This window comes from Leptosomus discolor, chromosome 5 (assembly GCF_034619465.1).
Source record: "Leptosomus discolor isolate bLepDis1 chromosome 5, bLepDis1.hap2, whole genome shotgun sequence".
NCBI lineage: Eukaryota > Metazoa > Chordata > Aves > Leptosomiformes > Leptosomidae > Leptosomus > Leptosomus discolor.
In genome coordinates, this window is record NC_141395.1 from 27081977 (window position 1) to 27154065 (window position 72089).

The 72089-nt window shown below is 41.6% G+C and overlaps 1 protein-coding gene across 1 annotated transcript; it reads left to right on the forward strand.

Annotated features, from left to right (window-relative positions):
* The first annotated feature begins 699 nt into the window (after nt 1–699).
* On the forward strand, nt 700–57896 carry UBE2E3 (ubiquitin conjugating enzyme E2 E3). Its single transcript, XM_009960470.2, has 5 exons — nt 700–893; nt 3045–3095; nt 53663–53795; nt 56561–56708; nt 57799–57896. Exons 1-5 carry the CDS (start codon nt 700–702, stop codon nt 57894–57896), a joined length of 624 nt encoding a protein of 207 aa, XP_009958772.1.
* Nucleotides 57897–72089: the final 14193 nt, after the last annotated feature.

Below are 72089 nucleotides of genomic sequence, written 5' to 3' on the forward strand. Positions count from 1 at the left end.
TGGCCAAATGCAGTTCTCGCTGCTGGCCATGTAAATAACCGGGGCTGCTGGTGCCCGAGTTGCTTTAAATGCATTTCAGGGTTTTTCCCTTCTAAAACCAACGACAACAAAAACCCCTCGTCGTCCTCGTCCTCCGCCCCCCCCCACCCCCGCCCAGCCCTTTAAATGAACAGAGCAAGTGTACATTTCCATCTGAAATCAACCCAAGTGTTGTTGGCAATATATTTTCTCAGAGAGAGGGGGAGAGGGGGGATCTGGTGTTTGGACCCAATAAAATGCTCTGCTCTAGTGTAAATATTTACAGGGTATTAGTGACTTTTTAAAAAACATTTTCAGTGAGGTCTGTTATTTACAATGTGTCATAAGTTATTAATGTTCATTGCCTAAGTACCCTGCTAAATCTGTCTCATGCCTTAGAACAAAGTTGACAATTGGCATATTGTTTAAAGTATGAAAAAAATGCGAGTGGGTTTAAAAATTGGAAATATCTGTATTTTTGAAAGTGTAAATATTGCTTTGTAGCCGTCAAACTGCAGCCCTTGGAGACAAGACAAAGAAGTATATTTTGGTTAATTTCTCAGTGAAACGGAGTTGTCACTGATTCGTGTTCTCTGGAACTTCGGAAATGGCAAGAGAGCGTCCTGCCTCTTGTATTAACTCTGCCTCTTTTTTTCTCCTTCCCCAAAAAAGTTCCCCACGATGTCCAGTGATAGGCAGAGGTCAGATGATGAAAGTCCAAGTACCAGCAGTGGTAGTTCAGATGCCGATCAGAGGGATCCACCTGCACCTGAACCCGAAGAGCAAGAAGAACGAAAACCCTCTGCCACCCAACAGAAGAAGAACACCAAACTGTCCAGCAAAACTACTGCTAAGCTTTCTACTAGTGCTAAAAGGTAAAGGGGTCAGTAAAACATTCTGCAATATTTTTGCACAGTATTTTGAGGCACGGTACTTGCATTGCACTTTCCAAGGCAGGCGGGTTCTTGTTGTAAAGCTGCATGGAAGAGAGTGAAGTACCAACTTTCATAATCCAGGAGATGTATCTTCATTAATCCAAGTCTTATTGGGGCAATAATTACACAGACGTGTCATATGTCTTTTGAAGAGTTGTTGGAGAACTCAGTTACTTACAGGCTAGTTGGGGGGGCCACCTAAATACATTTCATATTTGTAAAAATGCGCGGGAGAGCGTGAGCTTCAGAGTTTGGTTTCCGTGCCTGGTTGGTATAGGGTGGAGTCCTCTTGATGTGTTTCATTATGGTCTGTAGACTGATGACAAGCCATGCTTTTTAATTAAAGAAGTCCCAAGACCCCAGTGGTTTCTGTGGGCCTTATGACTAGCTTTTCATGGCAATGCATGGGAGAGCCTTACACACCTTGAAGTACTGGATTCATTCTGCCACCCTTTCGTGAGAAACTTCGGTGAGTTTTCTCCCTTAGGATCTGCAGATTCAAACCATGGTGTTCTACAGGTAGCCTTTACCATTAAATATCAAAAGCTTCAGAAACCTTGTTTGGTTGTATCTGTTGCAGTTTTGTTTGCATATAAGGATACTTGCAGTTCAGCTTTCAAGACAGGCACTCTGATAATTTTCTGTAAGTTCAGCTGTGTGAAACAAGCAAACTTTAAATCCCTCTTCCAGTGGTCATCAGAGATGAAATACAACTTTCCAGTCCTTTCCCTGGAGTTGCCTTTCTTTACAAACATTTACAAATATCCTGTAGCAAGAAAAGCTGTAGAGTAACCATAGTAGCTTCAAGTTTTGCTTATTCAACATGAATATTGTAGTTCTAACTTTCAGGAACACTTTAGTAATTTTGTATTGGACTTAAATTCAGTAAATACTTTTTGAAACGTGTTAAAATTGCTGTAGAGTATGACTGGGTGGCTTTGATGACTTTTGAGCTTGTTAAAGAAACCCTTTGAAATAGGACTGGCTAAAGAAAGAAAAGTTCTGGAACTACTCTGTAGACTTTGTAATTTGTTATTACTTATCTTTTTTGAAAAGCCTGAGATGCAGGCTTTCAAGATTGAGTTTTCCCCTCTTGCCTTTATTTCACTTAATTGTTCCAAGTCTAATTCTGTGCACCTCAAATCATTCAGTAGTCCGACTGAACTTACTGGTACTGTGCAAGGGCGTGCAGAGCAATTTCTGTTAGCTCATATTTTAACACTTGCTATTCACGTGAAATTCAGTCTTGTTTGTATGGATCCTTTTCTGAAGAGAAGTCTTATTTGGTATTTTTGAGAGGAGTTTACCATGTGTCTTTTGCAATTACACCCCTTATGTACTTGAATAAACTACTAAATTTACAGAAAGTTTTTGGTATTCCTCTTCTAGATCTTAACACCTTGGGAATGATTGTAATAGAGTAAGGCTAAGCACAGATTATTTCAAGTTATTATATCACTTTTTATCATGTAAATACAGCTACTGTATAAGGTTGAGGGAGGAAAGGCAGCAGAAGGTATGGAGAGAAGCAAAGTTGATCCAGAGAGATTATTCCAGTAACAGAGACAGCCTGGCAGATCTGCAAATCCACTTTTTAAACACACTGCAAAGTAGTAGGTAAAATATTGTGAAAAGAATGTGTCTGCTGCCAGTGTGGTTCACTTCTTCAGCCTCAGTCACAGGTCTGTAGCGCCGGTTTAAAGTCATTGTCAAATCTGCCTGTGCAGGCCGCCCCCCCCCCCCCCCCCCCGCCTCATTTGCATATTAGCTTGCGAAGAAAATCTCTCTGGTAAAAAGTGCTTGGATGTGAAAAAGAGTTACTTTTCCAAATACTTGTGGGAAATTTCTACCCAACTGAGTTGTAAGCGTTCTGTTTACATACAGCGTGGAGCAGGAAAAAAGCTGCAAAGTTTCTCAGCTGTGGGATTTGGGTTATGCCTCTGAGAACAAAGAGGAAGCAGCCATGTTAGCATTACTGAAGGCAAAGCCAATCTTGCATTTAACTGCATGGTGGTAGAGGGCAGTGTAATTCCCTGATTTATTCTATAGACTATCTCAAATGCTTTGTGTCTGTTCTCATTTCACCAACAGAATCCAGAAGGAGCTAGCTGAAATAACCCTTGATCCTCCTCCTAACTGCAGGTATGTAACAGCTTCTTAAATTGTGGACAGCGGTAGGAGGTTAATGTGCTCAGGCTAACAAATGGGAAACTTAGTGTTTGCAGCCGGTGACTGTTAGACAGAAATTGTGTACAGCAGATTGAACAAGCTTAGGGAACATTTGATACTGAAGTTTGCTGTTTTGTCTGCATGTTGGAGGTATAGTCATTAGTGATTGGTGTACATAGTGAAGTATATTCAGATTGTTTTTCATAGCTGGTCACTGCCTTCATGAAACATTAATTATATGAACTTTGAAGCTTTCAACTTAATGTCTGCATGTAGTTTGAACTGGCTTTTTGAGTGCTCGGTTTATAGAGTTATCACTTCGTTCTGATGTAAAGAACCATATGTGATTTTTATATGCTTTCTTTTAGTAAGTTCCTTAACAGTTAGATAAACTGAAGTATTGCCTTTAAATTTGTCTGTCTGTTGGTCGAATTTGTAGTCTTTTGCTAGAGAATATTTTTAAGGAAGTTCCCAACTTGGGAGACACTTGCTGTTAGGTTTTAGAAAATGAAATTGTAAGCTTGGAAGATTGAGTGATTTAGTCTTAGATAAAGTGATGGTTACTGGAGCACTTGATCTGTAGGAAAGTTAAATAGTAGCATAGCTAGCTAATTTCTTTAAATCTTTTGCATGTCTTGTTTAAAGGATGCATAAAAATTCTCGTTAGCTCTGAGCATCCAGTGTTCAGCTTTGCAGTAAAGCTATATTTAAATAATGTTGTTTTCATGTGATGCATCTCAGTAAGAGTTCCGACTGCAAGGTATCTTCAGATTATAGCTCATGTGTAACAGCAAGCTTTGTACACGTTTAAAAAATGCTGGGAGTGCTTTCTGATTTTGTGTGGGAATTGTTTGGCTTTTTGAGTAGTTGGAAAGGTTTGGTGCAGGTCTTGTGAATTCAGTAAAATGTGAGTTGTTCTCCTGTCTGACTAGTCCATGAGAGCAGGGACTAACTAGAGCTGTGTTTTATTGAATTTTTGGTGAGAATGTCTTACCCCAAGGACTGTGCTGTAGATTGCCTATGGCAGTCTGATGTATTTGCATGCAGGGTCAGTGGTTCTCCCTCTTCAACAGAGGCAAGCACTGTTGAGAGCAAATGTCTGTTTGGTTTGGTTTGTGGTTTTGTTGTGGGGTTGTTGGTTGGTTTTTTTTGGGGGGGCAGGTGTTTCGTTTTGTTTTAAAATAACTTTTAAATAATTTTTAATAAATCACTGGGGTCTAATTCTCTCTCTGTGATGCACTTGGGCCCTCAAAGGGCACATGGTAGGAGAGAGGGTTATTTAAATAAAATAGAACACCAACACTTTGCCTTAGAGTTGCTAAAAAGATAATTGTAGCAGTTTCAGGTACAGCAAGTTACAGCTTGGCTTTTAGGAGAAGCCTCCCCCCTCACTCTCCCGTACCATCTGATCCTTGCGAAGGTGTGTTCCTCTCATATTAGCACAAGAGTATTGCAGAGAGTTTTTCTTGAGAGCTGGTACTACCAGATGCCCAGGAATGCTGTTGAGAATGATGAAAACCCCCCAATGTGTCTAAAATTATTCAAGTTTCTCTCCTACAGAGCGTAGGGGAAAAGATTAGGGGTTTTGTCAGTGCTTCTGTTACCATAAGTATTTTTAAGAGAAATTTAACCCTTTTACTCAATAGCAACTGTGCATTTTTACCTTTTGCAAAATAAAAAGTATTTACAAGAGACATTGGCTTCTGGGTTTTCAGGATGAACAGTTTGAACAGAGTTTCAGTGCCCAAAGGATTACTGTTACATTGCAATTGACTTGTTAGAAGGAGCCTTTCTGGTATCAGGAGGTAAATACAGCTATGTGTTATGTGCAGAGCAGTTGAGCCTTGTAACACACTTTCTTAGAGGGTGTAGAAGCACACATTAGGCAACAGACTGACACAGCAGGCATATGACACCTCTTCATTGCTCATCATGCAACAAGCAGCAGAACACTACTTAGTACGTTTCTTGTAAAAGAAAATTAATTTGTAAAAAAAAACAAAAAACCCAAAACCCAAAACATTTAAAAACTGATTTAACTTCAGCATATTCGCATGTGCTTTAAAAATAAAAAACCTTGTGTCATAAATTCTCCCAAAGAGATTTTTTCATACAAAGTTGTTTCTCATGCAGTTGTAGAGCATATCCGTATCATTTGCAGTCCACATGCTGCAGGCTTCGCAAGAACAGAACTGCCAGCCTATGCTCTTGGATGTTGATAGTTCTTCTGGTTACTTAGTTACATATGTGATAAAAACTTAGCAATTTTTAAAATATGATAATGCACGTATAAAACAGTTAATGTTACTTTAACATGATACAGTACAAATACTGAAGAGTATGTTGAACTCTCCCACATCATGTTAAACACTAGTGGCTGCTGCCACTTCTTACCTGCCAGTGTAACCGCACATGGAGTCTCTCCATAGGAGCGATCTGAGGCCGATTTAGCCACTTTAAAATGACACAGACTGGTTGCACTGTGCTTCTGCAAAAGAGGTGTAGGTTTCCTCAGTTACATTTCCCACAGTCACATCTATTGCTGTAACATCTGTTTCATAAAAATGCAGAGCCCCAAGAGAGCCCCATTCCTGGGTGTGCTGAGCTGACCTGTGCTCCACACGAACTTCTATTTTAGGCACTGGGATAGCAGAATGACAGGCACAGTAAAAATGTCTAAATAGCAGTTTTTTGCTTGCTTGTCTCAACAGTAGAGATTGAGTTCTGATTCTGTTAATTGGACAATGAACTGTTTGAAAAATTGTGTTGTCATGCGTTACGTTGTCATATTTGTGAGCAGTGAATACAAACTGCATCTTGGGGGTAGCAAGCATAAAACTTAGTATCTTTATGCTGATAGCTTTACTCTTTAACATACAGTAATACTCTAAATTCCTGTGATTTTGGTGTGATTTCCAAGAAAGATAGAACATTGAAAACAGTAAAATCAGATTTGGTGTTAAGCCACTAAAGATGTTGGAGGGAAATGAGTACTGCTTTCTCCTTATGTTTTCTCCTGTCCAACAGAAGAGCCTGAAACAAGTCAGTTACTGTCCAACGTGCACCGTAGCACTAGGACAGATAGGTAAACTGAGGACACAGGTATCTGATGCTGTTTTTTTCTTGCTTTTGCTGGCTTAACTCAAAGCTGTGCTACTTGGTGCAATGTGCTGTATTTTGTTTCTTTTGTGCTTTTAATAACATAAAGCAAAGCTGAAAAGGTCTTGGCCCTATTGCTCCTAAGCAGCTCAATTTCAAACCATGGCCTAGCGCTTATGCATACTTCAAGGTATGGGAGTGTGCCAGACGCCACTGTTACACGTTCTCAGGAAAATCCTGCAAAGATCTTGCACATAATGCATGGTAAATCTGGGCTGCAGAGATGCTCTTAAATAGGTTTGACATATCTGGAATAACTGTTTTCAGTTCATGGCATAAAACTGTTTAGATCAGAGGTCACCACTCTGTAGTTAAGGTTATATCTGAGGCTGCTGTTCTGACCTGCCCAACTTGGAGGCTGCAGCTCAGGTGGAGCAGGGGCACTGCCAGCTCCGACGTTCATTGTGCTTCCTAGATTTTAGGGCTGGCACAAGTGAGGCTGTTCCCAGGGGTACCGTGATTTTTAGCAGCTTCCTTTAGCTGTTCCTGGCTGCTCTGCTGATCCACAATAGCAAAAGTATGTACTCCCTGTCTTCTTTCCTCACTCCTCATTTCCATTCCAAAATTAATCGTTATTCATCTTCATGGGAAAGTTTTCGAAGTTCAACTCAGTATTAAGTAAATTTAGTAACACACATGCCAGCTTAGTTTATGGTTTACAACCCATTCTACAAATCCAGTTTCATATAAACTTTGTAGGAAATGAAAGGAAAAACCAAAATCAGTGTATCCACTCAGAGCTTAATTCATGTGGTTTAAAAAGACATGAGTTAAGATAGTGCATCTTTCCTATGCATGTGGGAGAATTTAAGCATGTTATAGTCTGTTCTGTCAGTTGGCTTTAATCTCTTCTTTTTGCTAGAGATCAGACATCTGAAAGCAAATGGTTAAAAAAAAAAAAAAAAAAAGGCCAAACAAAACATGTGTGTTGGAGCACTGGTCAGAGACACAACTTTCCTCCTTCATAGGTGCTGGGAAATGGGATTTCTGACCAAGGGAGGGCTGCTTGGATCGTCCCAAAGGCTCCCTGCTCTATCTTATCCTCTAGCTAGTGAGTGCGTGACCTGATAGGTCAGTTGAAAAGATTTTCCTTAATAGGGATTACTATCTCAATTACTATTTATTGTCAGGCCTTGTATGCTAATATATACTAATGTGATTTCTTGAGCAATACTACAAAAGGTAGCAGTTGACGATTTTGCTGTTTGTAGCCTCTATTAGGCTTGCAAGTAGGTTGATAATTTATGAGTAGTTCATTTTACAATTACTGATTTTAAAATAACACTCTGAAGTATGTGTACTGAGCACAATGGGAGCAAGACATGTAGGGGTTTTGTTTTAATACAGGGTTCTTCTGCTTCCTAAGAACTGCGTTTGTCCCTTTCATTACTGCCACATCTTGGGCTAATTCTACGCTGCAGAGTGTTGCCAACCCAACCCCACGGTCTGGAGTTTGACACAAAGAAAAATGCCTGCAAAACACTGGCAGACGAATGCTATTACTGGTTTAGTTATGGACCCATGAATCCAGATGTTGGTAACTGTCTCACTGTGGTTATTACCCCATCAGTGAGGAAGCACTGCAGTATGTATTTAAAGCAATATCGTGAAGGTATTCTTCAGACCAGCAATTTAAGCTCTTTCAATTGAGCTGTCTGAAACAATGAGGAGCAATGAACAATTGTGCTGGTGGTGCAGACTCTTCCACATGCAGAGGTAGCACTGGATTTGAGCTAGTGCAGCCTTGTGTTAGTGAGGAAGGTGCTGCAGCTAAGCTGGTAGAAGCCTTCCTTTTGTTAACATACTCTATCTACAGTAAGGTTATAGGCAAATGTTTACTCTGCAAACAGTTGTGCCTGTTGAAGATGTTACTGCACAGCTGTGGTTTGCTCCAGTTCTGCCATGGAGGTGACTACTTCAGTCAGTAAGTAAAGCAGATTCATGTGATTATTCCATAGTGCTCCCCAGGGAGGGCGGGGGGTGTGTGTGTGTGTGTGTGTGTGTGTAAATCATCCAAGTTTGCTTAAACGGTTTAAATAGGTGATTCAAACTAACTCTGCTGGATTTTTCCTCCTTCCCTTCAGAGTAAGCATTGTTCACATAAAGCATTTTGTCAGACACACCAGGATATGAATAAGTCAATCCATTCCTTTGTCTCTCAAATGTAGTAAGTTTCCATCTCTCCTTTGTCAAAGCCAGGTGTTAGTTCTGTTGCTTTTTTGAAATCAGTAGAAGGAAGAATATTCTGAATGCAGTCAAATACTAGGCCCTGTACAGTAGCACAGACATATGCCCAAGTCTTCACATGTACTTTCTCTTTTTTCCCCGTCAAGCTGTTGACTTTTCAGATCAATGGCAGTCCCCCAGTTTTGTGTTTATTCCGTAAATTTCGTATTGGGCAAACATCTTCCTATTGCTAAATACTGAGTCTCACTGAGAAAAAAAAAAGATGTCAATTTTGCTTATTTTCACCTCTGCAGTGAAAACCCCAGCTGTGAACACTAAACAGTTCCCTATAGAAGGAGAAGTTGATTAAGGAATGTAAGAGGCAGTATATTAGGTGTATGTGCAAAAATGCCTGTGCTGAAGCTGAATGAGCAAAATTTTAAAAATATCACCCAAACTGGACTTGATAATGTGGCTTCTGATAGTTATAGTCTAATTTTTATTGTCTCTCCCTGCCCAGTACTTTCTCACCACTGAGTGCAATAAATGCGTGCTACTAGAAAATAAAGCTTAAGTTTGCAGAATGGTTCTGAGAACAAAACCCCACACAATTACTTCTAACACTTCCTTCCCTATACGAAGTTTGCAGTTGCAGTTATGAAAATACAATGAAGAGGGTTCACAACTCATGTAAGAACATATTTGAAGTAGCTCTCAAGTGCATATTGAAATACTACTTTTTAGTATTGTCCAGCTCTGAACGTAGTCCTGTGGTTTCTTCTAAAGCAACCTTCTTCAGTGTTAGTTGCTGAATGTATATCAGTGGGTCGCAGTGATTTAAAGAGATGTTTATCTAGTGATAGCCTTGATTTATCTAGATTTATTTCTACTAAGCGTTTTCTTCCATTCTCTTTCTTCCCTCCCTCTTTCTTACCAGAAGAGTATAGTCTAGGTCAGGTGTAATTTAGCACAGCAATCAGCAGTCTGATATTTTTGTATTTCTGTCCATTTGTAGCAGAAATTCTGCCATCTTTATGTGTGCAGAGTGGCTTTTACCTTATTTGCCAGTAGTCAGTTAAACTGCTTAAGGACTAGGGATAAAACAAATTTAGAAAGGCATTTCAGCAAAACATCTAAGTGTTAAGTAGAGCTAGAGTGCACTGTTATTTAACATGCTTTTGTTAAAAAAATGCAACAGTGGAAGATTCTGTAACTCCTGAATGTTTTGAATTGTGAGAATATTTAAATTACTTTCTTTTCAATTGAGGGTAGATGACAGATCCACTAACTCCAAATGTCCTAAGTGTCTTTTCCCCTGTGCTAGTATCGACCTCTTGCAAGCTATGAACCAAGGTGTTTTACCAACCCCCACACAGTGAATTTCTCATGCAAGTAATCTCAGTGGCGTAATTAAGACAGGGTTATGCAACACAAATCAACGTATCTACTCACAGGAGTATGTTTTCATGACTGCAGATTTGCAGGTTAGGCACTTGTGTAAGCAGTGTCCACAGTGCTGTCGTACATGCTCTTAAATGTTTGTGTGTTAGTCAAAAGATCGTATAAATCTTTCACCTGTTTTCATTAGCATTACTGTCAAAATGGAAAAAAAAATAATTCATGGCTGTCTGTCTACTCTAGAGTTGTAGAAATAGTTCAAACACTTTTCACTCGGCTACAAACACTTTTCACTCAGCTACTGGTGTTAGAGAACTGACCCTCATTATGTCAAAGTTTTATCTGTGAACAATAGAAGAGCCTGAGCTAGACCATTTTTAAAAAAAAATTCTTCAAGCATTCTTGTGCAAAAATTGGTAAAAACTGCGAAGTAATGTGTCCTTAGACTTAAAGACAAATGTGTTTTTCAAGTATCTATCTATATAACTGTACAAAGGCCCTTCAGGCTCTGTGATAAAACTGATTAAAATATGCCATGTATATATATATTTCTTTTTACACTCAAACTGTGCATTGCTCACCACTGCTAGCCTGTCATATTTAGTGTGTGATAAACAGTATGTATGGAAAGGTCCTAGCACACTGAATGCTTCCCCATCAGATGGATTGGTCTGTGTGTATCAATTACTCTGATTTGATTTGATCTTTCTTTATACAGACTTGGGACACCTAATTTTAATTCAAATTAACAGAGTGCAAATGTAAGAGAATCAGCTAAACTACATTAAACCCTTTAGTTAAAATGAGTTGACTACTTCATGTAAATCTGATGTGTGGAGATTTCCTGGAGTTAGTGTAACCAGGATTTGCATAGATGTGGAACATTTTGAAACAGGTAATACAGACATCACAAAAAATACCTTGAGCATGTTTTCTGAGTTCAGGGCTAAGTAGGCAGGAGCAAGGATATCCAGCTGCCATCTAGGACAGGAGCATGCATACCATTAAGCTAGCCAGGAACTATGCTGTAACTTTAAATTGATGCCTTACTTTGAGCCGGTAACTGCTAATGATAAACGAGTCCTAGCCTGCTTGCATTAATTTGGATTAATTTTCCCTGTGCACAGCATGCACTGGCTGCTATCTAGTTCAGAACTGTGGCTGAAGCAGTTGTTAATTTTATAGCACTTACTGTAAAACAGACTGGCCAGATCATTTAGGAGCTCAGATACAGATTTAGTTGAAATTACTGTTGTGAGCTTCACTTTCAGAAACAAATGAGGGGAGAGATTGCCTTGATGAAATACCACGGTGACCTCTGGGTACCAGGGGGTCAGTTTCAGGTTGGAAGAATTTGTAGAGAGGGTCTGTAGAGGACCGTCCTGCAGTCATTAGTAATTGATGTTTTCACTATTGACATGGACACTTCTAAATACTGCATTTGCAGGGAGGAAGGGGTTGTAGGCACATTGGAGGGCAGGACTAGAATGCAAAGTGACGTGGGCAAATATAGGAGGTGACCTTAAAAACAGCATGTAATTTAATAATGAGAACTGCAAGGTACAGCACTTTAGTAGGCATAATCAGCTGCACAAATCCATGGTGAAAAAAAGACTGGATGAGAAGCAGTTCTTCACAAAGGTGTAGCCACTCTGAGGATCATGTGCTTTCCAGGAATCAACAATACGAGGCCACAGCAAGAGAAATTAACGGAACAGCTGTCATAACAGGGGGATGTATTTGGGAAAAAAAAAAAAAAAAAGACGTGTTTGAGACTTGGTATATAAAGCCATCCCATTCAGTTCAGCACTAGTAAAGGGCAGCTGGAGTACCTTATCCAGTTTTAAGCACAACACTGCAAAGTGGCATGGGCAAGCTGGAAAGAATACAGATTAGAGAAAGAAAGAAAGAGAAAGAAGGAGAAAGAAAAAGAAAGAATCTTTGCATCTAGAAGAAAGTTGCTGCAAAGGAAATAAGGCAATTGTTGCTAGTCCTGTCTGGTGGTTATAGAGAGCAACTTGAATTGCCATAATGAGACCTAATTTAGACATGAGGAGCTATAAAGACAGTATGCGTAAGGAGGTGGTGGGTCTGCATCACGAAAGGTTTTTAAGAACAAAGTTTAGACAAATGACTGGAAGGGGCAATTTAGATACAGTTTGTTCTATCTTTAAGCAGGAAATGGACTAAGTGACCTCTTGAGGACCAGTTTGACCAAGATATCTGTGATACTGGATTTAAATGACAATGTTAAAGGAAAGCTCATCAGGAAGTGATTTTCCCCTCATTTAAAAACTATTTTAATCAGGTTTTTGTAGTATAATCATCCTGGAAAATACACAGCTTCTATAATTTCAAGCCACAACTGTAACAGCAGTTATTTAAAAAGTCACTGGAAACGCCCAGGTTTTATCCTGTTGTCAATTAAAAAGAGGAAATGTCTAGTGATTTTTCTGATGATTTTTTTTTTTCCCCCCTCCATTTTGTCTTCATTTTAATTTTGAGTCCAATCCTACTTTCCTTGCACCAAGTTGTCACGTTCTGCTAACTAGAAATAAGCTAGGCACATGTCATCAATTCTCCCAAGGTCAATCACCTTTGTGAGAAACTAATAGCCCTGGTTGTGCAGTAGATCTTGATTCTTTGATACTTCTTGTGCTCTGTGCTTGGATTCTCTGCATTTGTTCCACAGGCACACAAATACTTCTAACACTGAGATATGCAAAGGCAAGGGACCTATTTTCCCTGCTTCATAGAAGCAGTTTGCATTAGATATGCAAGCCCTAATGCATCTGTGCCCAACACCCCAAATGGATCCAAGCACATCGGAAAACAGTTGTATAGCATACTGCCTCTGACCATGGATCCTATCTCTAAGCACCCTCTGGAGTCAGGGCTCAGAAGATTGTAGTGAAAATGTAAGCAGCCTGGCAGGTTTCCAGATGATGAGTTAATGCTGCTATAAACTTCAGTAGTTCCTCCATGAGGCATGCAGAAGGGTGCAGGCACTGGGAAGGTAGCCAACGAAGGCAAAGAGCAGACGGCAAAGCTAAAGGCCAGCCTCAAGGATTCACAATGCAATTGTCTTTGAGGTGGGTTCCTCCCTGGCGAGAAACCCTTCATGTACCTTCAGTGGCAGGGCTGGAAATCAGGAAGCAAATTAAGGTATGCATTCAGTGCGAAGCCAGCGGGACCTGTCGATGCTTGATTAGCATCACTTAAGCAAAGGTAGTTATGCCCAGCACTCAAGCCACCCCATGACTGGATTAGCAGTACAAGGTGCTGCAGAAAGCCAGGGGTTCTCAATCATGCCGGGTTAGTTCATTGAGCTTGAAGCTGCAGTGAGGCGGTTTAGGTTTGAACTCAGGTTGTCACTTCACTCTGAAGCCTAGACATGGAAGTCACCAAACTACTGAAGACAGAGTAAATCAGTAGAGCATCAGCAGGTCAGATTCCATGGGACAAGTGGAAAACAAATGGCAAAGAGAAACATTTGTGTTTTCCTTCCTGTAAGAGAAGACTAGCAGCAGAAAGCTATTTTTGTTTGCGATTCAAGTAAAGCATTTAGACTGTAAATGCTTTGAGCAGAGTGAGTTTGGGAAAAAAGAAAAAGCCTTACAATAGATTAGTAGCTATGCAGTAGGAGATATGTTCTGCTGATGGCAATTCTTGCTGTGAAGCCACAGCTATTGTAGCAGACAATGGACAGCCAGATTCCTCCCTGCACACAGGCACCTTTTCTAACAAACAAAGGACTAGTCTACTGTGCAGTCATTGCCTGGGGTATGCTCATACTTTTAACTAGCTTTTGTCTTTCCCCCTGGTATCTCAACATCAGAGACCTCATCCAGGCTGGAGGAGCCACGGGACAAGTGAAGTGGTGCAGGGATGGTTAGCTGATAGTGAGCTCTGTGCTATCCTTGTACATCGGTGCTCACCCTAACTTGTTCGTAGATACCTAGGGCATATCTGTAGCTACTTCATTAATATCGGTGGCAGAAGCTGCAATTGGACATTACAGATTTAGCGACATCTCCCTCTACAGACACCTTAAGGGCCCAGTGAACAAAAGCCATTATGCCAAAGCCCAGGTTTGTGTTTAAAGTTTTGGACTTTAGCATCTCAGGGGAAAAAAAAAAAAAGAGATTTGGTTTAATTTCTAGCCTATAAAGCAGAAGCAAAGAGAGGTCTTAAGAGACTAAAATCAACTTGTAATGAACACTGTAGCAAACACTGTATTCCCATGGAAGCAAATTTAAGTGATCTAAGTTACACAGCACATCATACTGCATATTAAGCATGGTCTGAGTGATTAAACAAACTTCTTATGCAAAAGATAGAAATACTCTACAGCCTAAAATTCTACAAGCGTGATTAAATAGTAATCAAGTCTGAGAGGGTGATCTTCACATGATAAACTATTTGAAGCACAGTCTATGGCTGCAAAAGTGTTTGCTTGTCTGGAGTAGATATTTTTTATGATACCCATAGCAATTTTATACAGCCAGGTTGTGCCTAGCTCCACATTCCTCTTCCTCCACAGAGTGCTGGGATTGCTGGGGTGGTGTGAAGAGATGCAATAGCAACCTGGCTACCTTGTTTTTTGAGTTTGTTTTGCTTTTTTTTAAGTACCTGGAAGCCAGAATTACAGCTGATGTGCTTACTTATACCAGAGCAAACACACCATAACTTAGTTTTTTAAAAAAGAAACAAGTTACGAAAGCCAAAGGGACATCACCAAAACAGAGCAGTGGTTTGTTTGATAATATACAGTACCAAACCTTAAATAGATCAATACGTGGAGAAATCAGTTACTTTCTAGATTCTCTGAGAACAAATATGGTGAAAGCATTTTTCTTTCAGGCATTTTGGTTGGCTATTTATTTTTCATGGTAATATCACAGACTATCATTGGTTTAAGTCTTTAGGTAAGATAAGCCTGCTTGCATTTTTTGTTTTAGGAACAGAGGAAACAAAATAATTTCTTATCAGTTAGAAGGCAAGCTAACAGTAGCAGCGTCAATATAAAACAACTATTGAAAGCTGAGCACTGTGTGGTTCTCCTAGATACAAAGTGCATTGTGGGCAAAGTTGCCATACAGTGACAAGTGTGCCTTGCTAGAAATTAGTGAAGGTGGGGTCGGGGATGGAGGAAACAGAGATGCGAGCTGAACTGATCTGATAAATGTTTTGTTATCGTTGTATTTTCTTTCTGTACAGAAAGCAAACTCTGTAAGAATGCCTTCAGTTAGACTTTGATCATTCTGATCTGGGCAGAAGGAACTGGGAACTGCTACTTCCTGTGAATTGCACTTGTTTGTCTTTTGTGTGATTTTTCTATGCTTTACGTACAACATCTAAATAAAGCTAGAAGTAATTACTCGCTGAAGGTCTAATAAACTGAATTTGGCCTGGCATTGTGCGATGGTGATCCTTACTGTTCTCTGTAGTGTTTTAATGGAGGTGAAAAGGGGGAGCTGGTTCTGCAAATTGATGCCAAGGTGTAGAAGCACCTGTGAGATGTTTTGAGCTTTTTCTGTGGAACAATGAGTTTACAGCACTGAAGCTGTAGTTAGCTGGCACCAGCCACGTCCCAGTCTGTGGCCAGGTCTGTCACTGCGCTCCAGCCTAGTTCAAATGCTGAAGAAGCTGATGCAAAATTTTAGGGTTTTTGTTAAATCTGCACTGTGGCACCTTCTGCTTTGCATGGAACAAGGTTAATTTTGTACCTTGTGTGCCTGTATCAGGTTTGGCATTTAATGAGAAAAGTTGAAGCATGTGAAGGTTTGAGTTAGGTGGCGGGGATTGTGGAATGGGTCAAACATGTTTGCTTGCTGTTTCAGTTAGGTGATCACTAGTGAAACGGTTATGTGCTGACTTTTTAGCTCTCACACTGAGATTTTATTAGAAAATTTTGAATTCCCTGGCTCCTTATCCCATTTAAGCCCGGGGCGGAGTGCTGTAGGCTGAGGCAGACAAAGCTTTGCTAGCCTAGAAATCGTAAGCCAAAATTAATCTGTCCTCACAAATAAGTAGGCTGTATGTAACATTGGAAAAGTAAACCTTGAACTTAGGACCCAGCTTTCTGGATTTCTTGGCTGCTCAGCTCGCATGGCTGTGGGCACATCTCATTGTTGAGCTCTCTGGTAAGGCGCTGCCGCCTGAAATAGTCTGAGTCCCAGCAGAGTGGTAAGGCTGCATGCTGCCAGGTCGTTCCCCTCTAATGGGTACTGCAGGCTGCTTAAGAACAGGATTGTGCCATTCAGTGAATGAATGTGACTCCTAATCCTGCTGGATGCTATTTAGGCCGTTTGCATCGCCTCTGAATTGCTCTGTGTGCTGCTCTGTGTTGTGAGCTGAGGAGCAGGCCATCCTTGATATTTGTGCTGTAAATGGCTATCACCTACTTTTCACTCGGACAGGACTGTAAGAGAGGTTTTGATAACTCTCTGCTTTTTTTGCTGGCAAATGCAAATTTGGTGTGCTTCATTTTTCTTTATTCCTATATTCAGATTTTGACCTTTGAAGAGTAAATGTAAATAGAATCTCTTACCTGGATCGTCAGACTCAGCTGTGCTTGCACTCTCTTTCTGTTTTTAAGCATGGGAGTAAGGAGACAGGAGAAGCAGTGAGTGTACCTCTTCCTACACCTGAGAGAAGCTGGATACTTCCCCTCTAAAATCCTCCATCCAGGCTGGGGAACTTTCCAGTAAAGGTGACATGGGCCCACCAATGTGATAGCAGCTCATTTCAGGAGGTGGGAAGATAAGAGTGCTGTTTAAAAAATAATGCTGCACCAATGGAAATATCACTTTGATTTTCTGCTTCTTGAAAGTGCATGAAGAACAAGTAGTTACAAGAGACCATATTGCCCCAGGTCTTAGTCCAAATCCATTTATGCCCAGAAGCGTTCCAGGTTTGTGAACTTCGAAAGAGCCGTTGACTTTTGAAGCCTGAAGGAAAAAAAACAAGGCAATACTAAATTGTGCAATGAGTGGTCCATGCTGTGCACTGAATGTTATTTCTGAAAGTAATTTTGTTGATCTTTTTCTGAAGTCGGTCACTGATCACAATACTGAGGGGTCAGTTCTGGTTAGTTTACAGTAGATGTCGTTAGCAATGAATGTTTGATGAGCAGCATCTTTGAGATGCTTGTGCTTTCCATGTGCAACATCTCTGTTCAGTACAAAGTCAGCTGGCAGAGTGCGAAGCACTGTGAGTCATCCTGGCGCTGCTGGAGTGTATAACTGCAGTCTCTAAGCTAGGTGCAAGCCAGATCCTGGCTTTTATCCGGTGTGTATGCAGAACAGAGGAGAAACACAACTTTGCGCTCTTCTGTCCTGAGGTGGGTGTATAAACTGCAGTGTCTGGGGTGCTGTTTGAAGTTGCACCAGCCACACGTGGTCCCAAGAAGCTGAAAGCTGTGTTAGGAGAGAACGTTTCTGTGGCACCCCAACTCTGCTCCAGAGCCAGCAGCATGACGCCGGCCAAGGGCACCTCTTTCTCCCACTGAGGAATGATGTTGGCCCAGCGTGCTAATGGTGTAGCCGTGCTTTGCTTCTGGATGACTCAGAATGACTGCACTAACGGGTGTTGTGCCTCTCAATCTGTCAGTTAGTAGTTTCTCTGATTTTTTTCTAGCCTCTAAAGTTTTAGTCTTGCAGTTTGGATCTCCACTGAAATAGGAATTTGAGGGAAAAGATCTTCCTAAGTCAAGTTTGAAAGACAGAAGCTTTACTATAAAACCTTTCTGTTCTCATTTTTGGTATCTGCAATAAGTTGTTCCTGGTATTATTAGTTCTTCTGGCAGGTGGAGTTAATTTATTTGTGTATTAGTCTCCATGCTGCTGGATGAGTTATAGATTTAATTATGGTCCAGGTGCTCAGAGCTTTGCTCTTCTTCTAAATGTGAAATATAAAGAAAAAATAAGTCTGAGTAATTTTTTGGCTTGTTGAATAAATGTAAACATCGGGAAATTGTGCCAGAGTATAAATAAAGGATTTACTTTTCAGAGAATGTTATTATCTACTCCCATGTATTCTATTTTGTGGGGAGGACTAGTGCTCTGCATTATCCTGGGACACACCTTTTTACAGCTATTACTTTATGAAGCAGAAGATTAAAAACTTTTACCTATAATTCTTTGAATTTTCAGACAAAGTTTCTTTTGCAATTACAGCTGATTACTAGTGGCCAAAGGTTGAATGGAGTTAACATAGTCATAACAAGAAACACTCCCTGATTCCCTGGTAGGTGTAAATGTACTACCTACTTGTAGTATTCCTCTTCATCTGTGTTACTCAGTCTTTCCTTTTCTGCCTGGCACAGTTTTATTTACAGTCCTCCAATGTTCTCATACTGCAAAGCTACTTACTTATGTTTGTTTCTTGTCCTAAAACGGTTTTCCATCATACTTTCCCTTAATCTGTGTGAAAATTTACTTTTTGGATGATATTTAATTCCATGAGAGCTCTTTTCGTAACTGGCTGTTCACAGTCAGGCCGGAATACAAAATCCATGAAAAAATTCTTTTTTTACTGAGATGTCATAGGATATTTAGGTGAGGGCCAAGTGTATGAGCTATATTAATTAACTGAGAGTTACTTCTCTTCCTTCCCCTTTTGTTTCTACCTTTTCGATGACTGCCTTTCTGTTTCGTGGGTCTGAGTCAAAAAAAGCACACCATACCTTTCTCAGGAAAACTTGTGTGTGTGTGTGTTTAAATGCTTTTCTGAAGGGAGTGTGAATTGGCCCTGTTTCAGCTGCCACTTAACATCGGTTGGCAGAGCCTATGGATAATACGCCTGTGTGTCTGCTGCAGTATTGGGGACAAAAAGATAGAGGCTATGCCTCTTTAATAATTTCACTATTATAATGTGCCATTTATACATGCAATAATATGAAATTTTCAGATAGAGATAAACTATTTTTTCTTGCAATTATCTCCTTATGCTCCATTTAATTTGGGGGTCAGAAAATTTGTATTGTGATTTCATTTTTCCTTTTGGGGCTGCGTAACAGCTACCCTCCAGAGTCCACTGCTTCTCAGGCATTTGATGCATCTCCTGAGGAAGCGGCCAAAAGTGCATGTTCTGACCTCATCTTTAAGCTTTTTCATTTCCTTTACTGACACTTAATGAAGTTACTATCACAGTCATTAAAGACAATTTTGTAAAAGTATATTATGTAATTAATTGTTACGGTTTCTTGTACTGTTTTTAGTATGAAGTCAAGTATTGATGCTGATTCTTCATTTTGGCCCAGTATGGCAATGCCAGTTTGCTCTGGTTGTTAGATATGAAGTGTGTGTTGGGTGTTTGAGGTGGGTAAGGAGTTTGTTTTGGGAAATCTGCATGTTTTAGAACACCTTGATATTTTTATTTGAGATAAGTAATTATCTTCTTAATGTCTCTCTATTTTCACCTTTTTCTTTGATGTTTAACGCAGGGGATCATTTCCAAACGTTTTGCCAGTATCACTGGACTCAGTTCTGGTTCGTTGGTATTGATGTTACGAAGAGCTGTGCAACTGTCTTCTGATATCACTGGTGCTAGTGGGCCTAAAAGTGGATTCTTAGATTTTTTTTTAAGATCTCTTGATACACTACAGCTTTTGGTTAGGGAAGGTACACGTGCAATTTCTTTATTTGAATACATCTTTGATGTGGTTAAGTTTAGAATAAGATTAGGAAGTAAACTCTTCATAGGGATTTTCCTGTTACAGAGACTAAATTTAGCTTCTCTTTTATGTAAGCGTAATTTTAGATCATGAAGTACCTACACTTTGTGGGAGGTTAGTGAATGAATGGACTGGGGGCTGACAATGTATAGGCTTTCAAGTCCTTTATGGAGAAGGAAATGCAATAGGTGTCAGCATGTTAATTTGATGGAGTACATTTATAGGAGGCTTTATATAGCTGTTGGGTGTTAACTTAAAACCATGTCTCCATTTGGTACATTTGTTCATTTGTTGTGTCCTTAGGTTATTTAATAAAACATGCAGTGAAACACTAGAAAAGCTCCTGGACTTTGTCTTCCAAACAGCTATTGCTGTCAGTGTTAAGGTTCTTCACGTCTTAAATAAAACAGTAATTTTTCTTTAAAGCAAAAGTGTGATTCTGAAGAGCTATTTACTCTTCCTCTATTACTATGTGTTTTTATTTTAAAACTGAATTATACAGATTGGGACTTTTCCCAGTGTTTGAAGGCAAATTGAGTGCACTGTAATTTCTGGAGATAAGAATGCTGCTGCATAAAATCCTTATTAATATAAAAAATACACAGAGAAGCAATTCAAGACAGTGCCACATGCTCCTCAGATTCCTGTTGTTTCTAATTCTGACAGCCTTTGTGGGCTTCATACACATATTTTTGTGTCTGGTTCTATATAACTGCTTTTACTGGTGCAGTGCATTAAACAAGGTTGGCTTTGCACCACTGAATTGTAATCGGTCCAATCTCATTATTACTCCTAAACTTTGGTTCACTGTAAGCACACTATAGATGCTCCCTGTTTAGTGCTCAGGAACTCTTTCCTTGGAAATTGTGTGCCTTTTTAATGTGTCATGGCTCAATTATCACATTCGGTTTTGGCTGCCAAAATAGCTATATATATTGTCTAGCAAGTGACAGCCTGGGCCTTTATCTCTTCCTGGCTGTTTGCCAGCTGTTTAATTGCAGCCCTGTGTTTGCTGTGTGTCACATCTTATGGTGGTCTATTATACCCAGCTAAAACAATATTTTGAAAATGTTTCAAATGTAAACTAATTCTGTGAGGCTTTATGTCCTGTTATTTACGTGATCTGCTGAGGATGTAATGTAGGTCATTTTTTCCCCTACAAATACATGAACATTTGTACCTCCGATCATCTCATGTATTTCCAGGGCAGAGAGAAGACAAGAAGGGGACGCAAAAATGCTATCTTGTCCTCTTGAGAGATGTAATTAAAGCGGTACACTTCTAATGTAATTTTGTAATTTGTAGTTTCCGAGGCATTTTTGAAACGAAATATTCTCTTTGTTCTGCCCTTTAGAAAGGAGCAAGCATACAGAAACCAAGCTGAGATCTCAACGGGAGTAGTAAAGCCTATGGGCCATATTTTTTCTCAAACAGATACTTTGGGTGAAGACAATGTTGAGTTTTGAGTGAATGGTGTCTTAGAGAGACAGAGAGTGATGCAGGCGCTGTACGCAGTGTGTTCGGTTTGGCAGCTGCCTGCTTTCCATCAGGAAAGACTTACGGCTTGTGTTACTCGCAGCAGAGCTGAACTACTGATTTGTGTCCTACAGCCCCACAGCGCCTGGGGGATGCAGCCACGTGGTGTGAAACCAGGATATTAGAGGGCTAAGCACTCACAGCGCTTAAGTGTGTAGGGAATCCTTGGACTAGGTATGAATCCAGTTTTCCCTGCTTTGAAGAGCTATTAATCTCTTGCTCTCTGAAGAGCATGTCTTGGAGAGTTTCAGCTCCTGGGTGAGATTCCTATCTGGTGCAAACTGCTTTAGCCTTGAAAGCAGTGAGTGTACATTAGCTAACATCCTTGGCTATGTAGATTTTTTGACAGAAACTTTGCTTTTCCACGACTTAAAGCAGAAATCAGGATTTGTTCTATTGCTCGTTTAATAAGAAGAATAACTGTTTTACAAGAAAGACATGATAAAAGTCTTGGGAAACAGCTTTCCAATTTTTGGTCAGAGGAGCACAAATCGGAAGAGAGCTTAAGATAGATCCCATTTTTGTGCAAAACACCAGATTTATAATTAAGTAATAAGTGTTGGCTTTTTAAATAGGAAAGAAAAAGATAGCCTGTAGGCAGGATTAGATCTACAGAATTTTTTCTTCTTAATTGGACCAGAAAAGATTCCATCTAACTAAAGCCATATAGCATGCTGGAAGAGCTTTGATATTAAAATGGGCTTTTTTAAAAGGAAGTAAAATTGTTAGAGTGCGCTTAAACCTGCTTTCTGAAAAGTGTAGGATTGTGTGTGAGTAATATACTGTGCATGCATGTTTTTTCTGGTTCATCTGCTGGTAAGTAGCCCCTACACACACCTTTTCCAGAAGCTACCCTGGTTAAGTAGGGTTACCAAGCGAGTATTAAAAGATATTTAGCAGAGAATTGTGCATATATGGAGCAGCTGGAGTGTGAGTGGTTGTGGCAGTTCTGCTGTGCTGTCACGGCATGTCTTTTCAGGAAATGCATCAAAACAGTCACTAGCACCACTTTGTTGTAGTAGGATCTACATAATTCCAGTAGTTTACAATGTGACCAGTCTATCTAGTGTCAAAAAAAGGCCATGCTTGAGTTTCTGCTTGACTAAACTCTTCCCTGTTCTATTAAGCTTTCATGTAAGTGCTGTATTCAGTATATTTTGCATGTGAGTTTCTTACATATCTCAAATCATGTTACTTTCTGGTGAGCCTGAAGACATCATAGACTAAGTTTTGTAGTATACTGATAAAGTGAGTGCTGAAAGGTAGCCTGACAGAAATCATAGAATCATTTTTGTTGGGAAAGACCTTTAAGATCAAGTCCAATCATTATCCTAATACTGCCAAGCCCACCACTAAACCATGTCCCTAAGCACCACATCTATACGTCTTTTGAACACCTCCAGGGATGGTGACTCTACCACCTCCCTGGGCATCCTTACTGTGTACGTGTTGCTGGGTTTGATAAGGTAGGTGTGCATGTATGCCACTGACATGGAGACTTTAGGCAGCCCCTTGATGTAGATGTTTACATGATTTTTTTAAAGAAGTTGTTATTTCTGAAGAGTAGTTACAAGACCCAGTTATATATCGATACCATCTCATTCAAAACGATTGCTTACATGTTAGACTTGTTCACTGCAAATTAATGGTGGCCTTGGGGAAGTGTTTCTTTACAATTTGAGGTCTTCAGTTAGCCCCGGGAGTTAGATGCGAGGAAGATAAGTCCCAGCAAGACATACACAAAGCCCAGCGCTGGTAAAGCAATGATGCCACTTACTCATCACAGCTGAATATTCAGAAATACTGACAAAGTTTATATGAAGGAGGACAGGATCAGGACAGGTCGCAAGAATGCACAGCCCATACATCACTACAGGCTGAGGAAGCCCTGAATGTTGACTTAATGAAATACTGATCAAAGGCAGAAAACTGGGTGAAAGCAGGGTGTGCAGCAGATACCTGTGCCACAGTTGCTGTGGTACTGCTGAAAGGTGCAATATGGTGCAGCCAAAGTACAGAACTGTCCTGAGCCTGTGGCATTTGGGATGAGTGTGAACCAGCTGCAGTACTGGTGCCTGAGGGTTTTGTTTGGCTTTCCATGCACTGGGCTCTGCTTCCTCTTGCAAGTCCTGTTTCACATGCTGCCTTTATTCTCAGTTTCTGACTTTTTGCATCTTGTCCTTCCCTCTCCCATCTTCACAGCTGTGAAGTGAAAATAATTGGGGCTGAACACTGGCTTTTGTCTGTGGAATATTTGTTGTATATTTGTAGTTACTTTCTTTGGGGATTCAAAAAAGAAGAAAAAATGAGATATCCTTTCTGGGAACAAGCAGTGTGTTCAGGGTTAAAGCAGGCCATGAAAAGGGACACTTCCCTTTCTTGTCAAATTGGCTTTGGTTTCTTAGATCCATCATACTGGAATGCAGCCCTGAAATGCCAATTTTCTTGTAGGGAGGAAGCAGAGCCAATTGATTTAAACTTCTAGTTGCGTCTGCTAGCAATTTCCACCAGGAGCTAATTATGGCTAGCAGCTATCGCCAGCAGATGACTGAGTGAGTGGTTCCACCTCTTACAGAAGGGAGTTTAAACCTGCACAGGGTTTCTCCTCCCTTGAGATTGTAAGGCTAGGGTAAAATTTTTCAAGCAGGTGTTTTACACACACCAACAGAAATCTTCAAAAATTAGGTAAATTACTTTATCGTACAAATACTGTCTGTAGCTATTCCCAAAACTGGAAGGTAATTTAGTGGGCTTTGCACTGTATCCCTGTATCATTTCAAGACTACATGGTGTGCATGTTTAAATTCTGATGTGATTAACCCAGCTCGCTTTCTGTGTTATCACTTCTGTAAATTACTTCAGGGTAAATAAAATGATTCAGACCTTTTTGCTAAATTAGTGCTGTAGCTTTGAAAATGCTCATAGGTACTAAAAATTTTGCACCTTTTGAAACTGTAGTTCCACTACAAGAATTTTGTAGGAGTGAACCTTTTTAATAAAGGATGGAGCGTGATTTTTTTCAACTATCATCACTAGATGGCATTGCCTAGTAGTGTAACTGTTGAGTGAAAATAGCTGAAGTTTAATGTAAATCGATGGAGTAATTCAAAATATTTAAATCTTTCAGTATGTATGTCTTAGGGTGGGTTTTTTTTTTTCCTTTTGAATCATGCTTCTAATTGTTCAAAAGAGGGCGTCTCATTTAAGTGTTAGTTCTGAGGTACAGCTCTTAGGCAAGCAGTCTGCTGTAGTTTCTACTGTAGTTCTGCTCTCTTCCTTGGCTTGCTTGAAAACTTCTTGAAGTCACTTGCTGAGGAACTGAGGCTCGGCTAGACCCCGTGCTGCCGTTTCATGCAGAGATCTCTCCATGCACAATTAGCCTTTTATAGTTGTATGCTGAAGTATTAGCGGAAGGACTGCTTGGAGGTTGCTGGATCAGACACACAACAGAAAGCCGTGCCAGTATTACTTCATGGAAAGCCCCTGGGAGGGTCTATTTTTCTGAAGTATGATGTCCACTGTTATTACAGGCAATGTGAAATCAACAAAAGTGTTGTTTGGGGGTTTTATTCTGTTTGTTTATTTTGTGTTTTAGACACCATGCATTTTTTTTTTCTGTCAGTTTTCCTCTGTTTTGTTAGTGGTCAGTCATGCTCCTGGCTGCAGCACTGGCATGGCAGCACCATGCTTGTGCGTGGGGCATGACCATGCCTGCACACTGTTCTCGGGCATATTTTTTCCCAGGCAGGGCAAGAGGAAACTTGCCTTTCATGTCAGCAGTGTGTTTAGCTGAAAACAGAAAGACATGAGGTAGGTGGGTTTATTCAGAGAGGATGGTAAAGAGAAATGATGAACCCAAGCAGCTTTTGTTCAGTGCTTTCAGTTCAACTCCATCATCTGTCTCTTCTAAAATGTAAGTGCAAATTTGGGATAACCTACTCCCTTTTCTTGGTTCACCAGCACTTTTAATTGAAAAGACCTTCTGCTTAAAATTATAGTTATTTTAAAATTCTTAACCCATTGCAAATGTCTTTATCAGGCTACTAAAAACTAAAGAACTGTTGTTGGCAGGAATTGGTACAACTCGCTTGTTTGGTTTCTTAAATAATGGTTCTTGTTAATGTCAATCAATTTGCCTGAAATTCTACATTTAGAGGTAGAGAGTGTGCGCACCTCTGGTTGCTTTAACACTTGTATTTACGAAACAGTCTTTTAAAAGTTCTTATAGTAGAGTTTTAGTTGTAGGATAATGTTGCTGATTTACTGCTTTATAGGTGTCCAAGCTGTTAATGTACCAGATTTCACGAAAGAATGGGACATAAAAAAGCCAAATTAAAGAAACCAACACACACTAAGCATGTACCAGAATGTATTTTGATGGCAGTAGGTCACCACAGCTACTGTTTACTCAAGAGATTTGAAACTAGGTGCTAGACCTTATTTGAACAACTTTCTGAAGATCAGTTCAGTGTATTTCTGTAGGTTGATGTAGTTTTTTGTGAAGCCTCACTTTAGAGAAATGGCAAATAAGAATTGGGGGGAAAGCAAGGTTGTTTGAGAACTGCAGCACAATGCTTAACAGCCTTCTTCTGTGGGCTGGAGGAGTGATAGAAGAATACCATGACAGAAAAACCCTTAATTGTCTTTCACATGTCCCTATGTTTTTAAGTCAGAATGAATGGGCTATGTTGTATATGTATATAGCTATGAAGTAATCAAATCACTTAGGAGCTAATTTTTCATCACTTTATACAGAGTCATTGATAATAAAGATACAAAATTTGGGACAGAAGAGCACTGGTGGGAGAGGTCTACATTCATTTAAACACCCCAGTGAGTAAAGTACGGAAGCATGTGCTTATCTCCCATTGAAGTCGGTGGGTTTTAAGCATGTGCAGAAACACTTTCCTGAGCTGGGTCCGAAGGAGGGGAGTCATATAAGCAGGGCCAAACGCAGAAGGAAGAGGGGAAAGCAGTGTGGTGATGATGAGCCGGAAATAACTGTTGCATTCAGTATTTCACAGAAGGCTCTGCTGTAGCTGTGCAACGCACTGCTAATATTTTTAAGAGGTCTCAAAGCCTCATCTTCAGAGATGTCTGATCCACCAGTGGTCAGTGCATTTGGAAAGCAAAGCCTTTGGTGCCCAAGCAGGGTGAGGAGAGAGAAAATGTGGGAAGTGGGACTTGCCTGCTGTCCCCTCGCCTTTGCCAGCTTTCTTGTGGTGGTTTCAGGAATATGCCATTCGAAGGAAAATTACTTCTGCCACACCTCCATCCCAGTATGCTGTCTGCCAGCAGTGAGAGGCAGAAATGTGAAGCCAGTAGTTGTCAGGAACTGCTCACTACATTGCTGTTAGGGACTGTTTCATGAGTATAAAAATCAAAGTACACATTCAGTGCCAGGTTTTTTCACCTAATTTTTACATGAGGGCTGAATGCTCATCTAATCCTGTTTATTTGGGGGCATTCAGCACATAATACTAAATGTGCTTGATTTTTTTTTTTATTTGCAGGTCACCTTTTAATGGAGCTGTAAAAGTAAGTGTAAACTGCACCTTCTTTTGTCTTCAGTAAGTGCTGAAGGGCGTAATGCTCAGGGCAGGAGTGGCTCTGGGCTCACATGTGGGAGAAGGGTGGGCAACCCCTAGGGCTACCCAGTAAGTACAAGGGTTGAAAGGTAACATGGGCTTTTGTTCACTTGCACTGTCTGTTTGTACAGCCCTCCTCAACACTGCAAATACTTCCTTTTTTTTTTTTGTTTTTGGGATGCTTGTCAGGGGACCCTGTTGCGCTAATTCTAACACAAACACATTCAGGACAGATTTTGCTCCAAGGAGTTTACCTGCTCTAGCTAATGATTCTCCTGCTTGGTTGAAAAAGAGGGCTGGATGGCTTGTCGTGATGACCTCCAGGTCAGACATAATTAGGAAATGGAGCTCAGGCTGTTACCCAGCATAGGCAGGTAGCAGTTACCCCTTTCAGTGTGTCTGACAGAGGATCTTGGTCCTTGGTAGAAGTTGATTAAGTACATTTTCCATACAATGTGGGCAATTCTTGTGGTCCCTATCTACCGTTAAGAAAGTGTGTTCTGGATGCATTTTGTACATGTGCCAGAAATGCAGTAATTCATCTGTAAGCCAGATGAGGCAGTTGTAGATCTCAAAACTCCTTTTCTCCTGCCTGATTTGCAGCTGTTGAATTTGTTAGCAGTGCACATAAATGGGCAATGACCCGAATAGGGGGGAGCAGTACCCTGCAAAGGCTTTAGGCTGTAATCTGGGTGGGTGGTGAAAAAAAGTGTCAGATTTGGAGTCAGGACGTCTTTCTGAGCTGTCCTCTTCTGTTGCAAGAGCAGCCTATAACCCCTAGCAACTGCTGCTGCAGATCCTCCTCACTCACTCACTCCCTTCCTTGGCAGCTCCTGTTTGCATAAGCGATGTCTGTATATCCTTGGTGACAGGAGGAGATGAGCCTTAGGGTCCTTCACCCCAGAAGATTGGTCCCTTTCAGGCACCAGGCAGAAATGGGCAGTGTCTGGAGGTGACTGCCCAGCTGTCAGTGCTCTGTGTGACTGTCTGTCTGTCCGTGGCTGAGACGCCTGGCCTGGGTGCTGAGCAGCTCTATTCTTCTAGCAGTTGTTTGGTTGCTGAAGTTGGGATTAAGTTCTCATTTTCAAAAGAAACTTCATGTGTTTATTTTTAGTCACAACTTTTTGGGGAAAAAACCCAATTGTTTAACCATGGTGTTTCCAGGAGGGTGGGAAAAATGCCAAATGGAAGCAAATGTAGTTTTTAGTGGTGGTGAGAAGCGGGTTTAAGGATCTGTGTTAGAAGTGGCTGCCATCACTGCCATCATTGTCTTCCTCTGTGCAGAGCTGAGCCACCCAGTGTAATTGTCATCGTTGAAGGAGAACATCTAAAGCAGATCTGATGTCTTAACCTCGGTGCCAGGCATGTGAATTTCTCTGGTTGCTTTGAATCAGTTGCAACAAAAAACCCACTTCGGCTTGCCCTCAGTGCCTGAAACACACCTTTATGAGACCACAGGTGGTTTCATCCCACTTCTGTGTTTCAGAGCAAAAGAGCTCGGATGATATTTGTTGGGTCTGTTCTGTGAACATGGAAAAAAGTTAAGTGCTGGAAGCTGGGAGCTCAGAAAGGCCTCAGCCCTTGTGTGGGCAAGGCTGTGGTGAGGGACACCGTGGCATCAGCGAGCTCTTATGTGGAGTCGTGTGTGTATTTAAAAAGCGTACAACAGGCTTTCAGGCAGCAGGCAGCAGCCAGAGGGTCTGTCTCGATTTGCTGCCTCCTCTGGGAGCTGCTCTCCATGTGAACTGGGGTGTGTGGCTGCCAGCATTAGGAAACGCAGAGCGGCAGTGAGCTCCCCTTCCCGTGCTGCTGGGAGGATGGCAAGGAGCGTGAAGCACAGGTGAGCTACCAGGCCTGACGATACACATGGCAGAGACTGCCAAAAGGCACAGAGAGGGATGAATACTGGAAGGGAGAACCAGCTGGCCTAACTTCGTCTTGAAGGCTGCCTGCTCAGTGTGGAAAGGTCACTGGATCCTGCAAGGAGCTGTATGAATACACCAGAGACCAATGCAACCAAAACAGGACGGCCGATGCCCCTGAGAGAGATCCCCTCCACGTCCTGCACTTGTGTGGAGAAGACAACAGGAGCGGCCTGGGGCAGGAAGACTGGCAGAGTGTTTCTCAGGAGAAGCTCTTCCCTTGCTTTGTATCTTCTAGTGCTCCAGGAAAATGGTGATACTGAAGTAAAAAGAAAAAGGCTTTTGGTTTTGCATAAAAACAAAGCATTAGAAAAAGGAGAGGGTTCGACTGGATCTTGCTAGAAGGAAATACTCATGATTTGTGCAAGGACAGAGTGGTTGGTGTGTGACGTTTTGTGTGTAGGGCTGTGTAATGAGGCTTGCGTGAGAGGCTCTTCTCTGCCTGTCTCCCAGCTCAGAGGCACTGTGGTGTAGCTTTATTTTTTTCAGACACTGCATGAATCAACTCAGGAGCAGGAGGTTGAAGCAGCAAGACAGCTGTTATCCTCTCCTTGGAGACTAGGAAGTATCAGCGTGCCACCAGACCCACTTATATTACATGCACTAAACACACTCGGTTCCTTTCTTCTGTCTGTTTTTCATCAAAAGGTTAGAGCACAGGCTGAAAGAACAGGGACTTTGAATGGCAGAGCCCCCTGCCTAATTATACGTTAGGCACCTTATAAAAAACCAACGAGCTGGAGTCAGTGTCACAAGTGGTCTAATTCCTGTTGCACACACCCACAAAGGGGTAGTGGTGTTCAGTTCCTGCTTTCTCTTAATGTTCACGGGTGCTCCACTCCTGAGCGCGTTCTCGGCCTGGAAGCCTGCTCTTTGGCCAGGGAGACGTGCTCTCACCCTGTTGGATGTGAGACAAGGAGGGGGAGGATTGCTGTTTCCAGGGAAAGTATATCTCCTTGGCAGTGAGCGTTTACCTGGGAGAGCCAGGAACAAGCTTGGGTGCCTGCCAGTCCGTTCCAAAGCTGTGATTTGGAAAACACAGGGCGGTAGGAAGGAGGGCACCCAGCGAGAGTGTGGAGAAGCACACCTAAAAGACCAGTTTGGCCAGCTCTGTCTGCTGGGAGTACCTTGTGCTATCTGAGGCCCAAGCACTTCTTTTCACCTGCTAACCATGCTACAAGAGCAGCAGTCTACTGCAGAAGGGCAGAGCAGGTTTGCAGCCTTCTCCTGTTTGGTCCCTGGCAAGATGTGTGCTTTCAGGAGCGAGCTTGGAGAAACGTTTCCTTAGCAGTAGGCTTGGCAGCTATTTCAACGGCCTATCTGGACCAAATGAGCATGCTTTTGCTTCCAGCTTTGTATGGTGAAAGGCAGCCCACCTCTCCAACGGTCTTATCTTCTGTGTGTTCTTTCTGGCAGCTTCCACCATGGTACCCCTTTGCTTTGAAATGCGTTTTGTGATCCTGCTTTTGGCTGGGCGGTGGTAAAAGCAGGCTGGTGCAGATGGCGTGGCTCTACTCTGTGGTTAGCTGCGATTGCTGGCCACGTCCAAGAATGGCCTGTGCTTCAACTTGTTTCCTGACCTATTCTCCAGACAACTTGCTTTTTTGCATCATCCCAAGGTTTCTGGGCTCTCTCTTATAACTCTTGGCTTTTAGCTGGAGGCTTCTGGATTATTTTTTCTTTTCTAGCTTTTCAAATTGTCCAGAGGTCCTGCTGGCATTCTTGGCTGGATTGCAGGTCAGGCATGAAAATGAGCTGAAATCTCTACTCTCTTCCTTTTGCTGCTGGACAGTCAGATTGTTGCCTACCTAAAACTCTCACTTGCTTGGAGAGACCCCAGGGATGCAGGGAAAGGGCTAAGCAAGGACCTCTGTGTAAGCAGAACAGGAGACAGAAGTGTCCACCCAGCTAATAATGGTGACAAATGTTGTGGGAGAAGCACTGTATATATTTGTTTGAATTAGGAGGCAAGGAGACATTTACAGAGAGAAAAAGGAGAGCATAGTTTAAGCATATTTAATATGTATTTGAGTTTGAAAACACATAAATGTTTATACTCAAATAGATAATTCAAATCTACTAAATTATACCTTTAACAAGGAAAATGTTGCAAGCCAAGGGGTTTGTGATTGCTTTGCTGATGGAGGATGGACTTCGGTGAGGCTATTACAGTATTGACTTGAAGAGGATGGATTTGCTAACAGAGTGGGTGATCCTGTCTGGTCTCAGACAAGGCAATAAAAAAAAAAAAAGGAAATGAGATAAGTTAAGAAACTAGTGCCAGCTTGTGGCATTGGATGAATAATCTCAAACAGCCATACTGATACTGTAGCTTTAAAGTTATATAAATATATGAGGGTGAAAAGGAAGATTTCATTCAGTAGGCAGGATAGTGGCAGCCAAGAGAATTGGTTTACATTTTTATTAGGCGTTCTCATTATGTGAAAGGGAGAGCAGGATTTATATTCTTCCTGTCTCACAGGGCTTATATGGAACGTTTCAGTACTGAGATGCTTAAGCATCTCAAACTAATGAAAAGATCATTTCAGGGCTCTTGAACTGCTTTATAGCTTGTGATATCAGAAAAGATGTGTTTGTTTCAGGAAAGATTGTTTACCTGGTAGAGAAATGTGTGCTTGAGCACTGCTAGAGCAATATGCCAGAGATTGTCACATGCGTATGTAACACAGTGGCTGCATCTGGGAATCTAATCTGTTTACTGAGAAACCCAAATAATAAGATTGTGGTTCTTGTCTTTGCTGAGATCATCAGTGAATTAACCTGAAGAGATTGTATCTTATTTTAAGTGATTTTGTATCTTGTTTGGAGAGATTGTAGAAGTTCTGAGAGATACTTTTCTGTAAAACAAATATTAAATCTGAAGAAATTATAAATAAATTTTTATCTAAAGCACTGGAGGTCTGTTTTGTTTTCAGTTTTATTGCCTCTTTTTACGCTGTTTATTAATTCATCAGCTATAGTAATTCCTTAGCTATACATTATTAATGTTAATTATTGTTAATTGTTAAATGTTAATTATTAATGTTAATTCATTAGCTATACATTAAAATATTTGTACTTTTACTATGCATTTGTAGATAAAAGCACAAGTTGCTGCCTTTTTATGAATTTTGAATTAAGTAAATTAATTCTTACTAGCATTTCTTAGTCTCTAAAATGTAATATTGTGTTGGTATAAAGCAACCCCATTAACTTGAGTGACATTAGTCAGGTCTCAAACGAGAGTAACTGAGAACACAGTTTGGTCAAAGGGACTGAGTACTCCTGTTCATTTTTACAATGCTCTGTATAGCTAGTACCAGCAAAATATCTCCTATACCGCCTAAATACACTAACCAGTATATACCCTGCATGTGTCTTGTGAAAAGCTACACATTAGAGTAGCTTTGCTGAAATCTTTTCGCCTTCCTCGATTAGGTTTGGGGGGGAGCATCTATCCAGAAAGCATTTAAATAGAAAAATGTCCTGCGGTTTAGGTCTTCATTGGTCTTCATTGCCTCCCTCTCTCCTGCCCTGCTGCAGTTTCTTGGATTTGCAACTAAAAGCCATTAACAGCTCAAGAGGTAAAGCTGCTCATCAGACTGACAAAGGCAGTGGCCAATTGTGAGAAAATCACACCAGATCCCCCCTGGTTCCCTGAGAGCTAGTTGAGGACTCTGGTAAATCTTCAGGAAAGGGGAGAATAGAAAATCTTCCTGTAATATGTTCTTCATGGGATGTTTCTAAAATTATTCCAGCCAACATAAACTCTTATCTCTTTAGGAACAGAAGGTAGTACTGTGTATTATACTGATCTCATTTATCATTTTAAGGCTCCTTTTTGTTGACCCCTTGCTGCTGACATTTGTAACATTTCCCAAATAATAAAACTGAGCTGCTGTGTGACTTTCCGTAAGCACTGGGAAAGTGGACCTCTCCTCTCCTCTCCACCAGTTCCCACAGACCCACTGCTGACAGTGTTGCAAATCTGCAGTGGGTAAGAAAAACTTCTCTACACAAAGTTAGATAAGTAGAGATGTCCTTTAATGACAATGCACACCGGGGACATGGGATCCTTCCCAAAGGTGTCCACTGGCACATTGCAATCAACAGATATTTATACATTAAATTCATACATATTTAGTTTATACAATGCATATTTAATTTCATCCTCTCGATGATTGGTTCTTCTTGTCTCGCTTCTGATGCAAATTAGCGGGCAGCCTCAGTTGTAGTCTTCTATTGTTCTCTTTTGAGTAGGTGGTATAATTTGGGTAGGTGGACCGTGAGTCGGAGGTCTCGACCACTCCCCGAATTGACCATGTATGGTCAAGGAACATGTCCTTGGCTCTCAGGCTCTTGGCTCGTACCTGCTTTGGTCATGATTCAAAGATTGTACACAATGGGTGCCATCATAAATCCTGTCTTGCAGACATCTTGGACTACAACATACTATCCTTGTTTCTAACTACTGAGAGATTATTGGTTAATGAACACTTTAGGTCTGGAATTTTACAGAGGCATGCTAGCAGCATAAGGAATACAGATTTTATTTATATTTAATCATTTATCCTATTTGAGACTGATCTACCTAAAATTATCACTAGTCATCCTTACTAATATCTACTAGTTAGAATTCTTGATGTTCAAATCAGAATAAGAGGAATAAGGGGTTTTCAAACAGCATCACTGCTGCATAACAGGTTTCAAGTTTCTCTAGTTTCTAAACCACAATCACCTGGTGAGGTTTCTATGCTTACAGATTTCAAAACACGCACACAGGTCTAACATTTTAAATCTGATGATTTTATGCAACAACAGCTCCTCAGCAGTCATGTGAATTCCCATTCCAAGTTTGGACCTGAGCACGCGGCTTTTGGTTCATTTTTGGACGTGATTTTGAATGCTGCTCTCCTAAGTAAGAATCAAGATTGCATCCAGCTGCTCCAGACTAATTTTTTCTGAATGTGTGTTTGTTCTGGAACAGCCCCACTGAAATGAACAGAGGAGTGGGACATGCCAAGTGTATCCTTGGCAGCTCTGAACAAATCCTTGCCTGATAACATGTTTCAGTTTGTTGTTCAACAGTAGAGTGAGTTTACTGAAATTTCAATGATCATAATTAGGCTTCAAAAGTTAACGTTGCATGAGCATGCAGAAGAGAAGTTGAATGTTGTCTTGGAGTCAAATTTCAGACTTGGTAGTGCTTGTTGCTGTGTGCACGGTGCTTCTGCCAGGACGAAGACTTCTGTAACCTCTCCTCCAACAGGTATCTCATCTAAGTAATGGGGTCTAGTATAGGGCACCTTGTCCACTCTTTGGTGCAGGACATATGGGGGTAGGCCCCCAGGGCTGAGGGAAACAGTATTGACCCCTTTCCAGCCAAACTTTTCTTCCTTTAAAACCCTGTGCAAGCACCTTCATTTAGTTACAGTTCTTCGGGATGCAGCGAGTCTGCTGACATAGTCTGGTTTACTTTGTCAAATAAGCAAATTACTTCCTACCTCAGCAGAGTTTATTCTTGGTGTTTCTGAGGAAAGTGTGATTAAAAAACCCAACCACATAGAGTTTGAGGGGGTTTTTTTGGGTGGTTGGACTTTCTGGTTTGTTGTTGTTGGGTTTTTGTCATTACAGCGCCTGTGGGATCCATTGAAGTCTGGAGGTGGTGTTTGACACTGAAAACTCCTCTCAGTCAAGGAGCAGGGCACAGCCCAGGCACTGTCCAGCTGGTAAAGGCCTGAATCAATAAATTCCATATAGACAACTTTAAATTCTCAGCATTACCTGTCTAGGGTCAGGTGGGGAAATGGATTGATGCTGCACTCGGATGTGAGCTGGCTTGTTTGCAGACTTCATTCATGGAGTCACCATGGACAAGGCCAGCTCGTGCCTCCCTCAGCCTCTGGTGTGGCATATATTCCCAGAGCAGAGCAGCATGGTGGCACCGAAGTGAGTTTTGAGAAAAGCAACTTTAATATTCGTCCATGTTATTTATGTGCACCACACGCTGGCCGAGTTTTTCTGTGGCTCTCGCTTCTTGTTGCTTGTTTCCACTGCTGGAGCCTGGTCGTTTTTGAAGGATTCAGCCGTGATTCAATAGCTGTGCAGAACTCCCTGAGAATGTTTTTGTAGGTTTTAACTGGGTTTGGGGTACTTTTGCCACTGTGTCTTCTGTGGGTGTTTCTGTGCTGCGAGACTGGGATTATCCATATCTAGCCACAGACTGATGAAGAACTTTCTGTTTCTGTCAGGGAGAGCTGGCTTAGGGTTAATTTTTGGGGGATTTTTTTTGTCGTCGTCAGTAATACAGATATATTTTGAATCTGGGTACTCAGCTAAAGTAAAAATAAAGTCTTTGAGAAAACTAAATCCAAAGAAAGCAAATGTTTCTGTTGTTTACATGTTCCAGATTAAAAAAAAAAAAAAAAAAAAAAAAAAAAAAAGGACAGTTTTATTTATTGAGGTAGAGAGGGAAGATGAGATGATTTCTTTACAGATGAAAGTCATTCTCACTCATGGGGGTCTGCAGAATAAATTATTCAATCCTGTGTCTTTTTTTTGTGGATATTGACATATATTGTTTCAAGCTCCGATTTAGCTACAAGTTGCAGAAAAGTAACAGCAGTGTCATGTAGCTGAAAGAAGGAGGAGGCAGGGAAACAGTCTTATACTTGACAAGTGTATAAAATGTAATAGATGGAGGGCTGAGAGCAAGCAAGCGAGCTCTTAGAGTGATTGGCTGAGCATTTACTGTGAAGAAGTCAGAGGGGGTTTTATGCCTTACTGTTTTTCAGCTTTCTTACAAAAAACGAAGATTCAGAGTGCTGAGCTCAGAAGTAATGCTGCTTGGATAACTTTACAAATGCCCGAGTGTAAAACAATTGCAAATACGAATGTTTATACGTACACATTTTTTATGTTAGGCAGACTTCTTGCAGTATCTAAAATTGTATATACAACTGTCCTATACTGTATGATCCCTTTAAATTACTGTGTGTTTTTCAAATTGACGGTGCTATTTTTGCCTACGTTTTCATACACAATACATCCTGTAATATTTTCTTTATTATATATTTGCGTCTTGTTATAACACTGACATTAGTTTGATGTCTATTCTAGAAAAAACCCCACTATTCTCCAAGACTTTTTCTTTTCTATCAAGGTTAATAATCATACAACATGTAATTCACTTCAGCAGTGGAACTGTCTTCCTTATAGTTGGTTCAGGGAATATGTTAGTGGTGAACTTGGCTTAGTGTACAAATCATAGGTTCTCTTTGCTATTTTGGTATTTTTGACTGGCAGGAAGCTGGATAGAGACAATTTGCTCTATATATTTGTCTTACTAAAAGGTGGTGTCTGTAAAGTTGTGAAAAATTATTTAAGATATCAAGTGTATAGCCACATAGTTAAAGGGACTTCAGGAACTTGTAGGACAGTTTAGAATTAAGGTCACCATGTGTAACTTCAAATGTAGCATTTCCTAGTTTATGAATATTTATTCAATCTCCTCTAATATTTCCTTGTTTTCCTTTTGTATTTCTATTCTTCACTATTGAAATATTTCTAGATTAAAAAGAACAATTTTTAGGGAGAAATAAATGTTGGCAGTAGAAATATAAGCACTGTTAACAGATCAAAGTATTTCAGGTAACTACAGCAGATTTGCAGCAATAGTTGTTTGAGATTAACATGCAAACAGCTAGAGACAGTGTATCATCCTCTGTAGACTTAGTTTATAGTAAAACCAACAAAAAGATAATTTCTATATTGTTATGCAATAATACAGGCATAAACCAATTAAGAAGTATTTTACCATGCACAAAGAGGATCATTGCATTCATTTGAATAGAAATCCAGGAAGAAAAGATACTGTAGTTTTCAGTAGTTTCTGGTTGTTATGTGGTTATCTCAGGCACACTCAGAAAATAAGTTTTATACATAAAACTTCTCCAGTTTGAATATGAGTCTAAGGTAATAACTCAATCTGTGTTGGAATCAGTGATGGTGAAAGACACTTGTCTATCTGATGAATATTTTCAATAGATGTGAAGCAGGTAACTATCTCATTTATAATTAATATTTCTTCCTTCAGAATGTTAGATTGTCAAGGAAAAAATATTTTGTTTTCATGAGATGAAGATTGTCTTCATTATAAGAAGTGTAACAGTTTGAAGGAGTACTAGGGGCATATTCAAGGCAAGAAGAAGATCTCTTTGAGACTGGATGGGAGGCGTTCGGCTGGGCCAGATGGAGGGAGAGAGGTAGAGCAAATGGAGGCACATTCTGGGAGAACTGTGGTTGGTCTCTGCTGGCTGAGACTTTAGCGGAAGACATATACTTTCCTTGCATTTCTGAAGGGAGGTTGAGAAGGCTGTGAATGGAGTGGGAAGGTGTAGAAGAGCTTGAAAATTTGAACTATGAGGAGGCTGGAAACTTAACAGTCTGCAGAAGTAGTACATTAGTTTTGTGAGTCTAACTTGTCAAAATTAATCAAACAGCAAGTAGATAAAGTTGGGGGAAAGGCAGTGTTTGAAAGCTGGGATTTGTTTTTCTGTTGGATGCTTTCTGATGCCAAATAGACAGCTATGTTTAGTTTATTTGTGCTTGCCTTATTGAGTGTACCATGTTGTTTTGAATGTGGCACTTATCCGTACCTGCTTCACCTTGTGCCTTGACTCCATGATACAGTGCTTGGAGCTGTGCCTAGAGACCATTCAGAAGCTAAAATCCAGCCTGGGCCTGTTTGTTAGGCAGCACTTTGTTGGGAGTGCCAACAAAACTGCCTCCTGGCTTTTAGATGGATTTGAGGTGGAGCTTGACCTTCACAGCATTAGAGATTTTCAAGGCCTAGGTATTTGAGAGATGGCTCCTCTCTGCTCCATACCTGCTCTCTGGGGAGGATGCTTGGGTTTCCGAGGTGCATCCCTTGGCACCCATTCCGCAGATCCAGCGAGTTCATCCTTTTCTGTGCTCCACAAAGTTCTCCCTGCATCGGACTGCAGGTCTGGTCAGGATTTGTAACTGCAATATAATTGAGCTGAGTGGATTAGTTTGACTGTGTAGGCAGTTGATGTTCAAGTGACTAATGTAATTCTTGTTTGTAGGAAGGCTTGGCATAGCCACTTAGGTGATCTGAGAAGCACTGAAATGCCAATCTGCAGAGTATATGTAAAGCTTTAAAAATGGAAAGAAGAAAGCTAAGAAGCATCATCAAGAATATATCATCATGATATACTCCACTTCATATTGCTAATCACTGGCTTTATATCTTCAGTGGTTTAGTGCCTTGTATTAAGGTGGACTGCTGCTTCTTCCATGGCTCAGATGAGTCAGTGGTTAATGAGGTCATGCCTGGTGCTGGAGGTCTCACCAGGGCAGATCTTTAAAGGGAGGTGCTTGCTCTGGAGTGTTTGAGAGGCACATGGAAGTGTCGTAGATTGACTGTTTCAGAGCATGTTAGGAGATTTATCTTTTCACAAAGCCAGGCTCTCGTAAAATTGCTGTAATAATGACTGAAATTTGTTAACATTTAAAGAAAAGAAGCATTCATAGGTGTTAAGGCATTCAGGATAGCGTGGGGAGCCAAGTACCCTGGAGAAAAACAGTGTAAATATTTTTTTTTTTTTTTTTTTATCTTTAACACACAAAAGTTTAGGGTGGGCTCCTTAGAGCAGACAAGAGTGACTGTTGCCATTGTATGGGAGAAAAGCATATGGAAAAAGTCAGATAGAAATTACTGGTGTCGTCACTTCAGCATTGACTCTCAGCAGGAGAACAGTACCAGATTTTTCAGTACTTCCCTTCCTATTTTAAACAGTTTATTGCTTTTAGTCTGATTGGAAAAAAATGCTGTTGCTGCCTTAGCATGCAGCTTTGGCTCTTGTATAGCATACCCATGTGGGCCTCAAGTTCATCACAGTCACTGTAGTTCAAGAGCAGCACTGTCTTTCAGGTACTGCAGTTGCACTTTTGTAAATGGGGCCAACTCTTCTACCCTGTTGTCCTGAATTCTTTTGAATGAATGAGGCTTCTTGCTTCCCTTCTTCCAAATGCACAAGGCATGTAACGTGGTAGAAGGATCTAGTCCTCTTTCACTGAGTTTTGCTGTTTGGGAGCTGTGGCCATACCGGTGTTGGAGGGATCATGTCATTCTGTGCCTGCCACAATGGGAGCTTCATGTAGGCGTAGTCCTCCTGGATAGTTGTCCATATGTGAACGCAGCTACTAATTCTATGGGTTTTTTTCTTTTCCTTTTAGCAACAGAGGTTTTGTAGTTAATACTAGTGTTTGCTTGCAACAGCAGCTCAAATGGAGATTCTGATTTAAGTGTCACTTGGTTTGTACACTTGGGGTGTAGCTGCTCTTTCTATAGTAGCAGTTCCTGTAAACTTGATGTTTCCTGGATGCTTTTGTGAAAATAATCTGCTGAGAACAATATTTTAGGTACTTAAGTTAGTATTTTGGAGGGGGGGAAAGATGCTACTTGTAGCAGATGGTCTTCAACTACCAAGAAGTACAGTATATTTTAGGCTTATTGTCCAAAATGCATGCATCTAAATACACTTAATACTGAGTGCTGAAAAAATTTATTTATTTTTGCACCACATAATCTGCAGTATCTACAGGGTAGTATTTGTACAAAATAAAAGTAAAGGTACTGCTTCCAGTTTTAGCCATGACAGTCTTTCCAGAGCAGGTGGCATCCAGCAGCCTGGGTGTTTTGCCCGAGGTGAAAGTTCTTGCTTTGTTTCTTTTGGCCAAAGAGGATTAAATAAAGTAACTGATGTTAAACAGGACATTTCTGCTGTACAGCTAGCAAAAAGTTCTATGTCATGTATTCCTCTTGGCCCTGGTCATAGGACACATTTCCTAGGTGGTCGGTTGAGAGTCATCTTTCCTTCCATTGCACAGTCAGAGCATGGTCAGGCATTCACTTTGTAGTCAGCTGCACCTACGGAGATGTTACCAGCCTTCTTCTGTGGGGGTTCAAACCCCTCCCAACTCTGCCAGCTGGAGGATTCATGTGAGTGAGTGGGGGTCTATATTCCTGCTTCATACTAAATCCATATGGTTACTTGGTATGGATGCCACTGAAATAGGTTAGGAAGAACTGACAGTCTTCTGTGTCAGTAGTACTGCAGGAGCAGAAATACTCAACTGATTAACTCTTTGCTCTTCATCTTTTTCACTATATCCCCGAAGAGAAGGCAATTGAAAATCATTTCCATTCATGTAAATTGTAGACTTGAATGCTCAATGCTCTGCAGAATATCTCTGCATTGCCACTAGCAGTTATTCAGAGTAAAATTTTGTGGGCAGAACAGTTGCATCTGAGCAAATGTCTGACTTGGTCCACTTCTCTTTTCAACTCCTTTTAAGATTTTAATCTTAAGTTGTCCTCAATAAGCACAGAATTTGAGTGGCTGTATGTTTGGCAAAACACAAATAATTTACAACCATTGTCTTTTTAAAAAAAATTGTAATTCTGAAATGATTTTAAAGAAACAGCCCAAAGCACTTTTTCCAGAATTAATAAATTTTCACATAAATCTGGAAATGTCTGTACTTCTGCTCAGATCTCCAGAAAAGTGCATGAAGTTCATTAGTTTCATGCTGAACTGTTAACATTTTAGGTTGTTTTATTAGGAGAGAACAAAGAACTCCTGGCTTGTTGAAAATTTGTTATACAAAAATAAGGATGAAAAGGTTCCAAAAGAGCTGATGTTAAGCATTGCAAACTGGATGAAGTTGTGCAGATTGGAAAGATTTACAACACATCTGGTAATTAGCTTCCAGCTCCTATGGAGTCCTGCCCTGTGAAAGCTGCTGCTGCTTGCAGTGGAGGGGGAGCAGGAGGGAGCTGAAGCGTAACCCTGAAAAGCTAGATCTTTGTGTTCTCAAACTATCAGTGGGCTGTGGAAGAGTCTCAGGGTACCTCTTTGGAAAACTACCTCCTACCAAAAAAATGCCCGGCGTCTCTCCCTTTGCCGGATTGTCTCCTCTGCTGGCATTTGCTTGGTGCAGTGGGGGAGGGGGAACCAGCTCTCAAAGAGCCGTTTATGACTTTCCCCGCCAGGGCCAATCTGCCCGTCTGCTCCACACCAGCTTGCGCCGCTCCCCGGGGACTGCGCGGCGGCTGGGAATTGCTGGCCTGCGACCGGCGGGAGTTCCCTCCCCCTGCCCGGCCCGAAATGCCGGTGAGGCTGGGGACTGCGGTTGGAGCTGGGCGCCTGGTGAGTTACCTTCCCCAGCGCCGTGCGGCAGCGCGCTGGGGTGCAAGGGGCCCAGAGCCAGGCCACAGGGTTTGATCCTTCCGTTGTTATTACCATTATTGTTGCTGTTATTACTGTTATTATTACTACTGTTATTTTCCAGCACTATTTTTAAAATGTCATTAAGGAAGATTTAAATAAGAGAGAAAACTTTCCGTTTGGATTCGTTTTGGAAGTTGTCTCTTGGGAGTACCTGTCCACACTCTGGTTATAGGGTAAGGTGTGTCTGTGTGGTTTCTGAAGTTCAGGCGTATGAACCTTCAAGCGCTGAATGGGACTCGCTGAGACCTGGTGTTTTGGTTACTTGCCAGAAACCTGGGAGACTTTGCTTCTATACCCTGTTCTGTCCCTTACCTGTACAGTCACTTTTAGCAAGTCATTGCCCTGTCACTTCTAGTATTCTGTCTGTAGAACAGAATATCGGTCTTGTCTTGGACACCTGCAGAAAAAACGGTTAAGGTCAAAATTATATATTTACTACTACTTTTTTGTTGTTGTTGTTACAAATATTTAAACCTCTAAACATTGATAATCAATCGCAGCAGGGTAAGTACTAGTAAAAATGTTTATCCTTTCAGCTCTGAATCTGACCAGACAGCCTGTCTTAAGTTAACTTTTCTAGCAGTGCTGTATAGGAAGAGCTTTATTGAGATTAGTTATCAGAAAGAACATTATTTTTCTAGATTGCAAATGTAAGCAAATGTGTGGTTAATGGCATTCACTACACTATAACTGACTGAGAATATGAAGGAAGTAGAGTTATGTATCAATATATAATATTAGGACATGTTAGAAGAGATTATACTTCATTTGTATATAACCCGATGATTTTTGCAACAGTAGTGATTAAGTGTACTCTTTCCACTGATAAATCATGCTTATAGTTTCAAATAAAAAACATACACAGTCTGAGCCTTTTCTTCCTTGAGATTACAGTCATTCTGTGTCTGTGTTGTAGCAGTATCTAATTCTTGAATGCAGTGCAACTGGTGCTGCAACCTGATCTATTGGAAAGAAGGGTTTAGAGCCCAGGAAGAGGTCGGTGCTGTCCGTGTGCTTTTTTGCTTTGCCCAAGGTCAGAGTTGCTGTGTCCTACTGCAGGCGGTAAACTGCTACTTTTGTAACAGCTGCCTTGTATCTGGGCTGAGGGGGGGTAATTACGTTTCTTTTTAATCATCGTTCTGAACCAACAGATGTGTAAAAAGGTGGAATGAAGTTGCAGCGAATCTTAATCCACTGGTACCAGTGGTCCAAGTTCTACAGCAAAGCTCTGTGCAGGTCACAAATTTCTTAGCTCATCCTGAGTGGTGGCAGCTGTCTTAGAGGAGGGGTACAAAGCCCTGCTCCCTAACAGCTTCTGCTCCATACGCTACAGCTGTCGCCACACAGAATGTTCGTTTGGAGAGACTTACTCATTAAATTAACATTGTTAGAGGGAGCAATAGTTGGGCTGGAGCTGGCTTTTCAATAAACAGATTTTACTGAGTGAGTCTTCTTTCACTAGATGTTTATTGACTTTTTTTTTTCCTGGAATGGTTATTATTTTCACATTTTTCTTTAGCATAGTACACTTTTGTGGAGTAAAGTGAACTCATATCAGACATTGATTTCTGTGTATTTGTATGCATGATGCTTTCTCCATTCCTTTGAATTGCTGTGCTTTTGAAACTAAAGCTGGTATTCACAGGATTTTTTCATGCTTTTAATACTCAGTTATGTTTATATCTACTCTGTACCAAGTGTTGCTTCAGCTGTCTCCAATTCTGCATTATGCAAACCAGATTCCTATCCTCAACTGCTTTTGTTTTGAAACTCTCCAAATATTCATATTCAACTAGTGAAACGTACATTGTTGGACTGATGGTTTAGCACCTAAATCAAGTCTGCCTTGTCCTTGGTACGGGACAGTTACTGCTCATCATGTTGAGACACACTCTACAGCTTATGTGCTAAAGGGGCAGAGTGGAATGGTGAAGAGACAGAGAGAGGATCCTGAGCCTCTACTTTAATAAATAGGACACTGTGGATCCAGAATTGCACTCGCAGAGTATAATTCCAGCATGTTTTAAGCCAATTCAGGTTGAGCTGCTGCAGCCCCCCACTTCTGCCCTACTCCCTGCTGCAGCTTCCCGTTCCTGTTCTTGCGCTGATGCTGGCATCCGTACCAGTCTGCAGCCAGCTGCTGCTTCCAGGAGCCCAGGCAGCCTGACAGCAATCCTTGGTAACTTCTCAACCCGCTCAGCACCACAGAGCAATTCAGTGTGTAATTTCACAAGCAGCACTACAGGTGTCAAGGGAAGGAAAGGAGTAAGGGCAGGCACAGGGCTGGTGTTGCTGTGGTTAATTGGTTGTGGGACACACCAGTCACCTTGCACCTAGGTCTACCTGAATGTGTTATACCCCAGAAGTTTGCTTTATATATTCAGATTGGCAAAAGCTCATTTGCAGAATTGTGTTTTTAAAAGTACAGAGGTAAAAAAATCTGATATCAAATGGATTAAATATATAAAAATTGTCAACAATTATAAACTCATGCCCTGCACTGATTGTGAAGCTTGTCAGCATTTTGCTTTAAGCAGAGTTTAAAGCCTGTAGCCACAGTTCTGATGATCATTTCAGACCATGAATCTTGTGAAAAAAGTGAAAATCTCATTTAATCAATCCTCAATGTAGGAAATTTTGTTAACTAGTGTGGGAACAGGACTAAAGACAGGCCTTCTGAATATTGGACTGTTGTGTTGAACGGGGTTCCTGTTTTTAGGCTAACCAGCTTCATGCCCCTTCAAAACAGCTAACTTCTTTCAATTCAGATGAAGTAGCTAGTGACAAAAGCCATGTAGTGGCCCCAACCATGTTCGGAAAGGAGTCAGACTTAAGAAGGCATCGTTGTTGTGCAGGAGGTGGGGAAAGGAACTGGGAAAGGCCAGTTTTGTTTTTGAGAAATACAGACTTTTACTAGTTATAGGATTTCTATCAGACTTCTATGACTTCAAGTTAGGCGTCTGACACAGGGAGCTGTGGCACAGCATTTTCTGTTTTGTTAGGCTATGGAAGAGGGAGGAAGTATCTAAAATAATAATAGAATTACGTTTGGAAAAAAGCCTGTGCTCAAAGGTTATGAAGACTGAACCAAGAACTGACTTAGATGATGTCAATACAGACTTCTTTTGAGGGAAAGTGTTCAGTGCTTGCTACAGGGCAACATTCAGGAAGTTAGTATGAAACAACTGAAGGTAAGAAACTAATATGCATGTATTAAAGATCAATAAATCCCTAGGTAGGTGCTTCTAATTCGGGGTGTTAATGTATTTTAGTGGCAGCAGGCTATCCGACTGAGACTGGTTTTGTCTTTCCTCCATCTCTGTGTGGGCAAGCTGTAACTTGTTGCTGAAGTTGAAAGCTGATTTTTTAGAGGGGTGAGGAAAAGGTAACTTGTAGCTATATTGCTGTGAAGTGGTAGAGAAGCCCAATCTTGGACATCCCAGAGGAGGAGGAGGAGGTTCCACTATAGGTAGCACTAGGCGTGTTGGGTGTTCATCTCCTTGATAGGTGGATACAGGTGCATTTCAGTGAAGGTGACTTCCCACCAATTCTGTCTTGGTCATTCATGAAGTACCTGAATAAATCACGTTCATTAAATTGCACTTTCTCATTTTACGACATTAGAAGAAAGTTTTTCCACAACTTTAACACTAAGTTTAATCACAGAGTCTGCCTTTAGGCTTGAATTGTCGGACTGTGGTGATTCTCTAACTCACTAATGTACTTTCTGTCTTGAAAAGTAGTATTCATAGGTGGAGTTACTTCCAAGTGTCGTCTGAAGATACATTCCTTAAAAAACAAATCATAATCCACAGAGCAGTGGAAGATTTTTTTAATACATTGGTCAGTATTTGAAATTGCCTAATGTTTAGGTATTTGGGGTAAATTGGTAGCTGGGGACTTCATTTTAAGAGGCCTAGTTGATTTGTCTGCAAGTCAAGTCTGTTGAAAATTGCCCAGTTATTGTTCCTAGGCATGAGTCTTTACAAATTGACTACAGTTTTAAAGCCAGTTGTATTTTTAGATTAATTAGATCCTTTAGTGAAACTAACTGTTTTAACTGTTCTTTCTTCGTTTATCTAAAGTGTGTGCATAAAGGATGTTGGGTATAATAGAATTTCTTTGTTGATGTTGTCACTGAAAATATTGGTAGAAAATCCTAAACTGGGTTTCTCAGTGTCACTTAGCTTTTTGATGTGAAGATTTTGCAGTGAATGATGGAGGTGACTGATGTCTAGAACACTTGGATGCCACAAAACTATTGGATAAGCTACTAATAGTGTATCTCAGTCCAGTGGGTAAGGTGATGGCCTGGCGTTTGGGAGATTTACATTGCAGTCGTACTTCCCAGCACGTTTTCTGGAGGATATTAGGCAAACAGCCTTGTGTCTGAGTACCTCCATTTTGTGTATTTGTGGGCAGATGCCTTAAACTAAGGCTGCACAGTTTCTCAGGTACCATGTGGTTCTTTCACTATGGATTGCTAGCATCAGTATGGAGGCTATAACATATTGAAGAATAAAATATGCATGTATCCCAGATGAGTTTTGTTTGTGTCAGGGAGTTGAGAAGGATCTTCTCTCATGGAAGAAAAGCAAAATTTACCATGTTTGCTAAATGCAGGTTCCTCAGTAATTTTGAGTAGAAGGAAAATGTGAACTGTATACCTGGTAGACAAATTTCTTTGACAAAGTGATTTGGCCTTAGTACAAATTGGGCTTTATACCAACAGCAAGAAAATAGCACGTGTTTTGCAACTAGTACTACTAGTGTTTCAACACTGATGACAGGGAGCTGGTCTTTTATTTTATGCTGAATTACAGCTTTGTTATTACGAACACATGGCGAAGGAGCAGGAAATGTTTCCTTTTACTGACTGTCCTGCTCTGTGTTTTAATAGGGAATATGGATAATTTCTTTAGTGTAGACATGTGAGAGGGGCTTCTATGCAGATTTCAAGATATTTAAAATAAACCAAATGTTCAGCATGAACTTTCTTCATGCCTGCCAGTCCTGTGATTTCTCTGTTCTCAAAAACAACTCACGTTTGGTAAACTTTTTATCTCTTGCCTGGGTGGTATATATTTACAACTCCTCTGTCAGGAGCATAGACGGAAACAATCTGGTATGTTTTGTTACCTGGTTTAAATTCAGTACTTCTGTTGTAAATTAGCAAACTACGTTCTGAGGTTAGTTACTTATCGGAAGAAAAATTACAAGACTCCTGCCTCCATAATTGGCTACGGTTGTTCTGGAAGATGGAGAGAACCTGAGCAGACTTCTAATAGCAGCAAGAAAGGTCCTAGGAACTAGCAGGAATACAAAGAAGAAAGTAAAGTTGAGCTATTGTAGCCATGAACTAATTTAATGGGGCTTTTGGCAGTGGAAAAACTATCAGCTTTCCAAATACATTACTTGGGTTATCTACATATTACAGCTTTGATGGAATTGTCAAATGATTTGTTACTCAGCTTCCTTTAGCAACAACAGTGTATATTCTTCCACTAGTGGCAAGTTTAGCGCTGGAGGTTTTACTACTCTAAAACACTACAATCTGGCATCTTTCTCTTTAGGGTGATTAATAGCAGATCTGCACTTGGTTAGATTCCCCTAATGGTACATTTTGATGTGAACCAAAAGCGGCCACATGATTACGTTTCTAAGCTGGACTGTGCAATCTAAAGTTTATGCCCTCTTTACGCTGGCTGCAGGAGGACAAATGATACCTGATTAAGCACAAAGCCTGGTGTTACAAATCTAATCCATTGACATTTTTGGAACATGTACGGCTTGGACAAGTTAGTTTACATTGGATCAGCACTTTGCTTTGGGTAGCCATGCTGCTTTTGATCTGGTAGGAGGAGCTCTCACGTTGGATTTACTGTTGCAGTGAACTGTGGCCTCAGGCACAAGCCCTGCACTGCTTTACAACCAGCTGAATTAGCAGGGGATCCATGAGTTAAAAATAGCCTTTTTTTTTAGAAGTAATTTCTAGATTTCAGTCTTAAGGGCATGCTAGACTTTAAGGAAGTGACAGAAGCAAAGGTTTTTACAGTGAACTAGACTCCGTGTATCCTCAGTTACACAGAGCCTCTGTGGGTCTGCTAGAAGCCGTAAATAACCTTTTTCAGCAAACAAATGTAGCAGGCAGTTCAGTGGCAGGTAAAATAAGAACAGTTGTAGCTATATAAAGAACAAAATAGACTGAAACTTACTCTTTGTAAGAAATTGCACATAACCTGGAAACCTTAATAATAGTGAGTATCTTATCAAAAAAGTGTTTTTGACATGGATTTGATATATTGCTGTAGACAATCCACATGTGTCCAACCCTGGGAAAATGCTGTAATCTAAAAATAGGGCTATACTTGAGTCTCTTGCCAGTGAAACCAGTATGCTTTCTGTGTATAGAGGATGTACTACCCAGATTCTGTAGGTAGAGGTGGTTAGGCACTGGCATCAGTAGTATGAACACTGAGAATAACTACTCCATAAGGTCCTGGAAACGAGGCATTGGAAAATAAAGAAAACGGAAATTACTGTCCATGCTTGTCAGTTTTTAAAGGTCACTGGACTGAAAGCCACAAACTTACATCTTTTAATTAATGTTCGTTTCCTTTCTTCTACTCTGTAACCAAAAATACAAGAGCACCTTCACAACTGGGAAAAGAGGATTAAGAAAAAAAAAAGTTAATGGATAAATTTTCTTCAAAATATTGAAAATATTGAAGCGGGAATACCACTACCATGTTTAACATTAAAAATATAGCTACTGGTAGCTCCAGGCTTCACAGAGTAACACTGAACTAACTCTCATACAGCTTGCACTGGTCAGAGATCTTTGGTTCCTTGTGAGACATTTTTTTAATTATTTTTTTTATTATCAGCAGCATAGCAGTGTGTACCTGTATCTAGATAAAAAGCTAGTGTGCTACAAGGTAGCAAGGGAATACAGAGCTAGAGAACCCTTTCTCGTGGCATGGAGGCTGAGGAGGATTTTCTGAAATACTGAGCTTAGAGGCTTGTGTTAGGAGCCGAGCTCTCCCTGCAGTAAGTGAAAAGTAGGTGTCACCAGAGGGGGATGGAGAGCCTTGGTATTAGGGAGTATTTAGATGCTCATTGTGCTGCAGTCGCTGATCTCTCTACCCTGATTGTCTGGGAAGTCTGAGGTGCAAACATCAGCACCCGCACCAGATACCTGACGTGGTAGATATGGCTCCCCACTTCTGTGATAACTTGAAGTTACCTGAGCCTGGGTCGTTCTCCTTCCACTGGAGAAGTGGAGTTCACCAAGCTCAGAAGCTTAGATGGTGAGGCAGGCAGACCCACTGCAGATGGGGTCTGTGTATTTGCCTGAATTGTGTATGCTGGTAGGATCCGTTACAGCCCCCTTAGCCTCTAGTGGCACAGCAGAACATCATCCAGCAGCTGTAGCTGAGACATTGCTGTCCATAACAAAGCCTTTTGTGCTGGTAACACGCTGAGTGCCTTTCTTACAGCAGGATTTGTAAAACTCAATTTCCGAAGCTGTGTTGCGGATTTTGCAAAACTCACTATGTAGCTTTATGAAGTGGATTTTTCAAGCACGAGGTTGTGAAACATACTTAAGAGCATTCATTCTTCCTTTCCTTAGTACCTTCAGTCGAATTAAGAAAAATCAAAAAGATATCTTACTCCTTTTTTAAAGCACTATCTTCACTTACATTGCTGTAAAAATTACAGTTATTCCACAGGGTCGCTGTGGTTGAGCAGTCTGTGAAGAGCTCCGGGAGTTTTACTTTTGCTCACTCTCATCTTGAGATAAGTTTGGGGAAGATGGAGGGGGATCTTCAGTTACCTAACTCTCACTCCAGGTACCCCATTTGGTTTGTTAGCCACTGCCTTTGTGATACCTGCCTGGGCATCAGACCTAAGGGTGGAGACTTTGAAAGGAGAGCGTAGGAAAACATTCCACTGCTTAAATCTGTGCTATGTAGGTACCCCCAATGGGCATGTTGGGATATAGACCAGTACCTTTAGTTTTATGGTACCAATGACATTTCTCATAAGACTGTTATAGAGTCTGACACTTTACTGTTGGGAAGCTTCCTAAAGAACAGATTTTTTTTTTTTTTTTTTCCCAGTTGTATACTATTACAGACCCAAATTGTTTCTCATAATAAAGCAAAACACCAAATTAACATCAAATCTAGCAAAATTACATTTTCTTTCACCCTTTTTCTTCTTAATTATTACAGTCTCAGTTCTTTGAAGTTGCATTCTGTCACCAAATTTAGAGCCCCATGTTTCAGAGGGGTGCTATTGACAGGAGAAGCACATTTAGCAAGTGCAGAAAGCAGCATGCTACTAGCATCATGTAGATCAGAAACTTCTTGTCCTAGTTTCTTGTCCTGCAGCTAGTTCCTTATGGACAGTTTTAATGCATTTTGATGTAGTGAGTTGTAGCAAATGCTGAATTCTGATTTCTGTAACAACCGCTGCGTCAGGAGTCTAGCAGACTTCTTGCTGGTGTGAATGCTGCTGCATCCATGTGAATGCTCGTAACGCTGTGCTGCGAAAGCTGTTCTTCATCTTCTTGAAACCTGAGAGCCAGGGTTCAGCAGAGTTAGGTTTAAAGGACCTGATGTGACCCCATGGGCCCCTAGAGCTTAACCTCACATCTTCTCAGATTCGCTATCTGAAGTCACATTTGTAAATTAAATCTGTGGAGCAGACTAGCTTGGATACAGCATTCTTATAAGTCATATGTCTTATCTGGATCAGGTATATATATCCCTCAGTGAAGTGGCATAATGAATATTTACTTAGGAAGCAGATGTAGCCAGTTAACTTTACTCTGTCAATTTATCTACTTTATTTTAAAAAATCAATTCAGCTTTTATATATGAGGTAAAACCCCCATAATTTCGCAAAGAATGTTTTGTCATTTCAATTAATTTGCATTGTTATTTTATCTGAGATTTTTTTTAGCCCATATTTTAAAAAATTGATTAAGCCGTTCTTTTATTGAGAATATACTGGTGATGCCTTTACAGAATTTGTGATGTTCTGTAAGCTAATTGAGGAGGGCAGCAGGGTCGTAACAATGAACTGCGCACATGTGCTGTGTAGCCAAAACACTGAAGTTGTCATCAGATCCATTGCTCCATCAAATTTTTGTGTTTTAAAGGACAGAATAGAGGAGGAGATTGTGTCCATATGGATTCCATGGGGGAAGTCAGAAGGACGTGGGTCTTTTAGTGATAAAAAAAGGAAAGGGAAGAAAACCGATGCGATTCCCAGTTGTAGCGCTCTGCCTGGGGTGTTCCATCCAGCGTGGCAGACAGCAAGAAAGATTCCCAGGCTGTCACTGACACAGCTGTCAGGGATTAAGGTGAGGTGCTGGAAGCCTATGCTTGCAACAGGGGACTGAGTCTCTTGAATAGCAGGAGAGCTTCTGGGAACAGAGCTCAAGTGCAGCCCCTAGAAGCACCTCCCGTGCCAGCCTCTTTAGTGCCCAACAGAAAAAAAGAGAGTATTTTTTCTGGGTGTATCAATGGAATAGAAAAATGCAGGCAGAGTAAAGCTTCCTTATTCCCAGTTTTCATCCCGGGTTTTTTGCTGTCCTTTGTGGGAATGGAGAAGGTAGATTTGCATCAGGGGGTGGCAGTTCCCTCCTTGTGGCTTTCCGCAGCACCGAGGGGATGCTCTGTGGTGACAGAGAGTCGAAGGCAGTGAGTGACCGCAGCGGGGCTCCGGCACTCTCTTGCAGCTGGGTACAAAACCGAGGTGTTGCCTGAGGCAGGACTGCGCAAGTGGGTGTAACCCCACTGTCCTGTCCTTGTGGGAATCATTGCAGAGGCCGAGACTGTTGTGAATAGGTGTGGTATGTTTTGCTGAGCCTTAGAGAGTGTGGGTTTGTTTACTTCCAAAAAAGATTACCTTGGTATGTATACAAAAGGCAAAGTAGGGTATGGCTGGCTGAGGATAGTCCCCAGTGGAGATACACGGGTGGTGGAAGCCAAGTTTGATGTCTTGTCTCTGCTCTTTCATGTCATAGTAATTACGGGGATTTTCAGGTTGCTAATGAAGCAGGGGTACCTTTTACACCACTGGAAGTGAGATACCACTTCAGCTGTTAAATAGAAATTTCACAAACCTCAATCAAGTGTAATGAAATTGTTCAATTTAACAATTTTCTCCTTTATCTGAGTGCTGTTATTGTTACTGCTTTGTGTTACTTTTGACATTGCAGAAGTCTTTTCTCTGCAATAGGAGGGGTTTTTAACACAGCATTTTCTTCCTCTTACAAGGTTAGGATTCCCCTTCTCACCTTATAGCCCGATCCTTTTATGTATTGCTAGCGGTAGCATAGAAGAGAAAGGCAGATAGTAATAGGCAGAGAGTTATTGCACTTAGCTTCTGGCTACTAGCTGATAGATGCCCTTGCTCTGACTTGGTAAGTGATTACCAGATAGTTTGGCACCGGACTGGTGCCACACTTAGTTGTGACTGATTCATTGGGCTGAAATATGTCACTAATTTAATTCAACTATTTCATTAATCTGATTGAATTGCATCCAGCTGTTAGAGGTGTATGAAAGAAAGGTACCTGACACATGAGGCAAGAGCAGTAACCTCTGCATTAAACTATAAAACAGTCATTAGGACATCTAATGCTGAAATTGAATTGCTCCATAGAAATTTGGTTTCCAAGCACAATACTAATTAGTTATAAGCTTGATGAATGTCAAGAATTAATTAAAACATTTCAGTGGCCTGTGTAGATTTTAAATATTGTCATTATTGCCCCAATATTTTCAGTTCTTACACTAATTGCTTTTTAGAGAGCATGAATGGAATTATATTCTGGAGTGACTGAGGGTATGAACGGTTCGTTACATCGTCGAAAATGGACTCCTTCCTCCTTGCCTCTGGATTTCCTTTTTTTTTTTTTTCTAAAATTTATCTACTATGTTTCTTCCACTGTCGTGCATGCATTGCAAATAGAAAGCCAAGATCAGCAGGTTTAGATCCAAACTTTATTTTGACAGCACTTCTAGTTTTTATTTTTTAGCTGTCCTCTGGAGGCCAGCACACTGTGGTTACCTACTTTCATTTTGGCAGCAGGAAAATAGCTACAGCTCCATCAAATAATTTTTTGGTTTTAATTAAATAGGATGTCAGCCAAAATCCATTACTATTTTGTGCTATTAATGAATACCTGCAACAGTTTAAACATTTGGTACGTGAAATGTCTACAAGATAAAAAACATGTTGGGAAATTATGGATTGAAAGGGAATTCGTAATCAAAATCAGCTTTTGGTTGTTTGTCAAATATGATCTTAATGTAAAAATAGCTAAATTTTTGGTGTGGGAATTGCAGATGCGTAGCGCAGACTGTTCGTGTTGCTTGTCTCTGATGAGTGTCTCCACATGTTTGGCTACACAGGAAGGATGAATGTCCAACATACCATGTTATAGACTGCAGATATACATATGAGAAATACATGAGGTGACATGACATGGGAAGAGCCTTAACACTTGGAGGGCTTGCAGCGAAGCTCCTCTCGGAGTCGAGCAATGCCAGAAACCACAAACTCCCAGGCTACAGCTTGGTGCTGTGCCCTGTTGCCTGCTTCATGTGCAATCACGTGACAGTCCTCAGTGCCTTTTCCTTGGGACCACAAAGGGAGAAGGATGGGGACAGTTTACCATGTGTCTGCGAGATGTAGGTGGTGCCTGAGAGGCTGCTGAGGTGGGGAGAATTGAAAGGATGTTTTACAGTGCCATGTTACCGACTCGTCTGCGTAGATGTGATGAATCCACCATGCCTGTGTGAGCTCAGCGGTGTTGTTTTCATAGCAGTCAGTTTGAATCTCAGCGGTTCAGATTCAGGACCTTTTGTGGAAGGTTAGGTTAGTTTTTACCCTGAGACTTGCTTACAGAATTAAAATTGTGCTTTGATTTTTTTTTTTTTTTTTTTTTGTAAGGAGGTTAAATGGTTACTGTGTGATAATAGCATTAAGTATGATGGCTCAGAAGTCAAGAAAATGCTTGTTCATTATCCCTTGTTTCAAAGCTTCACTTTAATAATTAATTACACAATAACCTTTCCCCTAGTGAGAAATGCACTCAGTATTGTACTTCTTAAAATAAATTATTTTTGTCTAGTAGTCTCAATGCTGATTGCCTGGAGGCATAACACAAACATATCCTGAAGAAAGCAGTTATTTGGATTGACAGTGCTGTAAGAAGCTCCATTCCAGGTTACTTGATTCTGTCTCTCCCATCCCAGGTTTTCCTGCCCAAGGGTGTAACATTTCACTCTAGCCTATGAAACAAGTGTGTAATAAATGTGTATCAATATACGTGTAAGTCACGGGTTTTTTAACTGGAGGTATGATCTGTTTAATGGCTGGAGAAGATGAATGTGGTCAAGATTTACAGCTCATTTTGTGTACGGATATGATGTCATTGGAAGGGCATGACATAGAAGCTCAGAGCAACCACATATTCAAGAAAGCAGATCTAGGGGTATGTTTCAGACAGTGACAGTCCAGTAGTTCATGGTCAATCTGTTTCATTGCTGTATCTCCAAAGGGACAGGGGAGTGCCCATCTTTTGTGCCTGTTTAAAACACTGAGCCCACTGAAATCAGTTGGACATTAGGCAGATGTTAAAGATAGGCACGTGGTTTGTATTAAACAAAATGAATGTAGAGGGAAATCCGTAAAATGCCTCTCTCAAAGGCAGCACTGACTCTCTTTCTGTCTCCTCTTTTTTTTTACGCAGTGCTGGTCCTAAAGGAGATAACATTTATGAATGGAGATCTACTATACTTGGACCTCCAGGTTCTGTATACGAAGGAGGTGTTTTTTTCCTGGATATCACATTTTCATCTGACTATCCATTCAAGCCACCAAAGGTAAGGGTAAGGTTTTTATTGTGTTTGTCTTTTCTTTTCACATGTGAGAAGAATGTAACTTGCAGCAAGTGAGTGCTCATTGCTTTCTGAATACCAAATTTGTTTATGGTCTTTTGAAAACTACAAGGTCTAAAATCTTGGCTCGCAGTTTCAGAAAAATATCCTCTATCTGATTTCCCGATTACCACAGTCATTACCGATTTCCAGCCTTTACCAAGTGATAAATGAGATGATAATTCTAGTCAAGAATTAAGATTCAAGAAATTTTAACAGAAGAGAGTGCAAGACCTTCTTATGCTGCTTATGCGTATTGGTTGGATGGTTGCACTCAGAGAGTTGTGGTCAATGGCTCGATGTTCAAGTGGAGACCAGTGTCCTCAGGGGACAGTATTGGGACTGGTGCTGTCTAACATCTTTGTTGCCAACATGGACAGTGGGATTGCGTGCCCCCTCAGCAAGTTTGCTGACCACACCAAGCTGTGTGGTGCGATCGAGAATTGTGGAAGGAAGGGAGGCCGTCCAGAGGGACCTGGACAGGCTGGAGAGGTGGGCCCAGGACAGCCTCATGAAGTTCAACACGGCCAAGTGCAGAGTCCTGCACCTGGGTCAGGGCAGTCCCAAGCACAGATACAGGTTCGGTGATGAGTGGATTGAGAGCAGCCCTGGGGAGAAGGACTTGGGAATGCTGGTGGGTGAAAAACTGAATATGAGCCAACAAAGTGCGCTCGCAGCCCAGAAAGCCAATCGCATCCTGGGCTGCAGTGCTGTGTTCAGCATTGGGGCCCCCAGCATAAGAAAGACACAGACCTGCTCAAGCAGGTCCGGAGGAGGGCCATGAAGATGACGAGGCGGCTGGAGCACCTCCCGTGTGAGGACAGGCTGAGAGAGTTGGGGTGGTTCAGCCTGGAGAAGAGAAGGCTCTGGAGAGACCTTCTAGCAGCCTTCCAGTACTTAAAGGGGGCTACAGGAAAGGTGGGGAGGGACTCTTGATCAGGCAGTGTAGTGATAGGACAAGGGATAACGGTTTCAAACTGAAAGAGGGGAGATTTAGATTAGATATTAGGAAGAAATTGTTTACTGTGAGGGTGGTGAGACACTGGCACAGGTTGCCCAGAGAATTTGCGGATGTCCCCTCCCTGGCAGTGTTCAAGGCCAGGTTGGATGGGGCTTTGAGCAACCTGGTGTAGTGGAAGGTGTCCCTGCCTGTGGCAGGGGGGTTGGAACTAGATGGTCTTCAAGGTCACTTCCAACCCAAACCATTCTATGGTATGGTTCTATGACTGCTTCTTCTCATTCCAGCTACTAAAATAGATGTATAATAAACTTTTTTCTGTTATGAATCAGATTCTATGTTATATATTTTCACTGTTGCTAAATACATGTAGCAAAATAAGAGAAAGCTAAAATAAATTTAGATAGACAACTAGACTGTTATATTGTGACTTCAAATTGGATAAACTACAGTGATTATTTCCATTATCGTAATATATCAATCTATTTACTGCTGGTAAGATCAGCCACCTTGTTTGATAATAATTTTTAAGCAAAAGCTCTTTTTATTAAATGAAACTAATCTTAACTTAAACTAAAATTTCATTTCCTTGCGTAGTATGGACACTTAAGAAATTATAATTTACTTACAGGTATCAAAGAAGTTAAAAGTTGTTCCCTTCTCCCCTCTCTTAATGCCAAATTACAACTCTTGACCAAGTCGCCCAAAAGGACACTGCTGACATTCACGAAGATTAAACACATACTACCGCACAATGTTTCTACAACTTACGGCTCTTGTGGCTGTAACATTATTATAAATCAAGTACCTTTTTTCATTCCCAGAAGGATTACAGCATAAAGAATAATGTACTCTCCATGTATTTCCCACTTCTCTGAAACCCAGAAAATTTATGAGTTAAGATTGTTATAATGAAGTGATGCAGAGTTTTAGACAAATTCCTCATGAAAATCTTGTAGAGGTTTTTTTTTTAGAGCATGATCATTTTTTAATTTTCAGTAGTTTCGGAAAACATCATGGATTTTTCCCCCTGTATCAGTATGAAAAAGAAAATTTTCCTTATGTTCTTGTGCTTTACGTAATTGAAGCCCTTAAATATTTCTAACTTCTTACTTGTGAAGAATTATGCTTACATGCTGTACCGATACTAGTCTGAAATAATTTAAAAACAAGGATGGTGTTAGTGTGATAGCATTGTTTCGGCTGTATATTGTGTCCTGCCTAATGAAGGGTAAGGCAACAATTTCATTGCTAATTTGAACCAGAATAATACAATACTCCAATTTTAAATACTAATTTTCACAGTCTATATTTAGGCTTTTGGAAGGAAGGAAACATCGACTAACGCTGTACATGCAGCCAAATTCTGTCTGCTTCATCACCTTCAGAAACCACAGTGAAGTTACATTTGTGATTAGATGGTTTTTGACATGCAATATGTTTATTAAATAGTCTACAGTATTACAAAGTGTGTCCTAATATTTTGTGGGTACTAGACAGAGAGCCTGTGTGAAAGCAGTTTATGCACCAAAGTTCTCCATGGTAGGTTTCTTAAAGGTAGCCATGACTACAGTAAATACACATTCTTCTGTTAAATAATTGTCTTTTAGAAAATGAGCAGAGAGGAGCTGCCTCCACAGAAGCTCTGCAGAACTGGGAGCGCCCAAGGCACTGCCGCTGTGCAGAGACAAGGGACAGCATCCCTGGGCAACACTGCATGACTCTCTTTCTGCCTCTTATGCTATGATTCTAGGTTACTTTCCGTACCAGAATTTATCACTGCAACATCAACAGTCAGGGAGTCATCTGTCTGGATATCCTGAAAGACAACTGGAGCCCTGCTTTGACTATTTCAAAGGTTCTGCTGTCTATTTGTTCTCTTCTGACAGACTGCAACCCAGGTAAGGAGCTGATAATTTACTGAGCGTCCACTCTTAGCTGTTTGACTTAGTTGCCATGGAATGTAATCTGTATACCTGATTGTATGCAGATTAAATAAAAATTAATATCTTTTAAATTGAGGATGAAACACTCCTGCTTGGATGCGGTCCCACATTTAATGGTGCTTTTCACTCGTGTGGCACAACAGAAAGTAAAAACCATTAAGACTTTTTTGTCCCAAGGTATGGTGGAGAAAATAAGCCAATGTCTTTTGAAAGTCTGTTTTGCAGGAGCTCCAGCAAGTGAGTGGAAGATCCAGGAAAGCAACAAAGTTCTCTTGAGTTATAAACTCATAAATCCTTCAGGTCGGAAGGGGCCACAGGAAGTTCCTTCTCTTAAGGCAGCAATTGAAACGTTTAATCTGGCAAATGTGAGGGGGATGATGTTCAGAGAGATTTTTGCCTTTTTCAAAGAGAGTTCCTTGTTCCTGTTGGGAGGGGAGGAATTCCACTGGAAGCGGTACATTTCTCGGCCACAGCTGTGTGGCTAGTGTCATTAGGCAGTGAATGCTAGTTGCCTGCAGTCAGGGCAGGAACTGAGCAGTGGCCTTAAGATGACAGTTCATTTACAGAAGATGAGTAATGATCAGGGAGAAATGGATCAGCCTCTTCAGTACAAAAGTTTGATGACTCTTGAAGCAAGCTGGATCCCATCAGTCCGTCGGCGTGTCCCCTACAGTCCTGATACCCTAATGTACACTAGTCTTGTCCAGCAGTGACAGGAGCGCGCCAGGCTGCACTCGCTGAATGTCCCCTGCACCCAGGGGCCCTTCCAAAGGGGTGAAAGCAGGGCACCTGGCTGGGGCAAGATTAATTAATATACAGATGACCACAACAGATTTTTCTGTTTTCTTTTTCTGTTCGTTGTGCCTTGTGTGCTTTCTCTTGGAAATGTCTTGTATGATAAGAGCCCCGCTGTATCTCACAGCATTTTCTGGCCTAACAAAGACTCTGTTTTGTAACAGATTCTGTATTTTAAATCGGGGGGTGCTAGGTTATTATTATTTTATTGTGGAATGGTTTCTAATGCATCTTCTCCTGCCTTTTGCAGCTGACCCTCTGGTTGGAAGCATAGCCACTCAGTACCTGACCAACAGAGCAGAACATGACAGGATAGCCAGACAGTGGACCAAGAGATATGCAACATAAATGACAAACTACTTGTGCAGTGTGAAGGTGCAGAAGGCAACTTTGCAGTGTGCAACAAATCTTTATAGCCTTTACAATACGGACTTCTGTGTATATGTTATACTGATTCTACTCTGCTTTTATCCTTTTGAAGACTGGGATACTACCCCCCGAAAAGGTAAATGCTATCAAGAGTAGAAATTTGTAGCTGTAGATTAGTTATGTTTAAAATGCCTACTTGCAAGTCTTGCTTCTTTGGGATATCAAAATGTATTTTGTGATGTACTAAGGATACTGTTCCTGAAGTCAACCAAATATTATAGTGCATTTTAGCCTAATTCATTATCTGTATGAAGTTATTAAAAGTAGCTGTAGATTACTAGGAATTATGTCATTTGTATTAAACCCAGATCTATTTCCAATATGTGGTACATGCTGTTGTGAAAACTGTTTTAACTTTTACCTTTGTCAGTTTGTAATGAAAGGATTTCCTTTTTCCCGTTGTAGCTCAGAGAGCACCCAGTGTATCATCTCAAACACAATAAACATGTTCCCCAAGGAGTAGTTTCTTTGTTTTCCTATTTTAAATTAATATTTTAATAAATTTAATTATAGTAACAAGGCAGGGCCAATCTATCACAGATCCCTGTGGATAATCCTTAAATTAATATACATAAGCAAAGTCTTGCTAGTAAATGTTTAATGCACACCTGTGGATTGTTTAAGTTTTCCCTGTTTTGTTTTTAACAGAACAAATGTCATTTCTACAATTTCCTTAAATTTAATACTGTTCAGCTCTTTCTCAAGCTGGAATGAGAGCATTGCATATGCTTACTCCAGAAGTTAATGTAGCTGGTTGCTTCAGGGCCAGTCCTGCTCTCGTAGCAGACTGCCTGAGTCTTGCTACAACTTTTTTTCACAGGAAGAGGGCCAAGTTAGAGATAGTCTAGTGCTTTTGTTTCTGAGGAAAGCCAGTCAGACTTGCTGATCTAGAGGACTACAGTTATCCATTGAAAATAGTCTTCTAAAGCATAATTGAACACTATATCATCTGTCCAGAAAAGAGAGGAGTAGAATAAATTTAATCAGATTTTTATGACATAAAAACAGTTGTGAGGGAAATGAACCTTTGTTAGTGAAAATGAAATCTGTAAAACTTTTAGACTACGTTTTCCCCCTTCACTTTCTGGCTTGGAAATTTTGTAACATCTGTAAGTAACAAAGAAATACAGCTTTATAGTACATACTGTTCGAAAAGTAGAGTCACTAATAGTTTTATAATTTAAGCTTTTATAGGTTGCCAGTCACAATACTGATTATAAAAAAAGAGATGATCCCTATAAATGATTTTTAAAATTACACTTAATTTTAAACTTTACAGTCTCCCTGACTACCTGGTGTTTTTGAAGATAGTGTAGCACTTCCATCAATAAGATGCTCTGCTCATTTGATATATGAAAACTGAATGTTAAGTTTAAATACTAAAGCAATAGAAAAAAATGTTAAAGATGTAGATCTAAAGTTAGTGATCACTATATAGGTCCCTGTTTTTTATCACATAACCTTTGACCATGAATTGTCCACCCTACTTTAAATATTTCTACAGATTCCTGAAGGTGGCTTGAAGAACTGTGTATCCCAAATATCTCAACCTAGAAGCCAATCTCTCTTGGTAGCTACAAGATAGCTTTAGACTTAAGGTTATAAAGTGCAAAAGGGAATGAGAAACAGGGGAACTGGCAGGTGAATATGTCTACGTCAGGTAACAGACTAATGCCAGGAGATGAAGTGCTGGAAATCACTGCTGAAGGTGACCAGAGTTTCGCATTATGTCATTGGACGTGTGAGAAATAGCACAGATTGGCAAAGAAACAAGGGGCTATCACATCCGGGCTGGTCGTCTAAAGTCTGCTCACTGCTGACCATGAGCGCGCTCGTGGGTGACGGTGCTCGTACACCACTCCAGTGACTTTCCCATGAAGAGCAAACTATGTATTTCACACGTAACTGTGTTGCCTACAGAATTTACAGATATTTATATCATAAAATATTATGGTATAAAAATACAGGTTTTAATCCTAATTTTAATGTATTTTGGTTTTGTATTGTACCTACAACCTCAAATACCTAGGTGTACAAGTGGGATGCCTTGTTAGTGTTGCCCCATCTTGCCTTCCTTGCAATTGGATCCTTTACACTGAATTCCCATCCTTTTTTTTTTTTCCTGTTGGTTTGTCATGAATCTGTTCTTTTTTTAATGTAGTTTTTTTTGTGTGTAAATTTTATATTTACTGAAGTAAAGGTTGTTTTTTGTGTAAACATTTAAACTTTAAAAAAAAAAGAGAAGAAGCTAATTTTGTTTCTCAAGTTCTCTCTGCTAAACCATGCAGTAGAAAGAAATTTGTATTGTTAAATAAATCAATTAGTTGTTAAATGAGAATGTGTGTCTGTTTTCATGGGGAGGGGAGAAATCCCTGCTGGAAATATATCCAAAATACCAGTTGCAAAGAGCATCTGATGTTTTCAAACTATTTCCTTCCTGGCTGTGCTGGGGTGATACCGGACACTACCAAAGCACAGCACTGATCCTATTTTATAGTTTTTAATTTTCAGTTCCGTCTTCTTATCGCCGATCACTGGGCTCTGTATTTGGGAAAAAGTGATGAACTGAAATGACGTTTTTGTGAAAAGGCCAACTAAAGAGATCACACATCCCATCTTCCTCTCCATTTTGGATGGGCTTTTATTGTTGTCTTTGGGATTTGAGTGGGAAACACACGCAGCTGTCTGGGAAGGTGCCTGAACTGGCCTCTCTGATCTCCCGGCACAAGGAGCACTCATGTGGGAACCGGCTGTCCCAGCCTTTGAGCTGTGACACTGCTGAAGAACAGAGAGGGCCAAACCAAACAGGCAAACATGGTCACATCTGTGCTTTTCAGCTGAGGTGGTGGCTACGTTCAGAGCAAGTACTTCATTGTCTCAAATGAGAAGGGATGGGTGAATGTAAATGTATTAAATGTATTAAATACAATGGAAAGGCAAATATCTATCAGCCTTGTTATTTCTGTACTAACATGTTCTTTGTGTGCTGCTTCATGTTCTGTGATGTCTTAGTGGTGTGTGGGGTGCCTTATGTGGAGATGGGCTCACTTACTGATCAATGTGGACTAGTGATCATTTGAAGTCTATAGCCGGGAAGGGATGGGAGTCATATGGGGCTAGAAAGCACGACTGCAGGGTAGGCTGAGCCATGGGCCAGGCTTGCACAGCCTCATAAGGAAAGCGCGAATTGAACCGGGTCTGGTTTGTGCTCTGCTCCCTCTCTGCCCCTTGGGGATAAAGGAAATTGCCACGCTTTGCTGCACGCCAGTTCCTGCTCTGTACCAGCTGATCTGTGGCCACGGGTATTGCACAAAGCGAGACCAAGCTTCTCCCTTTCTTCACCTTCATGTGTGGGAGCCAGACTTGTGGCCTCGCAGCAGCATCCTCCTTGCCTGCACCACGACAGGAGAGCTGCAGGGCTCAGGCCGAGGGGCTTCACACAGCTGGGTGCAGCTCTGAGCCACAGGGCAGCCCCAGCTGCCCCTTTGCTGCTGCTGCCACGGCTTCCCCGCAGCCCTGCCAAGGTCACCACAGCACTGTAGGGGAGGAAGCTGGAGACTGCAGAAGCTTCTACGTCAATCTCATGGTCTTCTGCCCCTGGGGTTTCATCTGCGTTGGCGCAGGCAGCAAAGGAAGGACTCCTGACTCCAGGCTGAAGGGTGAATTTCATCTTTCCTGCATTTTCTTTGGCAAAACTCAGCACTGGCTATTTAGGTGAATGAAGGAAGACCTGTGCAGGCATCCTGAACTAAAACAGCTTCAAAGGACAGTGACACTAGTGTGACTAAAATAGGATTTGGTTCAGCCACAAACTAGCATTGTACTTCTGCAGCCCATGCTATAGCCAGGGAAACGGATGCATTTGAGAACTTGGCACTGCTTCATGTACCGTGTCCCTTCAGCCTCTGCATGGTGGCACCGCTTGCATATGTATTGCATGATAACTTCCAAGGCTGAACCGCCGCTCACTTTCCCTCAGTAACACCGCTGGCCTAAAGTGGCTGGAGAGGATCCCAAGACATCAAGAGAGATCATGTAATAGAGCACATGTTTTAAAGGGAGAAGTGGGACAATGGCATGGCTGCTTGTACCGCTGCCTGACTTTGCTGATGATAACTAGACACATTCAACTGTAGCTTAGGTGGAAGAGCAGATAATGCACTTGGAAAATAATTGCTGGAACATTTGCAGCACATAGAGGCTTTTGCTTTTTTATCCTTAAAAGAGGGAAACCTACTTCAGCTTGTCTTCCCCCACTTCTCTGCATGCATGTCTCTCTGGAGAGCAGTTGTGACTATGTCTGTGGCTAGGTAGAACAGAAAGCATCCAACATATTAGCAACAATTTGGGGGATCCTTAAAAATAAAAACGGCCAGGAATAGAATAAGAGGCATGGTATGAAAAATACACATACTGCATCCCCTCATGGTGACTACGTCTGAGCACAGACTCTGCATCTATAGGGATGTGAGATGTGGTGGGACCACGTGCATGGATAGCAAATGCATATGGTTGTCTCTCTTCCGTTGTTCCTATTGCTCTTCTGCAGGGAACATGTGGTCAGCACTACCTGTTTCTGTAGTAGTTCCACGAATTGGGGAGCATTTTGTAACTTTGTTGTTCAAGATAAACATCTCTTTGAACCATCCTAAATTGTTGCCCTCCACAACATCCTTTGACAGTGAATGCTACAGTTTAATTATGGACTGTGTGAAAAAATACTTTGTTATGTGATTATTTTATGTAACCTGCTATGTGAACGTTTCATTTTATGTCTCCTAGTTTTGTACTGTGAGAAATAATGAATAATTGCATCTGTTCTCCTCCTTGATCCCCTTTATGTTTTTAGGTACCATCGTTATTAGCAGCCCCTAATAACCTCTTTTTCCATGCCGGAAAGTCCTGATTTATTTAATCTCTCCCTCTATGGACAATACTCTGATTATCCTGGTCACCCTTGTCTGTACATTTTGTAATTCTGCTCCAGCTAATTTAAAGGCATGAGAGCTGCATGCTGTATGCAAAAGGTGAACTCACAATTCATCTGCAATAATGTTTTCTGGTTTGGTCTGCCTGCCTAGTAATTCCTAATACTCTGCTTTTTTGACCCTTGCTTAGTGCTTGGCTAATGTCTTCATTAAGCTGTGTTCTGAGAGGCTGGAATCTCTTTCCTGAGCAATAGCTAATTTCACCTTTTATGTAGGTCTAACAAATTTGTCTTTCCCAGTACCTGCCGCTTTGTATTTATCATCACCAAACTCATCTGTGATCTTATCTCCCGGTTCTCAATATCATTAAATACTTTATGACTCTTGGCAGTCAGTTTTAGTTTAGTCTGCCTTGAATATTGACTCTGTGTGTGTGTGTGCTGCAGGCACCAGGGGTGGGAGGTAACAGCAAAAGTAATAGCAAAGTGCACTGGACAGGTCTGTCTGCCAAGAAGTGATGGGTCCCCGAGGACAAATTATCATCTGGCTTCTGAATGGCACAAATGAAAGCAGCTGCCAACTGTTTTCATCAGTCTGGGCTTTGTCTCCCTCTACAGAACAAATGTCAGGTCATTATTTAAAGAGGAGCTCAGCGTGCGTAAATTTTACAGAGTGCTGAATGAGCTGTCATCCTGGAGATTAGTTTTCTGTGATATCATATAGGTAGACAGGGGTGAATCGCAAATCCTGTGGGAGACCATTCCTCCGAACATAGCAATTGATGTACCACTGAAGGGTACGGTTGGGTTGGAAAGCTGCATCCAGCGTTCGTTCGCGGAGCCAGGCGGCAATAGCGGGGCTGGAAACGCAGAGGCGATTCATGGAAGCGGAATGAAGCTGTTAAAGCACAGCGGTGCGCGATGGCGTTTCTTACCCCGCGGAAGGCAGCTTCTTGCAGGCACAGAAGTCTATGGTCGTGTCTGTGTGTTCCAGCATTTTAAATCTGTGTACATTTGTGAAAATTTGAACGAAGCTGGGACTCACTTGAAGGCATGCTAAATAAAGACGTTACCAGTACTTACAGTTCCTAATCTACAGGCAGTGGAATTAAAGTGACGAACTATTTTAAACTCGTTGTCAGTTTCTGAAGGTAAATATTAATACACTCTGTGCTTTTCTGCCATTGCCTGGGTTTCTCTGTTAGCTGGGAGGCTAATGTGCTGTCTTTTTGCTACTGGAATGATTAGTTATCAGATACAAGCAACATTTTTCATTCTGTTAACTTCAGAGTGGTGGTGTTTCCAGTCGATTTTCATAAGTGCAGATTTAATGAAGAACTAAAAACATTAAGGTATCATTTAAGCTTCATTCATTGATTCAGTTGATATTTTACTGTAAAATGACCTGAATTATCTCTCCTAAATGAAGAGAGTAAGAATTAAATTACACAGTAGTTCTTCTGGAAGATTATGCTGTTTATTAGCAGGATATTACCTAGTTCAGTACATTATGTAGGTAAATCACGGACTTTACTACAATTTTCCTTTGCCTATTGCATAGTATTTGCTCCAAGCATTTATAAGCTAGCAGATGGGATAAATGAAAAAGATGAAGTACTGTGGAGGTTTTTTTGAAGTGAGGGAGAAGGAAAATAGAAACTGTCACATACACAAAAACGTTAAATGTCTGCACTTGGCGTTAAAGCAAAACTAGAGTTAGGACAACTCAAACCAAGTGCTGGCCCTTCTGGCTCGGCTAAAATAAACCGTCAAATAAACACCAACCCAAGGAAACAGCCACATAAAACTTTGGAGAAGTTTTCGCTTGCGCGGGCTTTTCTAGACCCGGCCGCGGCGGCAGCGGCTCCTCCGGCGCCGCGCAGAGCTGCCCGCGGGGTCTCGCTTTTCGGCTGGGCGCGGCACCCCGGGCTGAGCTGCTCCCGCACCCCTCTAGGGCCGCCGGCCCTCCCGCCGCGGGAGCCCCTGCTCCCGGTGCCGCGCGGTGACGAGCGGCCCGGCCCGTTCCTCGGCCCTTTCCCCGCTTAAGCGGGTCTCGGCTGGCGCCGGCGCCGTTCGAAAGGAGCCCGGCGGCCGAGTTCCGGCGCGGCGGGCCGAGCGCCGCTAGGTGTCGCTGCCGCACCGGGTACCGCCGCGGGCCGGCGCGGCGCGGGCGGGGCGTTACGGGCCGGGCGGCCGCCGGCCGCGGCCGGGGTGTCGGGCCGGGGGGTGTCCTGCCGGGGCGGGTGACTGCGGGCTCGAAGGTGGCGCCGTGGGGCTGGGCAGCGCAGCGTGCGCGGGAGCTGGCTGCAGGGGTGCCGGTCCCGGCCCCTCACCAGGCAGAGCAACGGGGGCTGCAGTGGCGGGCACCGGCACCCCTGCGGGACGAGGGGCTGTCATCCTGTGGCCTGAGGCTTCCCCTGCCGGCGGGGATGCCGGCAGCATGGCTTCCTGCCTCGTGCTGCTCCACAGCCGCTGCGTTGCACTCTAAGGACGGACAATTGTCTCTGAAGTATGTTTTTCCCCCCAAACTGCTAACGGTAAGGAGCTGCAACAGATGATGTGAAACAGCTGCTGCCAGCCCGCTACTTGATCTCTCCCAAGTTCGTTAAACTACCTTGAGCTCCACAAAATTAAATATCACTTACATAAGCCAAACAGCCCAAGAGGGACGTGACGCGCTGGTGTACTGGCCAGTGCCTCTCAGCCTGCTTGTTCATCCTCTCTGAGCATCTCTTTTTTTTTTTTTTTTTTTTTTTTTTTTTTTTTTTTTTCTCGGAAAGACAATTTAGAATAGTGGTGCTGCACTTAGATACCACTGCTTCCAAAGAAGAGTCGGTTAAAGAAAATAAATATGCAGGTTAAGAAGAGAGATTTTCAACTACCTTTCAAAGTTAAATCATTGCAGATGGGTAGATTTAGTCCAGACGGAGCGAAATACCATATTCAGTTTAAATTGTCTTTATTAGGTTACATAGTAGGCTCCTGGCAGCAGAAAGTTCTTTTTCCTCTTAGAAGTCCCACTCTGAAGACTGGCCTCACAAGCAGATGGTTTTCTCTCAGTAACAAAGGATTCTGACGGTGCTGCTCCCTTTCCTCCTTTGCATGGTCTGTTCTGCTGCTCAGGTCTTGGAGTTTGTCCAAACCTGCGGCAGTTGTGGGGAACTACGGCTCTATAAGCCAGCAAGACTCTTCCTAGCCCTTGACTTGTGGGCTGCCACTTGAAGGGTGACCTCAGGTAAACATTATAAGTCAGGTAAAGCTGACAGAGGTAACTTGTGTGTTTCTCAGCCTTTCAGCTTCATGATACACTTACCTACTCAGCCACGGCGCACAATGCTGCTCCTTTTAACCCTCCAGCAGCAGTTCCTTGGTGTAACAAATAGAGCTGCACTGATCTGGCACTGTCTGCTTAAAAATGACGTATGGATAAATATTTTAAATTTACCAAACTGCTAATGATTTTCAAAGGCTTTAATTGAGTGATTAAAGCAGCCATTGATTTTTCAGGCCTCAACCTATGCTGTAATTCAGACACTCCGCAAAGGAAGTCACGCACAATTGGATTTAGCCATCATTCAAACTGAGGCCTGTGCAATTATCATCGCAAACGTCAGGTATTGTATTTGCCTTATTAACTTACGCTAGGAACCTGTAGTGAAGCTGTGAAATGCGGGAGCTGCGTGAGGACACTGACACGATCAATGTGATCTAACAAGTGAACCTTTATTTCCGTGTTTCCAGTGCAATTTATAACCCTCGACCACACCCAATAAATACTGATTGGCTTCATCGCAAATAACAGCCCATAGTCCAACCCGCTTGGCCACATTGCGAGTCATGTTCAAGTCACGTTCACAGATGTTCACACCCATCTTCTTCAAGAATTAAAACTGCGTCATTAATGGCGGCTGTCTCTTCTCCTGCACCTGTAAGATGTTCATGCCCCCTGCACCGGAAGTTGTTTATGCTTTCAGCAGTTCCAGTACGTCCCAGCTTGGATTCTCTGGAAAGGCTGGATTGTTCACATGTCCCTTATTTCATAAATGTCCTCCCACAGTGAAATAGCAGTTCTCTTAAGATGTTTCCTGTGGTAGGCTTTTTATTGAAGACGTTTACAGAGCCATAAACTGCAAAGGGGGATGGTTCATGCAAATTGCTAAGATCTGTGTTTGAATGTGTTGTAGGTCAGCAAATGTGCTGGAAATCCTACAAAACTACTGCCAAGTCCCATGAACTGCATGGGGAGGAACCAATACTTCCTGGCTGTGGACTTTTTAAACATCTAACAATTTAAACCATCAGCAGCGGTGCTTAGAATGCTGATTAAAAATGACCAGGCTTTTTCCAGTAAGGCCAGGATTCAGGTTGGGAGTTTGGTACAGGGCAGCATTGTGGGGACCTCCCGTGGCACTAAGCCTCCACCCCAGGCACTTCATGACCCATCTGCCCCATCCATCACAATGATGCTCCCTATAGGCAGTTGCCGCTTCATGAGGGACCTTCGTGCTCACTCCCTTGGGATGCTGGACCTTCTAGCTGTTGTTCAGTCCAGTTGGCCTTTGGGAAACTTCAAACTTCCATTTAGAGGGGGAACTACTAAGAGAGGAGGTACATTTTATGACCCAGCCCGATTTATTTATGTAACAGCAGTCATCCAGAGCTGAGGAACATTCACCACACAGTAAAATAAAAATGCTCACAAAACAAGAATCAACCAAGAAGCTCATCTGAAAGCAATTTGAAAGTGTAGTGACAAGTTAATTCTTGATATTCAGCCCCCAGCTCTTTAGAAGAAGGGAGTGGATGAGGCCTTTGCAGTGCCCTAAGAGACTCAAACATTTGGGAAACGTGAAGCTCTGGAGAAGGGAAGGTTGAAAAGTCCCCATGGATACTACCTGCTCCAACCTGCTAGAGATGACTCTTACTGTGAGGATCTGGCTGTCTCTTGGAAACTAAGATTTAAGATTTTTTTTTGTATTAATTGCAGATAATTGAGGGAGCTGACTTAGCTCTTTTCAGGTCTTGTCCCCCTTTTAATTTTTCTGCCTTAAGTTTACGGTAGTTTTTGCTTTCCTGCTTTCGTTGACGTACAACTGACTCTGCCATTCCTGGCCATTGTTAGGGACACACTGGGAAAGCAGCTTCGGGAGCTGCTTTCTGCTTGTTTAAGAGCAACCAAGTTTCTGTAGCAAGTGCCAAGCAGGCTGCAAGCACCAGATGAGAACACCTTCCCCGTGGTGTTTACACTGTGCACCAGTACAAAAGATTTTTCTCCCAAGACCTTCCTTCCAAACCTTGCTACTCTTTCCTTTTCCTTCTACTTTGAGAGTTTTGAAAGAAGAGTGATCTCCTTCAATGTGTTATTAAGAAAACCTGACTAATGTGAATCTAGGGGTTCAGTCTCAAGTTAATATAAGGTTAACACTCATGGCAGCTGAGTGATGGTGAAGCAGAAGTGGCTCTGGCTTACACTGTCTTGCAGAAGGTCCCTGGAGGCCATCACACTGGCAAGAATTGTTGCCTGAAGGGCAATTACATTGGCAAGCATCAGCTGGAGCACCGCGCACCCTACTTTCTCACCTCATCATGCCAATTCATGCCGCCAGCTTTGTTCTGACACCCACCCTCTATCACAGGAGCCGGTGGCAAGGAGCCAGCTATGTGCAGCGTGGGGTCTCTGCTCCTCGGACAGCCAGTAACCGAGGGCCAGCTCAGCCTGCCACTGTGGCTGCAAACATCCAACACAATGCGAAGGGTGGGAATAAAGCCTGACTGAATAAAACCCAAATGCTTGGACCGGTCTAAAGGACTTGTCTGGTAAACAAGAGGAGCAAGACAGTGGGAGTGAAGAAAATAAAACTGACATGCTGGAGCTAGGCCTGACCGGTTGCAAATGAACAGATGGATGGCTCTGCTCATCCTCCTCCTAGGGAGAGGGATGGTAATTCGACTGTGAGACAAAAGAAATAGATAGGAAAGTGCAGTTTTCCCCATCCTGGCTGCTGTGCCTGCTGCCTTCTGAGACGGCTGTGATCCCACTGGGCTGGGATTCATTGCTCTTATCCTGTAGGGTTAGGGATGGGGCTGGGAGACAGACAAAGCCTGGAGCTGGGTTGGAGTGCTGCTGGGTGGAGGCCACCAAGGGAGAGGCTGTGCTGCCCAAAGACTGGTCCCCAGAGGAGTTTATTTGCTGGGCCATGGCTGGGGCATCCCAGGCTCAGCCTCATCCCCAGTCAAGGACTAGGGTTAGGGACGAAGCTGGTTCTGGAACTGTAGGCCTATTGCACTTTTTATTTAATAAAATAATAAATAAGGGGAAGATTGGAAGCCCAAGACTGAGCAGCTAGAGAAAGCACCACAGCCCTACTTGTTGCAGACAAAATGCTACTTTTGCAGGGCTACCCTGTGATATGGCCCAAAATATACTTCTGTTCAGCATTCATACTGGAGCTCCAGAAACCAAGACGTATTTGGAAAAAGAACATAAAAAAAGAACTACATGAGAACATAGAAGACTCTTAACAGTACAATAGGAGTACATTCAAAGGGGTAAAATCATTATAAACAGACTGGAACATATCTAAAACCTGTTTCTGTTGAGAAAACATATTTGGTCTCAGAGTGAAGCTTTTATCAGGAAAGATTTTTAAAAATATGAAAAAAGAATCTAACTATAAGACAAGGGAAGCTATTAAAAGCAAGCGAGCAAGCAATAGAGGGCTGAATACTAAGAGGACGGAATTTGCTGCTGATTTATAGTTTTTCAAAGTGGTTAAGAGGAAAGATGACTGTGAAGAACTGTCAAAATAACTTAGAGTGACCAGGATTTAATACAGCAAATAAAATTCAATATAGTTAAATGTGAAGTGATAAGTAGGAGGAAACAAGTCTGACTTTATGTACACGGTGGGATCTGAGCTGCTGCTTGCCATCCAAGAGTGGTGTCTGGGACTGATTGCTCACTGTCTCTTCCAATGCCAGGATTAACCAAGGATAACCCAGTTTCAAAACAAACTAAGGACAATAAATATTTCTCAAAGCACTGAGGAAACAAGTTAGGGAATTCCTTTCTTCAAGGATGTTGTTGGGACTGCTGGAAGTCTACGTTGGATTAGAAAAAGTCAAAAAACAACAGCAACAAAATATTCCCTGACACCTATCTCTGGTTATGGCAGCTTTAAACCAGAGATTGTTGGGATTTTTTAACAAAAGTATTCATGTGAGCTGTGACTACCTACCCGAGTTTTCTTTGTACTGATTCTGTGTAGCTGCAATCGACTGCTGCCATGCACCCCTGTTCAACTCAGAGCAAAACTTACAGGTGGAGCAGTGACAGATTGGACCCAAAACCTGAGATTCATATCACTTAGGCTTTTACTGAAAGACTAGAAATTATAGTTCTTTGTTTATTTCTCTGACTTCCTCAAAAGATGCAACAGAGAGAAGGATTTTTAATCATTTTGATTTTCTCCTACCTATTGGAGGTAAGGGCAGGCCATAGCATTAACAGCAACAAGAGGGCCTTTGAAATCAAGTCATGTACTGATAATAGATTTACACCATAAACTTTTGGAATATAAATTTGGAAATTTTGACTTCAATATTCTCCTTTAGATTCTTTCAAAAATCCTGTAAGTGGATTAGTATTATTATGCTAACTTCAATGTGTACTTCAGTCAGTCCCTTATTTTCGTCTTCTACAAAGTCATACTTACATTCAACCCTCTTACAAATCTGGGCCAAGGGTCTGGGATACCCCGGGCTCTATTGAAACCAGTGTTCCAAGGTACTGATCTGTACATCCTACACTTCAGTATATCTCAGCAGTTTCAGAAAAAAGACACGGTGAACAACAAGAAATAGATTACATGCTGGGCTGATTTAAATGGTGGCTCAAGTGTTTCAGGACAGGAGCTGTTGCACAGGTGGCAATGACACTAACAAAGAAATTAAGATAATATATGATGTTCTTCAACACCAGAGACTCTCATGTCCATGTAGAGAGCACTCTTGTCTCGCTACAAAATTAGAGACAGCAGTGGGTTACTTCTTCATCTTACCGTGAAACCCAGATCCTGTCTTTTGCCTGAATTCAGTTACACGCTCCTTCTGCTCCTTCTTTCTATGCTGGAGAGCATCCCACACTGTGACTCAAGTTACATGCTGCCATGTGTCAAAAGCACACAAAATCAAGGCACCTCATCCCACATAAGTTGCCAGGTAAGTCACAGAATCACAGAATGTTAGGGAGTGGAAGGGACCTCGAAAGATCATCTAGTTCAACCCTCTTACCAGAGCAGGACCACCTAGAGTAGGTCACACAGGAACGCGTCCAGGCAGGTTTTGAACATCTCCAGAGAAGGAGACTCCACAACCTCTCTGGGCAGCCTGTTCCAGTGCTCTGTCACCCTCACAGCGAAAAAGTTTTTCCTTATGTTGATGTAGAACCTCCAATGCTCCAGCTTGCACCTGTTGCCCCTTGTCCTATCGTTGGCCATCACCAAGAAGAGCCCAGCTCCGTCCTCCTGACACTCACCCTTTATGTATTTATAAACGTTAATGAGGTCACCCCTCAGCCTCCTCTTCTCCAAGCTAAAGAGACCCAGCTCTCTCAGCCTTTCATCATAAGGGAGATGTTCCACCCCCTTAATCATCTTTGTGTCTCTGTGCTGGACTCTTTCAAGCAGAAAGACAGAAACCCTGTCCTTCTTGAACTGAGGGGCCCAGAACTAGACACAATATTCCAGATGCGGTCTCGCCAGGGCAGAGTAGAGGGGGAGGAGAACTTCTCTCAACCTACTGACCACACCGCTTCTAATACACCCCAGGATGCCATTGGCCTTCTTGGCTACAAGGGCACATTGCTGGCTCATGGTCATCCTGCTGCCCACCAGGACCCCCGGGTCCCTTTCCCCTACCCTTGTGTTAATTTGAGCTGCTGGTTCTTTCAGGAATGACTTATGTCAAGTACTACCTGTCCTTTTCTGTTCTTCTCTTCTGAGCACAACAGCTGACAAGGACAGGCACAAAAAGCAGAGAAAAGAGTATTTCCTGGGAAAATAGCTGCCAGAGGAGAAGAAGTCTCCCAAAACATGAAGATTTCCAGAACATGCCTCAAGACTCTTTCTAGTAGCTGGAATCAGGAGGTTGCAATAGCAATTAAAAATGAACAAACCACAAGACAA

Coding starts and splice junctions, on each gene's coding strand:
- UBE2E3 (XM_009960470.2), top strand. CDS start 700: ATGTCCAGTGATAGGCAGAGGTCAGATGATGAAAGTCCAAGTACCAGC. Junction 894..3,044: donor CTTTCTACTAGTGCTAAAAG/GTAAAGGGGTCA, acceptor TTTCACCAACAG/AATCCAGAAGGAGCTAGCTG. Junction 3,096..53,662: donor GATCCTCCTCCTAACTGCAG/GTATGTAACAGC, acceptor TTTTTTACGCAG/TGCTGGTCCTAAAGGAGATA.